Source organism: Pinus tabuliformis, chromosome 6, assembly GCF_031772625.1.
Source record: "Pinus tabuliformis cultivar Carrire ecotype Pingquan chromosome 6, CPIR1, whole genome shotgun sequence".
NCBI lineage: Eukaryota > Viridiplantae > Streptophyta > Pinopsida > Pinales > Pinaceae > Pinus > Pinus tabuliformis.
The window spans coordinates 553,899,883-553,971,971 of NC_142292.1; the positions used below are offsets into that span (position 1 = coordinate 553,899,883).

General features: G+C 35.2%; 2 pseudogenes; both read right to left on the reverse strand.

The window, feature by feature from the left end:
• Positions 1–24,612: 24,612 nt before the first annotated feature.
• LOC149259710 (large ribosomal subunit protein eL21x/eL21w pseudogene) lies at positions 24,613–25,152 on the reverse strand (annotated as a pseudogene).
• Positions 25,153–25,208: 56 nt separating this feature from the next.
• On the reverse strand, positions 25,209–50,875 carry LOC149259711 (large ribosomal subunit protein eL21x/eL21w pseudogene; annotated as a pseudogene).
• Positions 50,876–72,089: the final 21,214 nt, after the last annotated feature.

Consider the following 72,089-nt stretch of genomic DNA (forward strand, 5'->3'; position numbering starts at 1 on the left):
GATAAACTCACAATAACTCCTTTTGAGTTTCCAATCTCATAGCGTAAGAAAGTTTGTGTCTAGATCTAAGTCAAATATGACTGAGTTAATATCAAATTCCCCTCTATTTACTCCTCCATTCACTACACCTACATTTACATCTTCTCATCTTTCCATTTCTTCTACTCAAACAATTAATGCTTCCACAGGTAGTACTAGTCCAGTTGTAAGTTCTACATCCATACCCACTACTTCTGCATCTGCTTCTATATCTTCTCAAATCCCAACTCAAGCTATAGCTAATTAGCCTTGGACTAATCCTGGTGCCATATTGTTTGCAAACCCACATCCTCTTCTTGCTGAAGAACACATGAACAATTTTATGTTGGCCATGAATTTGAATGGAGTTGCACATGCAGATATTGTAGTAAGATTGTTTCCCTATATTCTTAAAGGTAAGTGGGATCCTGGTACTTTTCTCTTCCAGTAGGAAATATAATAGACTTAGTACATTTTGAACAAATGTTTCTTGCAAAATTTGAAGACGATAGAACTGTGGCATCTTTAATCAATACTCTCTCTAACCTGAAAACAAACTTCGGGTGAAAGGATCAAAGATTTCAACTTCAGATTTAACAAGTTATTAAACAAAATCCCAGATGCTTCTAAACCTGTTGTTGATGTAGAAATAGAGTGGAACATTTATGCTTTACCTTCTAATATAGCCATTTTTGTAGATAGATCCAGTAAGGCTACTCTTTTAGAAAACATGAAAGAAGCCCTATGTGTAGAAAAGAGAATTCTAGATTTAGAAAAACGATCTAAGATGGAAGATAGGAAATCTAAAAAAGTTACTTTTATCCAAGAATCAAAGAAGAAAACCCCAAAGGATACATTTGATCTTGAAGGTATTCAAATGGTCTCGAAAGCTATGTCAAATGATATAACTGAAATAAAGAAACAAGTAGCTGAATCGTCGGTTCCTAAGAAAGCATATCACCCAAACAATAGAAGTCCTACTTCACCATCTCAGCCTCCAAATTTGATTTCAAGTGTTGAATCCAATCAAGAGGTTGAAGACACCTCAGCAACAGAAGAAGAGATAAGGCCTGAAGAAGAAGTTGAATTAAATTGGTTATGGGACTTTATTCTCCCAACCGAAGAAGAAACAGAGGCTATGCCTACATCTACAAGGAGAAAAATATCTACTTACTCAACTATACCAAATCAGAAATAGAAATCTCCTCACACAAAGGAGAAACCAGTGAATAAAAATTCTAAAAATGTTCAAATTGATCCTATTCCCCTAGATACTTCCAAAAGTTTGATAGTTTCAGATACAGTGGAATAAAATATAGTTGAATACATGAAAAAGACTAAAGCAAACATTTCATTATATGAAATGACCAAACTCAAACAACAATAGGAAATCTTACTGAGAGAACTCAAGGTAGTTCGTGTAGCTCCGATACCACCACTGGTTATAGCCCAAGCTGGCAAAGATATGGGAAAACCCCCATCACCTTCAAACAAGGTAAAATCAAACGATCTTGTTATGATTGGTGATATATATAGTTCTCACACTCCTCCTTTCCTTTTGTGTTATGAAATTTTCAATAAAAGTATTATTAATTGTCTCATCGATCTAGGAGCTTCTTCAAATATCATGCCAAGATCTTTGTGCGCGAGACTTAACATTACCCCTCAGAAGTGTATTGTGCATATAGTCCAATTGGACAGAACAAAATTCGAGGTTGTTGGAGAAATTCTATCAGTATAAATTAGATTATCATCCAACCCAAAGGCGTTGCAGTTGGTTGATGTCTTGGTGCAGACATCCCTGAATTTTATCGTCTTATTTTAAGCAGGGATTGGTCTTAGAAACTACATGGATATTTCACAACCGATTCGTCACACATGTTGTTACCATATAATGGTAAACCAAATCAAATTAGAGTTGACTGCGAAAAATTTATGAAACATACAGTCACTGAATTAGAAGGAGCAAACGAGCCTACGATTTTCACTAATAATATTATTGGAAATTATTCTATTGAATGATTCCTTGGCTCATTCAATGCCCAAATCTCACATTTCCCAAAAAATACTCTTACATCTTAGGTTGAAATTTTTTATCAATTGAACACTTCTAAATTTATTAATCTTAGTAATAAAACTTTAGATCATTCCTTGTTCTAGACTCTATACTTTGATGGTTCAAAATCAGACGATGGTGTAGGAGAAGGTTGCATTTTAATCAATCTGTAACAAGAGAAAACAATGCTAGCTTGCAGACTTGAATTTCAATGCACGAATAGTATTGCCGAATACAAAGCATTAATTCAAGGCCTATACAAAGCCATTGGAATAAATGTTAAATATTTGTAGGTGTATGTGGACTCTAAAATAATTGTTACACAAGTTAGGAATACAATCCATTGTATTTCTGGACACTTGAAACATTATCAAGAATTATCTCAGAGCCTCACTTCTCATTTCACTACATTTAATATTTCAATAGTCCCTAAATTACAAAATGCAAGTGCTGATTTACTTTCCAATGTAGCATCTAAACTGATACCGTCAAAAGAGTTTAGTCCAGATAGATTTTTGATTGAGTTGATTATATGCCTTCCATTCTCAATAACATAACAAATCGGAGAGTGTTTAATGATGATACAAATATAACCAACTTTCTTTCATCAAATGGATCTTATGAAGGTCAAATCATAAACAAACATGAACATGACCTACATATTGAAAATAAACAGGATGCAAATCCAATTCCCAACTCTGTAGTCAAGATGGAAGATCTCTACGATTTAAAAGATAGCTTTAAAAATACTACCAATTCAAAAACATGGAGTTCTACTCTAATATTTTAGTTGATTAATCTTGGTACACCTGATAAACCTCAAAACATAAACCTAGGTTTGGGCTTAACACCTGAAGAAAGGATGCATTCATTAAGTTTTTAAGAAAATATAAAAGTATCTTTTCTTGGGATTATTCAAATCTCAAAACATATGATACTTCTATAATGTAACATAATATACCATGGCTTCAAATGACAAGCCTGTCCAATGGAAACTTAGAAGGATTCACCCAAACTTAGAAATTCAAATTAAGTTTGAACTCAATAAAATGCTTAAATCCAAAATCAATTTACTTGTAAGACATTCAAAATGGGTGTCAAACATGGTTCCTGTGAGAAAAAAGAATGGAGACATTAGGATTTGCATAGATTTTAAAAATTTGAATAAAGCCTGCCAATAGGATAATTTTCCTTTGCCTACCATGCAACGAATTTTGTAGTCAGTTGCAGGTTCTGAATTGATGTCTTTTCTTGATGGATTTTTATGTTACAATCATATTATGGTTCATCCAGATGATATATTGAAGACTACATTTAGGATAATGTGGGGAACATATGCATATCAAAAGATGCCATATGGATTGATTAATGTTGGCACTACATTTCAACGTGCTATGGACATAGCTTTTAGAGGATTAATCAACAATTCAGTTGTAATATCTTTAGATGACATCACTGTCTATTCTAAACATATAAACAACCAAATCAGTCACCTAAAACAAATCTTTGAGAGATGTGAGAAATTCAACATTTCTTTGAATCCTAAAAAATCTTATTTCACCTTAGCATAAGGTAAATTATTAGGATTCCTGGTATCTAAGAAAGGAATCTTTATCGATCCTGATAGGATTCAAGAAATTGAAAACATTCCCCTACCACATAACAAAAAAACCACGCAATAATTGTCCTCATGATGAACCACGCTAGTTGGTTCGAAATGCATCGACAAAGATTTCTACATGTGATTTACGCCGAAACTCATCTTATAAAATATTTATTCCTAATTTTTCTCAAACCGTCTTACCCCTACAGTCAATTATATGAAATAAACTTTTAAATGGGGAAAAGGTGAGAAAGATTATTTTTAGTTGATAAAGAAATCCATCATTGAGGATCCTTCCTTAATCAACTCCAAATTTCCTAAAACCTTTTGTATTATACACATCCTCTTCTGATACCTCTTATGTGGCAATTTTGACAGAGCTAAATGATCAGAACGTCAAATCACCTATTTCATTCTTTAGTTCTAACTTACAAGGGGTTGAGCTAAATTATTCAGCTATGGAGAAGCAAGCTTTTGTTGTATTTAAACTTTAAAACATTTCAAACCTTTTCTCCTAAAAACACACACTAACATAATAGTACCTTACGCTGCTGTAAGGCAGATGTTAATCCAACGAGAATTAGGAGAGAAGAGAGCAAACTGGGTTACTGCATTTGAGGAATATAATGTAGAAATACATCTTGCTAAAATTATTATAGGTCAAGGTTTTTTCAGAATGGTAACCGGAGCCTCTTCATTTACCAACAGAGGACGATCAATCTACTGAAGTGAAACTATCTAAGGTAAGCCTTAGCAATTCTCAGTCACAATACACAGATCTGAATTTTTTCTTGAAAAATGGACATGCTCCATTATATCTCAATTATAGAGCTAATCGTGCTCTAAATCTTAAAGCAAATCAGTATTAATTAATTGATAATGTGTTATTTAAAAGAAACTATGATGTTGTATTATTAAGATGTTTAAAGAAACCTGAAGTTGAAAAGGTAATGCATGAATTACACGATAGGCCAGCTGGAGGTCATTTCGGAGGAAATACCACATCACATAAAATTATGCATGTCGGGTACTATTGGCCAACCCTTTTCAAATATGCACATGAATATGCAAGGAAATGCAAAGTATGTCAAACTGCAATAGGAAGAGAAAGGAAAGCAGCACTCCTGTTGCAGCCAGTAAATATGCAACAACCATTTGGAAAATGGGGGTTAGATATTATTGGTGAAGTAATTCTAACCTCCTCCAAACAAGATAAGTATATTCTAACTGCAACTAATTATTTTACAAAGTGGATAGAAGCTATCCCATTAAAGCTACTTAGCACCCAAAACATTACGAATTTCATTGATCAGTTTATAATTACTAGGTTTGATCTCCCATGGGATTTAATTTTTGATAACGCATATTACTTTTTCATAAATGATATGGTAGAGTTTGCTTCAAAAAGAGATTTTAAAATTAAATACTCAACTAACTATTATCCGCAAGGTAACGGGTTAGCTAAATCTACAAACAAGAACTTGATTAGACTTATTAAACGGACTGTACAACAAAATCATAAGAACTGGAATAAAGCACTAATATATGCTCTCTGGGCAGATAAAATCACTCAGAAGGCCTGATTAGGTACTTCTCCATTTGTATTGGTATATGGGAAAGAAGTGATTCTACCCACAAACATAGAAGTACCATCTCTCGCTTTAGTTTAGTTTATTGATGAAAATCCTTCTTCTTCTCTTAAAATTAGACATGGTCAAATCCTTAAATTAAAAGAACAGAGGGAGAAAGCCAAAGAAATACATGTTCATCATCAATAGATAGTTAAAGCTTCATTTGATAGAACATCCATGAGCCCGAGAACTTTTGAAATTGGAGATCTTGTTTTGAAATGGGATAAGGCGCATGAGGAAAAAGGTAAACATACCAAATTCCAAAGTGTATGGCTTGGTTCATTTCAAATCATAGAGAAATTAGGCCCATCCACCTTTTTGTTACAAGATTTGTTAGGTAGGAAAGACTCTTTACCTGTAAATGGGAAAATTCTTAAAAAGTATTTTTCTTAGAGGTTAAAATTTAGTTTTGAAATTTTAGTTTTAGGGAAATAAACATTGAATAGTATCTCTTTTGGGTGTTCAAAATTTTAAATTTCTGATAATTTACTTGATTTTTCTCGCTTCTATAAATGAGAAGACTAAAAAGACAATTATAAATATTAGATTTAAATAAACCTTATTTCTTTGGAAATTTTGAATTTACTATAGACATTTGGTTTCTGAAAGGCTATAGATTTTATAAAGTATATATGTTTTTGTACTAGTCAAGAAAAGAATCAATAACTTACCAAGGGTTATCTGCAAAAAGGTATTTACCAACTGTATAATTATCATCCATAACTCTTAAATGAGCCAACGATTCACCCCATTTGATAAAATTTTCTTTTTCACAATGTAATTAAAAATATTCAAAACTTAAAATATAATGAGTCTCATCACACGCTTGTTAATCATGACCAGAGGAAAGTAATTTAGACTGATATTACCAATACTTCATATCATAACAGGGTGATAGCTAATGATTCAAACAATCAAAAGACAAGGGGCTAATCACGAGCCAACTTATTCAGTTTAAATTACAACCAGTGAATGACATTGTTACCATCAGGCTACCAAGCCTAGGCAATGGATCCTAAGGATATTTAAAGTGAAAAGTACCATAAAAAAGAAACAAGTTCCAAGTGAAAGGAATTGAATAAAAGTTTGATTAAATTTTGAAATTAGGCATAAATTTTAGATGGGATTATGAATCATTTTTGGTTAAAAGATAACCCTAACGAGGCTATGAATGCCTACTGACAGAAGAGGCTCTATCTATGATAAATGAGTAAAAATCTATAAAGCCAATTTTAAAAGAATAGCTACTTTATCTTTATAAATATAAGTATTGATTGCTACAAACATTTATGTTTTATCAGCTAAAGAGTTGAGTAAGAAAAGAAGTGAGATAGGTGAATACTTTATATTCCATAGAAACACTATTTAATTTATGAATCATACAATTTCTTATTCTTTCGCAACTTTTCTTTTTTTGAAAGTTTGGGAAATGTCAAAGAAAATAATCAGAGATAGTTGGTTCTCCCAAGTGAGACACCAATTATTGTGCTATGCAACAACCCCCCCATTTTTAATATATATAATACAAATAGGGATGCTTTTTAAAAATTGAAATTTTCACCTCTTTTTGAATAAAATGCTAACTCTTAGAAAGTTGTTGCTTTTCAAAAAAAACCCTTTTTGAATCTAACTTAAAACATATTAAAGTCCTCATCGCAAATCGCAAAACCACATAATTTCTTAGTAGCAAAGTTAAGAACATTCAAAAAATACCAATATGTGACTTGCGATTTAACTTTGTATGTGACATATTGATTGCATATCATATATCAGAGGATATTATGGCAAGAGCTTAATTGTTATCTATTAAAACTTTGATATTGTGATATCACGATATTGCGATTTTGTGATATTGCATATTGCAAGATCCACCAAACGAAGTTTCATTCGCGCTATAGCTTAAATATTTGATATAACAGATTTGACATATGTTTAATAGTGTTTTTAAGCTGGACACAAGGTAGGTCAGAATGATTTAATATGGTTATCATCTCTATGCATGTAATCATGGTGTTTGTTATGGTTGATTGATGCTAAAATCGCTCCCAGTTCTCTTCTTACAAAGTTCAGTGATTTCATTAAATCTTTTATTGTACACGACAATTAATTGTTTTTGTTTTTAATAGGAACTCTGCTCAAGCGATGTCCATTTGAAAGGTGATGTAGAAGAAAACCAAGGAATCTATTAGAAAACCAAAAGCACAAATATGTTGCCCATTTTTATAGAGATAGTATGCACTACAGATGGAGGTGCCATTGCATGGCAGACTATCTATACTACGCTGGAGAATGAAAACCTTGGAGTAACAAACATTCGACCAACCGCTGACAACACAGAAACCTTAGGAGTGCAATTCAGAGACGTTGCGTGTTCTTTCCTTCATCGAATAGAAGCAAGGGCTAGGCTCTTTCCATACACAGATATGATAAGATGGGTAGTAGAGAATACATAAGTGGAAGACAAAGTTATCTAGATAGCTAAACACACAATCTTGGGTTCTTTCAGAGTTGAATATTTACAACAAATGTACAAGCTACCTGATGCCCGGGATATTTACAACAAACAATTTGTTTCAAATATTGTAAAGGAAAATGAAGACCCATTTCAAATGATATAGGAATGGAGGAGAAGAGACAATAAATTCAAACAAGAGAAGGTGGGTATGTACCCCATTGCTTCTTTAGCCAACCCTTATAATTTTGCAACCTCTATGTTATGTAGGTTGTATGGTCTCCCTCATAAGTCTAAGTTCTCGATCAATTGGGTTCCTTTAATTGATGCTTGTGTTAATTCTCACATTATGAATTGGGAGACCATTATGTCTGAGAATTTGGCCAAAGCGATTACTGAATATGGCCAAGCCAGGGCTGCCTCCTCTAGAGCAGTTCCCCAATTCTTCTTGTTTTCATAAGTCTTCGATGCTATTTGTTTATGCATTCATTTTCCAACAATGTGTTGGAAATGGACTACCAATTATCCTACTCCTATCTTACTAAGTTATATGAAAATGTGGGAACAAGATTTTATTCTACATTTTCACCAATTATGACATGGAGTTGTTATCCCCTTACGTCAGTTAGTTTTCAACAAAATATGTCTGAGATTCACAAAAGAAGCTATCACAGACCTCCAAGCAATCACAAGGTATTTTCTTGAAGATTCCTTCTCTTATATGAAGATATTTGGTAGCCAATGTTTCCCAAATGTCCTCCCTATGTATGTATTGGATAAACTATTGGAAAGAGAAGTAGCATACCAAACAGTACGAAATGACCTCACAAAAACATTGAAGGAAATGAAGAAATCCCTATGGCCAAATTTTCCCCTTCAGTGTGGATCATTTACCCTTATTAATTATGGTCATGCATATAAAGAGTATCATAATATGCAGTTATTAAAGATCCCCCTTCTACCTTCAAGACCTTTTGATCCACAACAAGTAGCAAACAAATTCACCCTTTCAGTTAATATTAGACCTGTAACTCATACAGTAGATGGGTTTGAAGATTTACTAGAATCAGCCAAGGACTTCGAGCAGATTCTAAATGCAGCCAAGAAAAAGTTGAATCCAGAGAAATTCATAAGATTCTAGGAGTTTAAAGGAAAAAGGATAGAATACCTTCCATAATAATTTTGGATTACTGAGCATAGAATTGAAACCAAGTCTCAGGAGTAGACTAAGCGAGGCACGTCACGAGAGCAGGAAGCAGAAACATATGAATAGAAAAGCTGTGAAATGCATTCAATGAAAAACTACAACTAAGGTATCATCAACACAAGAACCCACAGGATTTCAGACCCTACCAGTGAAAATAGCAGCAGTGACCACTGAGGGTTGAAAAATAAGTTTCCAAGATACAAAGGTAATTCCTACAAATCCAACTACTGAAATTGTCTTGAATGTAATAGACATCCCTCCTATAGACATCTTTTACAACCCTCTACATAAAGTTGTTGTAAAAAGATAGAGGAAGAGGAGGAGAACCGAAACTCCTTTAGAACATGAATTTATGGATGTCATATGGAAGGACACACAAATAAATTTAGCCAAACATTTGACTTGGCTATGTCAATTTGCAGGAGCCTATGCTACAACAACAATCAACAAAGTAGCCGAAATCTCTATTTTGATTAAAGAAAATGATGACCACATCAGAATATTACATCGACAGTTAGATGAATAAAGAGCTAGCAAGAACCATCAAGTAGAGGAGTAGCTGCATAAGCTACAACAAGATATGGAAGTACTGAGAATAAGTCATGAAAATGACTTATCTGCTAAAAACAAATAAATCTAGGAGCTAAAGAGGGACCTAGCAAAGTATAAGGATATTCCTACTGCAGAGGAATTCATTAATGAGGCTTTAACACTCAATACTTTACTATCAAAGGAAAAACAGCTCTTCCTCAAGCATATAACAAATATCATTCCACATCTTTATACTAGTGAACAATTAAAAAACATCATTAGCGATCAAATAATTGAGTTCAATGAACTCAATTCTAAGATCTCTTATTATATTAAGTGGGAGGATTCAGATGAAGGGATAAGGTCAAGTCTCCCGAAGATCAACAAAAGGCATAAGGATATTATATTCACTGATTGGGACTCACAGGTGAAATAGACTGAATTAGCAATAGCTGGAGCATCTAGTATTTCGAAAAGAATTATCAAAATAATAAATCACATGTTGCACACATCCAACACCATAAAGGAGAGCGATCCAAAAACACTTCCTAATCTTAAAGCATTAGACTAGAATTTGAAGAATAAGATTCATCTACAGAAAGAAACAATTAAGGGGCTATCAAAAACCAACTGGGAAGCAGTATGGCAACTTTTGGTCAAACCACATAGTCAGATCATGACCTTGAATTTCTCCTTGGATTCAATACAAAGAATGTTGCCACCTTTACAGGATGCTATATGTGCAGGGAAGTTGAGAACACAATTTGGGATGCCACCACAAGTCAGACCAATGTTCGACATTTGTGAGCTGAGAGGCAAAGTTGACAGCAGTGATTAATTGATGAAGACCTGAGTCATTTTTGAGCAATTTTATTTTTGGAAAGTTGGATACTATGAACAAGGAGGGTTGTTTGAAACCTCCTCATAGAAATTTTTTATAAGTAATTTTTAGTTAATTAAGAATAGTATTTAAACCCTTCTCATGCATTTAGAGAAGGGTCTAGAATTTTATTAAGAACACTTACAAAGAATGCACTATCATAAATTTGTAGATTCCTTGATGGAATCATGGAACATGGTCTTTTCAATCAAATATATTTTTGTTGATCACTGTTGATGCACTATTGTATTCTTTCAGATACTTATTGGTATAACATTGATTATGGCCTATTGTCACTAATCAAATGAGCAGAACGGTACACATATCGTACTATTATCATGTTTGCTACATCTTTGTTCTAGCATTAGTGATAAGTTTATCTTTCATGAATTATGTATGAAATATGTCATCTCTATTTGAAGTATCAGTTGCACTATTGTACGATATCAAAATAGAGAATGGTCTATTTTATATGTGATCATTAGAATATGTGATATGTTTATCAAAATTCTTTTGATTACCTATCTTTTCAAAGGAATTATCTTACAATATAATAACTCTATATAGTCTACAATTGATCTATATCATCATAGGTTACATAGAAATCCTTTTATATCGCATAAAACTAGCAATACCCCGGGTTATATTAAAATAGATCTAATTAAAAGTTTTGCATCTTAGAATAAAGTTGTGTTAATTTCAAGTTAGTCTTTTGTGAATCATCAGAAAAAACCCACAAATCATATAAACTCAAAACACTGGGAAACTGGTCCCATCACATCTAGTAAGAACCACTATCCCAAATGGAAAAGGGGCTACTTTAAGGTCCGGACCAGGTGGTTATCCCCCTTATTGTTGCCACAGATTTATGAGGCCTCAACACACTAGGAAAAGTGTAGTACCAGATCACCATATTGGACCACCCTTCTAGGAAAACTATGCTGAGGGTTCACAAAACCATGAAGGAGAGGATGAAACCCAAATAAACCTATTAGGGATTAAAAATGAAGATGTTGTTTTTATTACTGAGGAAGAATAGTAATTGTACATGCCGCAACAATTACAATTATAATCTTGAGAGTCATTTGACTTCAAACAAGGTTATGAATCTGTTATATATGAAGTTCACAAATGGTAAAGCCTTATAAGCAAAAAGAATATTGCAATTCCCACTATGAAATCAATCCAAACCCAAACTAAAAAGATAACGGAAGCTCCTATGACCAAATTTCTACAAATCATCCCTAGGGGAAGTCATGAGACTTCCAGCCCAAATATTGTAGATATAACTTTGACATCTAAAACAAAAACTGAAACTGTTACTCAAATCATTCCAAGTAAGAGATTTCAAAACGAAACTGCCGAGACACAAACTGAATCGCCTAGTACTGAAAAAGAAGATAAAAATACACACACCACATTTTCTAAGGAAGATCTCATCCAATCAAGAAAAACTCAAATGCCATTTAACATTAAAACTGAGATAGCCAAGTTGAAAATATCAGTTCCTTTAACTGAGCTAGTGGAAAATTAATCATATAGAGCACAAATCACTGAAACAATAAATATAGCTGAAGGAGAGGATGCTCTAAATTTGAATGATGATCCACCAGAGTTATTGTGTGTTCCTGAAGTAAATGGGCACACATCAAAAAGGGGGCGTTCCTCCTTTCTACATTAGCTTCAATGCTCATGATAAAATTTTACATAATGCTATGCTAGACTCAGGGGCATCCCATAACTTAATGGAAAAAGCAATCATGGAGAGACTGATCCTATATATCATAAGCCCATACAAGGACCCATTTTCCTTTGATTCTAGCCAAGTCAAGTGCCTTGGCCTAATCAAAGATTTGTTTGTGACTCTAGTCCAGTGACCAACAAAGAGTATTGTGATGGACATAAGAATTGTTGATATCCCACCCAAGTATGAAATGATGTTATATCGCTTATGGGGAGAAAAATTGCAGGGATCTTTATAGTTAGACATGTCACATGCCACCATCTTTGTGTTTGGTCAACAAAGGAAACTTTAAAAAGAAACATTAATGAAATACATGGTGAGTAGTGCAGAAAAACCATAGAATTTCCCTATATACTCCATGCATTCTGATATGGACTCTTTTATCTTGTACAATTCAGATAATGACAAAAATGAAATCACAGTTGTAGAAGAAAAACAAAAAACACCTGATAGTGAAAACATTTTTGATGAGTCTCTATGGCACTTAGATTTTTATGGATCTGTGAATAGATTAGGAGCAGGTGCAGGAGTTTGGATTTACAACATGGAAAATAATCATTCTGAAGGTCATGCATTTAGATTAAATTTTAAATGCACAAACAACATGGTAGAATATGAATCTCTAATTTTAGGACTACAAATGGTTAGAAAACTTGGAGCTAAGAGAGTTTCTATCATGGGAGACTTGGAATTGCTTATAAAATGAATCAAAGGTGAATACTCTGTGATTAATCCTAGACTTAGCCAATATAGAGAGACTATCCTAGGTTTCAATAAAGACCTTCTTGAAACCGACTTTGCTACCATTCTTAGGAAACAAAACATGCAAGAACATAGCCTGGCCACTAGTACCTGCAAGTTGCCTTTTGAGCGCAACCACTAGTCCACTACAGAAGTGAGACATAGGCCTGTTATAATTGACAATTTGAAAGGTAGATATTCTCACAAGATTCTCAAATTTAGGATTTCATGAATGCTGAAGGAGAATTTAAAACTGCAATATAGATATAGATTTTACAATAGACAATAACATAGATAGTAAGATAGATATAAATGCTTTAGATATAGGTAAATCCACTAATTTCACTAAATTAGAAATAGATAACTTAGAAAATTTAGAAATAGAAGAAATAATGGATGATGATCCTGAAATTCTAAACCTTAAAAATAACTTTTTGGCTAAGGGATTAGTCCCATTATAAGATTTGCTTGATTCAAATGAAGTAGTTAGGAAACCAAAAATGGAGCCTTTAAGATAGAAATAGAAGAATGTAACATAAGAACTGAAAAAAAAACACAAGCTTATCAAAATATCAAAAGCCTTACTTCCAGATGAAAAGATTAAATATATAAATTTGTTCAAAGAGTTTCAAGATGTCTATGCCTGGAGTTCTGAATACCTTAAGTCTTATGATATCAACATAATTTAACATAAGATACCTATCAAAGAAGATCATAAACCTTTTAAACAAAAGCTTACGAGAATTAATCCAGTTCGTATGCCACTCAATGAAAAGGAAGTAAAAATTATGTATGATGCACAAATCATAACACCCATTATATATTGAGATTGGGTCTCTAATTTTCTCAGTACTAGGAAGAAAACATGAGAAATTAGACTCTATGCTGATTTCAGAAACTTGAACAAAGTGTCATTGAAAGACAACTATCCTCTCCCAAAAGTGGACCACATTCTTCAAAGGGTAGTAGGCTCATCTAGAATTTCTTTACTTGATGGATTTTCTGGATACAACGAAATCTTAGTTCAACTAGAGGACCAAGCAAAGAATACATTTACTACTCCTTTGGGTACTTCATGTATTTGAAGATACCTTTTGGATTGATGAATGCAGAAGAAACATTCCAAAGAGCTATGGATATATCTTTTGCCAAAGAAATCCATGACTTTCTAGTTGTTTACCAAGATGACATCATAGTCTTTTCTAGGCCAGATAATGAATATCTAGATCACCTAAGAAGAGTTCCCATTAAATGCAGAAAATTTGGTATTTCCTTAAATCCCAAAAAGAAACTCTTTGGTCTAGAACAAGGTAAACTCTTGGGACACATAATATCTAAGGATGGAATTAGAATAGATCAAACTGGAATAGAGGCAATCCTGACCATCACTCATCCTAGAAACATCAAATAATTACAATCATTCTTAGGTAAAATAAATTTTCTTAGGAGATTCATTTCAAACTTAGCAGAATTAGTTAGAGAACTAAATAACATGTTAAAGAAATATTCAGCACTTAAGTGAACAATAGAGGCCAAACAATCTTTTGAGGCAATGAAAGAAGCCCTTACAAAAACACTAGTCCTCATAATTCCTCATTTCCAAAAAGATTTTATAATTTTTTCTTTTGCTTCAGAACATACTATTGTAGCAATCTTGTTGCAAAAGAATGATCAAGAATATGAGTAGCTTATTGCATTTTTCAGCAAATCTTTGAGAGATGCAACACTAAAGTACAACATAATGGGAAAACAAGCATTGGCTTTAGTGAAATCTATTAAATATTTTAGAGTATACATCTTGTATTCACACATCATTACTTATGTTCCAAATTCAAACAATGTAAACTTTGAAACGGGAACTGATACTGTCACCCGTTTCGTAGAGATAGCAAAAAAGTGACCTGATTTTGAAAAGGGGTGATGCAGAACAAACATGTTTTTTTTAGAGCATAGTTTTTGGAAGGAATGTCATGGGAAGGATAGCTTTATGTACATTACGTTTTAGAATGGTAGTGATTTTCATGCTGATTTTAAAAAGTGAGTATTTTGCATCACCCCCTTTTTTTAAAAGACCTGTTTTTTGGCTTTAAATTTTCTAATGTATAAAATGTAAATAATTATTTTGTAAATTTGATCATTTTTGAAGTGGTCGTTTTCTTCACATTTTCTTGTTTTTTATTTTAATTTTAACTTTTTTTTTAGTGAGGTTTTTATTGTTTTGCATTTTTAAATTAGGAGGTCGATATTTAGAATTTTCGATATTCTACATATTTATACATCCTTACTTAATTTTTCAATCCACATGAAATAATTTTTTCTAAAAAACAATATTTTTTAACAATGGACATAAAAATAACCATTTTTAACATAAATATAACTAAAAAACTACATGTTTTGATAATTTTTTGCTAGAATTGACATGTCAAAATCACAATTTTTATACGATAATTTTAACTAAAAATGGTTAAATAATAGCTTTTTTTATGAATTTCATGTCAAAAAAATAATAATAATCACTTTTTTTTCAAAAAATAATGATTAACTTAAAAATCAATGCGAAAATCACATATTACAAATATTGAACGTATAACAACCCTAATTGAGTGTTTATTCTTCTCATAAAATGTCAAAGTCAAAACATTGCAAAGATTGATTTACAAGCATAACTTAAATTTAATCAACAACGTCACGTAATCCAAACTCTTCGTCCTCTAGAGTTTCATCATTGTCTTCTTCCACAATATTTTCTGTTTCCTTTTGCTCATTTTCCTCTTCTAATGGGTCTTTGATGTCTGCGAATCTCCCAATGTATGTCTTTCCAAACATTCCATGTAATGGTGGTTGGGGTTCCTTTGCCTTTTTTGCCACACATGATTTACTAAAGTCCCTTTCTTCAACCCAATTTCTTGCATTTCATCTAGAAGAAATTGAAGAGCATTAATTCTTTGTTGAATGAAATTGCACTATAATGGATTTTTCTCAATTGCAATGCAATTTCTTCCTTTTTGAAGGCAGCATGCTAGTGTTGTACCTAATTATCAAGCACAATAGAAATAATGAAGTAAATTAGTACAATGGCATATTAATTAAAAAAAGAACATATTGAAATTCAAATCCATATAAAAAAACTTACTTGAGCCAGAAAATAAATCCAGAACCCAATCTCCTTCATTTGACTGTCGCAAAGACATGGCTAAATCGAGCTCCTAAATAACATTGGGTTACATTGTTTAAGTGCTCAAACAGCTTGATCGAGCGCTTAAAAAGGGTTGAATTGAGAAATCATTTTTTCCACCCAAATGTGCCATCTCTTGCCAAAAAGTGTAACCCAGCTCCATGCTTTCACCCTTATAGATTGTGAATTTCTAACAATGTATATCCTAATTATTATTATTATCCAATTTTAGGGTCATAGCCAAGCCAGACACCAAATTGGTGTATGAAACCCCCTTGTTTGTGGGATAAGAGACCCACCTCCACGCAACGATTTGATTATTTTCTACAAAGGCATACCTACTCTAACCCCTTCTGGTTTTTGAACCTACGACCTCTTAGGGGGAAACACATGCTCTTAACCATTAGGCAGTTGACCTGAGATGCCTCATGTTTAACTCTAATGTTATAGGAGCATTTTCTCAAGAACTCTATCCAATAATTGGACCTCACACACTCTATTGACCTCTAATTTCAATTTTGTGGCATTTCAAAGTTTACCCTCCAAAACTCATTTAAGGCCATAAATCACACTTAATATTGGTTTACTATATTTTTGAAATTTCTAATTCTTTATAACTAATCATTTAGTTTAGGTTGTTGTTTCTAAAAGGATATGGCCCAAAGCTTAATTATGTCCAATGTCACTTCATAATCCAATGATATGTAAGAAAGATCTCTTCCACTTGAATTAATAAGACAATAGAAACCTCACATACTCAAAACAAACATATTGAAAACCAATTTGATTCAATAGACCTAATCAAAACAAATAAAATCATTTTTCACATAAATGGCTTATTGAGATTATTTTTTCATATCGTACAACTGTACATCGATTGACGCATTTTTCATTTGATTTCATGGCGTACATTTTGCTAACAATGTTGAAAAAATCCAATCCATTTAATGTTGACAAAATACGATCTATTTAATGAAGTAAAAAATTACAATAAAATTTTTGCCTTTTTGGAAATGAAGTTCTAAAACATCTTTAATCCATCTCTTTTACAGGGCATTGACAACAAACAAGCAGTTCACATCACAAGGCTCAACCGACATATTGCTGAGCATAGATGCTATTTTAGATTTGTTTTCAACCTCTTCAATTTATTGCAATGATAATATGAATGTGTTGTGCCTTATTTTCATAAAAAGTTCACATCACAGGGCTAATGTAATTTGTCTTATTTTTTTTTATCTATTGTAACAACGTAAATATCTATCTCTCTTTTTGTGTCTTCATATAATTATGTGTATCTCTATGTAAGAAAGAAACTATATAGCTACAAATAGAAAGTAAATAGTATATCTATCTTAAGAAACTAAATAGTATATCTATTTTAAGAGGAACATGATTATTCACAAATGAATGTACTATCTATTTGTGATGAACTTGATGATATATATTGTATTATCAAGATTCATTGTCTCTATTTTTGTTAGTAGTTAGTCACTTGATGACATATATTGTATTATCGAGATTCATTGTCTCGATTTTTGTACGTAGTTAGTCTGTTTTATCCATGTCTCGATTTTTATACTTAGTTGGCCTGTTCTATCCATGTTTATTTAATGTTCATATATGATATTGTTAAATTTATTTATTTAATTACAATAGTTTTTTCTTTTCTAACATATTTATATTGGTACATGCATATGTATGACTTTTTCGGGACATTAATCAAGAATTTCCATTGCAAATTTGTAAAAGAGAGATCTCAAATATAGTTTTTACTTCTCTATCCTAAAAAGAGATTTTTGTCTTGAATAAAGCTTGAATGATCTTGCATCCAGTTTCAAGTGCAGATCAAGAAAAAGTTACAGAGTATACCTAAGTAAGCAGCAAAGCAAAGTCAAAGATAGATGGTCCTTTCCGTTCTTGTCACGGACTTCCATCCACCACTGTTGTGGCTCTTGTTATAAACTCGTTTCTTTTATCTACCACTGTTGTGGCTCTCGTTATAAACTCGTTTCTTTTAGACAAATTGGTTAGTTTTATAATAGACCCTGCGCTGATACTATCAAACCATTTTCGGCATATTGTATTTTGTTTCATTTACATGAAAGCATTGTCCTCTTTTTAAGCTACACATTGATCCTCTTTGTTTCATTTACATGAAAGCATTGTCCTCTTTTTAAGCTACACATGAAATTTGGAATTTTCACGCTGGCAAACTACACATTGATTATTTGATATCTTCTTTACTATCAAACTTTCATGGTATTTTTCCGATCGATCCTATTAAAATCTATAAAGCTGCAAGCATTTAACTTTTGCTTAGTGGAGCATAAATCTAACTGTAGAGTATCTCGGCCTATATTTAGGAGGCAGTTACTTGAACCAGTGACAATGTCATTAATGGGGCAAATATGTTTCAGGGATTACGAATCATTAGGTGATAAATCTTTTCTATTTATGAAAAGTTATACCAGTGATAACCACCGTAATAAATTCATTGTTGTCTTCTTCAAACAGAAAAAAAAGGTTTCTATTACCTAGTGTAAAATATATTCATTTTTTTTAAATTGAGGAGAAACCCATTTACTTAGGATCTACGGAGCCATATCCGAAATAAATAATTGGAAAAAATAAATAGTCACAGCGTTGATCGCATTTACCTCGTAGAGTTCTCAATCTGCACTGCAGTCATGTTCCTCTTGTGATTTGACAGTGAAAAAAATGTTTTTAAATTATGTTGTTACGGCGTTCTTTTATCTTCCATTATATCAACTTCGTAACATTAAGACGTTTGAAAGGAAATATTATTTTTCACTGTCACTGTGCAAAATTCTCCGTGGGTTATAATATGTCCTCGTATGGGATCTATTCGTGGGCACATATATTACTTTAATTATTTTAAATATATGGAAGAAATTGACATGATACTTGTTACTAAAGAGTTAAGATAATAACTTTTATTAATATACCTAATAATAGCCTTTATTAATATAAAATCAATAGGTAAGATAATAGTTTTTATTAACATAAAATCATAGTTTAATAATTTTCTCTGGTTGTTTCATGATAAAGATGACCATCTCCTTATGAAAGTTCTGCCCAGTAATCACTGTTTGGGGCGATTCTGAGAATCGCCCCACCACCCCGCGATTCTTAGAATCGCCCCAAATAGTGCTTACTGGTCAGAACTTTCATAAGGAGATGGTCATCTTTATCATGAAACAACTAGAGCAAATTATTCTTCTAAAATCTTAATATCCACCCTTCAAATCATTAACAAGTACAACCAGAGATCGACCTGAATCCGAGTGAGTGTTGTCTCCCCACGACACATTCCAACCGGGCCATGGACTAGGTTTCTACTCTACTGGCTTCGGGTTCAAGTGTCAGGGTTATAATATTCTTGGCATTGCGTTGAATTGGTACCGAGGTACTATATGCATTAATTACGTTGAGGTATTATGCGTCAATTACACTGAAGAGTTGCATTGAGAATTTGACAAACATTATATGGTGATAACATTATATCATATGCGTTATATTATATCATTACCGAATTGTATTTAAAATGGTCACCAATTTCCATGTCTGGAGGATGCGTGAAAGTTAGTGGAATTCCATGTTGTCATGGACTATCCATAATTGGTTGGACTATCTTAAGATGACCATCTCCTTATGAAAGTTCTGCCCAGTAAGCACTGTTTGGGGTGATTTTGAGAATCGCCGGGTGGTGGGGTGATTCTCAGAATCGCCCTGCCACCACCCAGCCGCCAGTTGTGGTGGCGGGACGGTGGCAGGGCAATTCTGAGAATCGCCCCACCACCCGGCGATTCTCAGAATCTCCCCAAACAGTGCTTACTAGGCAGAACTTTCATAAGGAGATGGTCATCTTTATCATGAAACAACCAGAGCAAATTACTCTTCTAAAATCTTAATATCCACCCTTCAAATCATTAACAAGTACAACCAGAAATCGACCTGAATCCGAGTGAGTGTTGTCTCCCCACGACACATTCCCACCAGGCCATGGACTAGGTTTCTACTCTACTGGCTTCGGGTTCAAGTGTCAGGGTTATATTATTCTTGGCGTTGTGTTCAATTGGTACCGAGGTACTATATGCATTAATTACGTTGAGGTATTATGCATCAATTACACTGCAGAGTTACATTGAGAATTTGACAAACGTTATATGGTGATAACATTATATCATATGCATTATATTATATCATTACCGAATTGTATTTAAAATGGTCACCGATTTCCATGTCTGGATGATGCGTGAAAGTTAGTGGAATTCCATGTTGTCATGGACTATCCATAATTGGTTGGACTATCTTAAGATGACCATCTCCTTATGAAAGTTCTGCCCAGTAAGCACTGTTTGGGGTGATTCTGAGAATCGCCGGGTGGTGGGGTGATTCTCAGAATCGCCCCACCACCCGGCGATTCTCAGAATCACCCCAAACAGTGCTTACTGGGCAGAACTTTCATAAGGAGATGGTCATCTTTATCATGAAACAACCAGAGCAAATTACTCTTCTAAAATCTTAATATCCACCCTTCAAATCATTAACAAGTACAACCAGAGGTCGACCTGAATCCGAGTGAGTGTTGTCTCCCCATGACACATTCCCACCGGACCATGGACTAGGTTTCTACTCTACTGGCTTCGGGTTCAAGTGTCAGGGTTATAATATTTTTGGCGTTGCGTTGAATTGGTACCGAGGTACTATATGCATTAATTACGTTGAGGTATTATGCGTCAATTACAATGCAGAGTTGCATTGAGAATTTGACAAACGTTATATGGTGATAACATTATATCATATGCGTTATATTATATCATTACCGAATTGTATTTAAAATGGTCACCAATTTCCATGTCTGGAGGATGCGTGAAAGTTAGTGGAATTCAATGTTGTCATGGACTATCCATAATTTTACTTTCTCCTCACGTAAGGGTTGGTTACTTATAAATATCGTGTGAAGAATCCCTTTCTGTTTGAGTTAATCGCATATGTAATTGCTAGCACGTAATCGACTAGTGTAATCACATGGCGGTGGTATGTGTATTTGCTAACCGTTATCATATGGCAATGGATCATATATTTATTGTTATATGTTCAATATTTGCTGGTGGGCCATTGGCATATAATGAGAGAGTGAGCATTGTTGCAAGGAACGGTTATCATATGGCAATGGATCATATATTGATTGTTATATGTTCAATATTTGCTGCTGGGGCATTGGCGTATAATGAGAGAGTGAGCATTATTGCAAGGAACGGTTATCATATGGCAATGGATCATATATTGATTGTTATATGTTCAATATTCGCTGGTGGGGCATTGGCATATAATGAGAGAGTGAGCATTATTGCAAGGAACGGTTATCATAGGGCAATGGCTCGTATATTGATTGTTATATGTTCAATATTTGCTGGTAGGGCATTGGCATATAATGAGCGAGTGAGCATTTTTATTGCAGGGAACGATAACGCTATAACTGAATTTGGATACGAAAGAGGGGACTGACTAATAACAAAATCATATGGAATAGGTGTGACTGTCTCCAAAATAGCACCCTGAACAAGAAATCCTGGCTTAGGGCCTTCAGGCTGCCTCTTAGCACTGATAGGAGGCTCACCACGTGCTTTACCCTCTGCCTTCAATCCGTCATTGGTTTTTCTTCTTAACAAGGCATCCTATGCGCACCTAGACGGTTGCACATGCTCAATTCGAACATGAACTCTCTTCTTGATAATCTTGGTACGAACCTCTTCCACGCCAATGGCTCACTTCGTTACGTTCCAGACAACGCCGGTGCAGCCATGGTAGAACTTGTGAGGCATCCCTTTGTGAATCGAACCATTGACCTTAACGTCCACGTACTGACCTATCTTGAAGGTCCTGCCGGGTGGTAGGGCGATTCTCAGAATCGCCCCGCCACCAACTGGTGGCGGGGCGATTCTGAGAATCGCCCCACCACCCGGCGATTCTCAGAATCGCCCCAAACAATGCTTACTGGGCAGAACTTTCATAAGGAGATGGTCATCTTTATCATGAAACAACCAGAGCAAATTACTCTTCTAAAATCTTAATATCCACCCTTCAAATCATTAACAAGTACAACCAGAGATCGAACTGAATCCGAGTGACTGCTGTCTCCCCACGACATATTCCCACCGGGCCATGGACTAGGTTTCTACTCTACTGGCTTCGGGTTAAAGTGTCAGGGTTATAATATTCTTGTCGTTGCGTTGAATGGGTACCAAGGTACTATATGCATTAATTACATTGAGGTATTATGCGTCAATTACACTGCAGAGTTGCATTGAGAATTTGACAAACGTTATATGGTGATAACATTATATCATATGCGTTATATTATATCATTACCGAATTGTATTTAAAATGGTCACCAATTTCCATGTCTGGAGGATGCGTGAAAGTTAGTGGAATTCCATGTTGTCATGGACTATCCATAATTTTACTTTCTCCTCAGGTAAGGGTTGGTTACTTATAAATATCGTCCTGAAGTGACGAATCCCTTTCTATTTGAGTTAATCGCATATGTATTTGCTAGCACGTAATCGACTAGTGTTATCACATGGCGGTGGTATGTGTAATTATCTTCTTGACAATCTTGTTACGAACCTCTTCCATGCTGATGGCTCGCTTGGTGATGTTCCAGACAACGCCGGTGCAGCCATGGTAGAACTTGTGAGGCATCCCTTTGTGAATCGAACCATTGACCTTAACGTCCACGTACTGACCTATCTTGAATGACCTATCTTGAAGGTCCTGCCTGGTGGTGGGGAGATTCTCAGAATCGCCCCGCCACTGCCCCGCCACCAGTTGTGGTGGCGGGGTGGTGGTGGGGCGATTCTGAGAATCGCCCCACCACCTAACGATTCTTAGAATCACCCCAAACAGTGCTTACTAGGTAGAACTTTCATAAGGAGATGGTCATCTTTACCATGAAACAACCAGAGCAAATTACTCTTCTAAAATCTTAATATCCACCCTTCAAATCATTAACAAGTACAACCAGAGATCGAACTGAATCCGAGTGAGTGTTCTCCCCATGACACATTGCCACCGGGCCATGGACTAGGTTTCTACTCTACTGGCTTCGGGTTCAAGTGTCAGGGTTATAATATTCTTGCCGTTGCGTTGAATTGGTACCGAGGTACTATATGCATTAATTACATTGAGGTATTATGCGTCAATTACACTGCAGAGTTGCATTGAGAATTTGACAAACGTTATATGGTGATAACATTATATCATATGCGTTATATTATATCATTACCGAATTGTATTTAAAATGGTCACCAATTTCCATGTCTGGAGGATGCGTGAAAGTTAGTGGAATTCCATGTTGTCATGGACTATCCATAATTTTACTTTCTCCTCAGGTAAGGGTTGGTTACTTATAAATATCGTCCTAAAGTGACGAATCCCTTTCTGTTTGAGTTAATCGCATATGTATTTGCTAGCACGTAATCGACTAGTGTTATCACATGGCGGTGGTATGTGTATTTGCTGACCGTTATCATATGGCAATGGATCATATATTGATTGTTATATGTTCAATATTTGCTGGTGGGGCATTGGCATATAATGAGAGAGTGAGCATTGTTGCAAGGAACGGTTATCATATGGCAATGGATCGTATATTGATTGTTATATGTTCAATATTTGCTGCTGGGGCATTGACGTATAATGAGAGAGTGAGCATTATTGCAAGGAATGGTTATCATATGGCAATGGATCATATATTGATTATTATATGTCCAATATTCGCTGGTGGGGCATTGGAATATAATGAGAGAGTGATCATTATTGCAAGGAACGGTTATCATAGGGCAATGGCTCGTATATTGATTGTTATATGTTCAATATTTGCTGGTGGGGCATTGGCGTATAATGAGCGAGTGAGCATTTTTATTGCAGGGAACGATAATGCTCTAATTGAATTTGGATACGAAAGATGGGACTGACTAATAACAAAATCATATGGAATAGGTGTGACTGTCTCCAAAACAGCACCCTCAACAAGAAATCCTGGCTTAGGGCCTTCAGGCTGCATCTTAGCACTGATAGGAGGCTCACCACGTGCTTTACCCTTTGCCTTCAATCGGTCATTGGTTTTTCTTCTTAACAAGGCATCCTCTGCGCACCTAGACGGTTGCACATGCTCAATTCGAACATTAATTCTCTTCTTGATAATCTTGTTACGAACCTCTTCCACGCTGATGGCTCGCTTGGTGATGTTCCAGACAACGCCCGTGTGGCCATGGTAGAACTTGTGACGCATCCCTTTGTGAATCGAACCATTGACCTTAACGTCCACAAACTGACGCCGGGTGGTGGGGCGATTCTCAGAATCGCCCCGCCACTGCCCCGCCACCACAACTGGTGGCGGGGCGGTGGCGGGGCGATTCTGAGAATCGCCCTACCACCCGGCGATTCTCAGAATCGCCCCAAACAGTGCTTACTGGGCAGAACTTTCATAAGGAGATGGTCATCTTTATCATGAAACAACCAGAGCAAATTACTCTTCTAAAATCTTAATATCCACCCTTCAAATCATTAACAACATCATATGGAATAGGTGTGACTGTCTCCAAAACAACACCCTCAACAAGAAATCCTGGCTTAGGGCCTTCAGGCTGCCTCTTGGCACTGAGAGGAGGCTCACCACGTGCTTTAGCCTCTGCCTTCAATCGGTCATTGGTTTTTCTTCTTAACAAGGCATCCTCTGCGCACCTAGATGGTTGCACATGCTCAATTCGAACATGAATTCTCTTCTTGATAATCTTGTTACGAACCTCTTCCACGCCGATGGCTCGCTTGGTGACGTTCCAGACAACGCCCGTGCGGCCATGGTAGAACTTGTGAGGCATCCCTTTGTGAATCGAACCATTGACCTTAACGTCCATGTACTGACCTATCTTGAAGGTCCTGCCGGGTGGTGGGGCGATTCTCAGAATCGCCCCGCCACCACAACTAGTGGCGGGGCAATGGCGGGGCGATTCTGAGAATCGCCCCACCACCCGGCGATTCTCAGAATCGCCCCAAACAGTGCTTACTAGGCAAAAATTTCATAAGGAGATGATCATCTTTATCATGAAACAACCAGAGAAAATTACTCTTCTAAAATCTTAATATCCACCCTTCAAATCATTAACAACATCATATGGAATAGGTGGGACTGTCTCCAAAACAGCACCCTCAACAAGAAATCCTGGCTTAGGGCCTTCAGGCTACCTCTTGGTACTGAGAGGAGGCTCACCACGTGCTTAAGCCTCTGCCTTCAATCGGTCATTGGTTTTTCTTCTTAACAAGGCATCCTCTGCGCACCTAGATGGTTGCACATGCTCAATTCGAACATGAATTCTCTTTTTGATAATCTTGTTACGAACCTTTTCCACGCCGATGGCTCACTTGGTGACGTTCCAGACAACGCCCGTGCGGCCATGGTAGAACTTGTGAGGCATCCCTTTGTGAATCGAACCATTGACCTTAACGTCCACGTACTCACCTATCTTGAAGGTCCTCAGATATGCGCTGATCTGGGCATATCCCTTCTTCCTGAAGGGCCTGGCGAATAGATCCCTCGTCCGATGCAATTCCTAATGCAATTCCTAGCACACGCTGCATTTTGAAATAGGTAACAACTCTCATCTCATCGTAACACGTTGGTGTTATAATTATATAGTTTTTTTCCATCCTACGCAGCTGGAATCAAATCATAAGTATTTTCCCTTAGCATTTTCAAAACACTATATATCACTATGCAATCCCTGGTAAAACTATATATTTATGGTTTCGCGACCCTTCAAATGAACAAATCTTAGTTTATGGTTCTTTTCGATTGTGATTATGTTTTTGGCAAAGTGAAATAAATACGACTCAGGTAAACTCTGGGTATTAATGAAAATCTGAATATATAAGTTGAGCATATTATTATCGAGTTATGTGATGTGGCAATACACTGATTTTCATATTGTACAACTGTACATCGATTGGCGCATTTTTCATTTGATTTCATGGCATACATTTTGCTAACAATGTTGACAAAATCCAATCTATTTAATGTTGACAAAATACGATCTATTTAATGAAGTAAAAAATTACAATAAAAATTTTGCCTTTTTGGAAATGAAGTTCTAAAACATCTTTAATCCAACTCTTTTACAGGGCATTGACATTGAACAAGGCTCAACCGACATATTGTTGAGCATAGATGCTATTTTAGATTTGTTTTTCAACCTCTTCAATTTCTTGCAATGATAATATGTTGTGCCTTATTTTTCATAAAAAGTTCACATCACAGGGCTAATGTAATTTGTCTCGTTTTTTTTTTTTTTATCTATTGTAACAACGTAAATATCTATCTCTCTTTTTGTGTCTTCATATAATTATGTGTATCTCTATGTAAGAAAGAAACTATATAGGTACAAATAGAAAGTAAATAGTATATCTATCTTAAGAAACTAAATAGTATATCTATTTTAAGAGGAACATGATTATTCACAAATGAATGTACTATCTATTTGCGATGAACTTGATGATATATATTGTATTATCAAGATTCATTGTCTTGATTTTTGTTCGTAGTTAGTCACTTGATGATATATATTGTATTATCGAGATTCATTGTCTCGATTTTTTGTACGTAGTTACTCTGTTTTATCCATGTCTCGATTTTTGTACTTAGTTGCCCTGTTTTATCCATGTCTCTATTTTTGTACTTAGCTGGCCTGTTCTATCCATGTTTATTTAGTGTTTATATATGATATTGTTAAATTTATTTATTTAATTACAATAGTTTTTTCTTTTCTAACATATTTATATTGGTACACGCATATGTATGACTTTTTTGGGACATTAATCAAGAATTTCCATTGCAAATTTCTAAAAGAGAGATCTCAAATATAGTTTTTACTTCTCTATCCTAAAAAGAGCTTTTTGTCTTGAATAAAGCTTGAATGATCTTGGATCCAGTTTCAAGTGCAGATCAAGAAAAAGTTACAGAGTATACCTAAGTAAGCAGCAAAGCAAAGTCAAAGGTAGATGGTCCTTTCCGTTCTTGTCACAAACTTCTATCCACCACTGTTGTGGCTCTTGTTATAAACTCATTTCTTTTATCTACCATTGTTGTGGCTCTCGTTATAACCTCGTTTCTTTTAGACAAATTGGTTAGTTTTCTCTCACGGTCATTAGCCATTCGGACACAGAGTTTATGCGATATGTATATATTCCCAAGCGTAAGTTGCATTTTCTTTAACTTCATGATATTTTGCTGCATTTTTTGATAGTAAATGTTTACTTGTCTAAGTCTTGTTTATAGTGGATATGACTCTTGGTGAAGACATTTATCGAACTCTATATATAATGTTTATTTCAAGAGTGATAAATTCCTTTTCTTTTATACTAGAAAGGAAGAGGGTTTCGACCTATCTATACTGTTCCTACTTTCTTTTGACTGTTTAGAAAAGGAGGTCTCAATTTAGTTGGTTGTAAAACCTCATCTTTCTTCTTTGTAGTTTTATAACGAATTTCTTTAAACAACATTATTCACACACAACAATGATCTTTATTTATTCATAGACCCCACATATACATATATATAGTATTGGATGCCCAGTAAGCACTGTTTGGGGTGATTCGTAGCACATAAAAATTTGGTTTTACTAGCATTTTTTAAAAAATTTGAAAATTGACCCTAAAAAAAAAATCATCGTTCCAGTATATCACTTTTTCATTTTGAAGCTGTATTTTGCACGAAAATTTCGTAGTAAATTTCGTAGTCACTGCCATTTTTAAAACATGTTCAAAATTGACCCCTAAAAAATAAAATCATCGTTCCAGTATACACACTTTTCGTTTTTAGCACTGTTTTTGATGTTTTTTCGGGGTTTTTTGGCCAGAGTTCCCGTTTTGAGTTTATAGTTCCCGTTTCAAAGTTTACATTGTTTTCAGTAGTAAAGGACATTCTGACACAGGATGGACCTGAAGGAAAGAGAGGCAAATGGATTTCCACTATTTTAGAATATGACATACAAATAAAGCCTACAAAACTTACCAAAGGCCAAGGTTTAGCTAAACTTATGGCTGAATCGGACTGTCAGGCCTTAGATATAAATTTCATTGGTAGCCTAAATGATTAGGAAGAGATGGTGACTCCACAAATCAATGAAACTTTTACAGATTCACCTTGGTATGCAAATATCATATTTGTTTTACTAAACCGACAAGCTCCTCCTGGTTTATCTGGAACTAAAGCTAGTATTTTGAAAATTAAATCAATGAAATATTGTATCATAGATAATGCTTTATTTTGGAAAGATAATGGTGGAAATCTATTAAATTTTTTATTGAAAGATGAAGCTAACAAAGCTATTCAATAATTTCATGCAAGAGATTGTGGAGGACATCTATATTGGAAAACAACTGCTAACAAGATTCTAAGGGAAAGTTTTTACTGGATCACCCGTTTTGTTGATGTCAACTAACATGTGACCTCTTGTCATCAGTGCCAAATATTTTAGGGTAACAGAAAACTCTTACCACTACCTCTCAAACCAATCTCCACAAAAATGAATTTTCAACAATGGGGTTTAGACTTCATTGGAGAAATTCACACATCCTCCTCAGCCCAGCATAAATGGATTTCGATAGCCACTGATTACTTTACAAAATGGATACAAGCCATCCCTTCTAAACAAGCCACAAAATCTGCCATTATCTCATTCCTTGAAAATAATATCCTTTCATGATTTGGATGCCCCCAAAATCTCTTCACTGATAATGTAGCTACTTTCAAATCCAAGAAAATGTTAGAATTTTGTAACAAATGTCACATTACCCTTAGCCATTCCAGTGCCTATTACCCCCAAGGTAATGGAATTGCAAAATCCTCAAACAAAATCCTTGTCAATGTCATCAAGAAACTACTAGAGGACAATAAGAAGACGTAGAATAAAAACTTGGTTAATGCTTTATGGGCAGACGGACTAACTACAAAAAAAAGCCATTGGTACATCTCCTTATCAACTAGTATATGGAATGGATGATATTTTTCCTTCCTCTTTGGGAGTACCAATGATGAATATCATTCAAGAGTTATAAGTAGAACCAAATGATATCCAAAGGAGGATAAATCAAACAATACACTTGCAAAAAACCATAGAAGAAGTCTATCCCAAATCACAAGTAATCCAGGATAAAATCAAAAGGATTTTTGACAAAAAGACCAAAGTTGATGATTTTTACATAGGTGATAAAGTTCTCAAACGGGATTCTAGAAGAGAAGACAAAGGTAAACATGGAAAATTTGATTTCCTATGGCAAGGCCCTTATATCTTTTATGGTTACAGAGGTAACAATGCATTTTTCTTGAGAAAGTTAAATGAAGCAGATCTACCAGGAGGACTTGTCAATGGTAGAATGTTGAAGCACTACTTATCCACAGATTAATAGTAGCTCATTTTACTTTTCTCATTGTATATAACATTGTAGATTATAGATTCAATTGGATGGTAATCTTTTAGTGTTGAATCCCGGAGAGAAGGCCCTGAGCTTTGAAAGGTTTACCATCATAAGTATGAATAAATAAGATTACAAAGGAGTAGTCACAAGATAAACAAAATTTAGAATTTCAAAAGGCTACTAATTGTAAAGTTTTTGACATTTCACCAGGAAATTCCATTCCCACATGGAACCACTGTTACAGTCCTATAATAATAGGGTTCATAATTTTGAATTGGCTATGGTTAGTCTTGTAATATTGTACATATTTTTTCTTTCTGCAAAATGTTTTCCATATTAAAAATTAAAAAAATGTAAAGAGGGTATTCCTAAAATAATAATCGAAGGACAAAAGAAAAGAAAAAAGGTCAAAAAAATGAAAAATATGAACACCAAAGTGAGATAAAAATAGATCATGAAAGTGTGCAAATTCAAATGCTAGTACTTTTTACTCTAGTATGCAAAATAAGGTTGAGTGCAACTTGTCAAAAATGCCACAATCCATGATGGTAAAAAGGTTTAATCTTGACTCATTCATGCTATAAATTTTTTGTTCATAGATAGGGAATAAAGATCAAGCTAAACTGTTTAACCCTAGCAGATCAGTAGTTAGGTAGAGAATAATAATGAGCTCATCAGTTTAATCAAAGCCATTGGAAGTTATAAGGTTAGAATTAGATAGTTTGCTTATCAAAATAAAAGGAAATAAAGGGTCAGCATGTTCAAATGCACCCAATAAATTAAGAGAAACAGTTAGGGTAAATAAATTACAGGTAGAGGAAGTTTTGCAAAGTGCACAAGGTTGCTAAGTCAAAAACACGTTTATCATGTTCAATCCTATGTTTCATGTGTAGGAGGAAATGTGAGAAAGAAAGGATTCTCACCAAGTTTGCTTACTAATTTCCCCTCATTTCACTACACCCCCACATACTTATTTGCTAATTTCCCCCATTATCCCTTCATTACTTGTAAATACCCTTTTCCCAGCATTTTGACCTTTTACCTCTTGGTTTCAAACACTCCCCCTAGAAATAACCCTTCAAAAAATCATACCCCTTCCGAAAAACCCATTTCCCTAGTGCGAAACCCATTCCCCATTACAATTATCACTTTCCACCCTTATTAATTTCCCTTTTCCCCTTGAAAACCCACAAAAAACCTTTTATCCTAAGTTTTTGATATTCCCCCGCATTTTTTAATTAACATCCCCACTTCATATTTCCTCGATATCTTTTTGACGCACCAACCCTTGGTGAAGTTAAAGAAAACCCCTCCATATAACCCATGGTCCCACCTTAATTAACCATTTATTTATATTCAAAATCCCAACATTATTGGTTAATTAATTACAATTATCTGTAATTAAATCCTGGGCCTCACCAAATCACTTTGCCGACTGCATCCGTGCAACTTAACTACGAGATATACCTCTGATCTCCTACCCCTAGATCCGACGTTGTACAACCATATCACACAGATTCATTGTCCGACAGTTAATAGACTGAAAGCACACGAGATTCAGGGTTTTGGCTGAGCACTCTTTGGCTACGTGGCAGAACTATGTTCCATTGCATGCTCAAGAAAAATATTGCCTGTCATCCAAAAGCGGTGCGATGGTGCACAAAAACACCTCCTCACCGAAACTAAAAATTTCCCACTGTTCATTTAATAATTTCCATGCCAAAATGTGACCGTTATAGGTTAAAAGGTCGAAAAGGCCCCAATTCGCTCTTTTCTTACGTTTTCACTGTAAACCTCTGCTAAGCCATTTGTGACATGTTAAACCTCTGTGCGACCAAATTGACCACCTTTTTCCCCCTGAAGGCACTGCTGATACCCAATTGAAGTAGCCAATTGACAGTTGAAGCATCAATACCTTCTGCAGTTACCACATAATCCCTCTGCACGCCAAGTTGCTAATTTCCAGATATTCTTGGAAAAAACCATAATGACCATTGAATTTGAAAACGCACAGTTGTAATTAAGTGGTTAATTAATTGAATTAATTAAGAAACCCTACTAAAATTGAAGAGAAACTTATTTTTGGTGACTATCATCGACATTAATATATGTTTTAACCTTTAAATTAATTTGACAACATTTAACAGCGCAAAGAAGATTAGATAGGGTTACAGGCTTTTGCAGAGGTTGTTCTCCATTGAAGGACATGAAGGAGGGAGCTCCACCCCTCCTACAAGAAGGTTGTGGCCAGCAGAGGTAAAAAACCAATAGAATATGATAAAGGTCCTTCAGATGGAAGGAAAAGGAACATTGAAGAGGAGAAAGATGGTACTAAATCAAGGGAGAATAATAGCACTAAAGAAAATGAGGAAGCAGACAAGGAACAAGGAACAAAAGACAAAGCACAAAAGGGACCATGCAAACCCAAAGCTATGATCAAACCTAGAGTAGTTTTAAATGATCCTGCTCTGCAGGCACACATGGACCACATGCAGACATATGCAATCATTTGTAAATTCATGGGCTTATGGCCCACTAAAAAATCTTTACAAACGTGGATTAAATACCACTAGAAACCAAAAGGAAGAATAGACCTACATCTTGGGTCAAAGGGATTCTTTACTGTGGTCTTTGCAAATATTGAAGATAAGGAAAGAGTATTTGAAGGAGGGCCCTACTTTTATGCAGCAACAGGCCTTTATATGCGACCATGGATTATGAATTTTATCCTAGAGCGTGAGACTTTTACCTTGGTCCCAATTTGGGTTAGACTCTACTCCCTACCTCTTGATTACTGGCAAAAAAAATCCTTATCTGTCATAGAAAATAAGTTACGACATTTTGTCAAAGCTTTTGAGGCCACTAGAAGGGGAAAATATACTTCCTTTGCAAGAATATGTGTGGATATGGATCTCTCTGGAGCTCTACCACATGAGGTAATCTTGGAAGTGTTTGATGAAAAATGGGTGCAAACAGTGGATTATAAACATATTCCATTCATATGTCGCAAATGTCATGAGCATGGGAACCTATTTAGAGACCGTCCTCTGAGTAAAATAGAAAACAAGAGTAGAGCTAACACCATGAAAGATACTGAAAGCTTTCAAGAAGTGGTATATAAATGAAAAGGAGGCTAAAGGGGGCCGAAGCTACATCAAACAGAAGGGCAACAAGCCATTCAGAACAGGTTCCAAGTACTAGAAGAGGAATAAGAGATAGCAAAAGCAAATCAAGCAAAGGGAGGAAGTCCAATGGAGGAAGAGAACGAAGAAGATGGTGAACAAACACAAGATATTAATAAGCAGAAGGAAACTATGATGAGTGATACAAAATTGAAAATGGACCAGGAAATGACCCAGAGTGAGATGGAGATGGAGGACCATGAACTATAGGAGATTCTTGATAAAAGAGAACCTAGATCTGGAAGGATTCTTGAAACAAGGAACCAGGGAGTGGATATACTCATTACCTCCAGAGGAGTTCAATAGAGTTTAGTAGCTGCTTATATGGAAAACTCATACCAAAAGGTTGGAGAAGCAAAGAAACAATGAAAGGCAGGGCAGGGAAGGTGTGAAAACTATGAAAACCACACCAGGATTAGCAGCCAGAAACCCAAGAACTAAAAGAGGCAGGAAAAAGCAGAATTAGCTATCGATGGAATATGGAAAGCTAATGATAGATTCAGGTAAGATGAAATACTTTAAAAACTACTCCTTTACAAATATTTAGTAATGAGGTTCACTTCTTGGAATATTAGGGGTCTAGGTAGTAAAGGAAAACAAAGATCACTTAGTAATAGAATGAAACAAGAAGCACCAATGTGATCTTCATTGAGGAAACTAAATGTTCCATTCAAAAATTAAAATAAATTCATAGAAAATGGTTCAATCAATTTGAGTTTCTAGAGGTCAAAGCAGAGAATACATCAGGAAGCATACTCACTCTTTGGAACCCCAAAAAAATTGACATTATAGATGTTGATGCAACCAGGGATTATTTCTCAGTGGTCATTCAGCTTGTGGGAGATAAGGAAACCTACCTGGTCACGAATGTGTATGGCCCCGAAATAATGGATGGTAAACTCAAGTTTTTAGATTCTCTGGAGGATCTCAGAGATAGACATGCAGGAATACCATGGATCTTGGGGGTGATTTGAACATGATCAAATCACTTTCAGAGAAAAAAGGGTGAACCAGAATTCTAGGTAAAGACTTTATGGCATTTCAAACCTTTATAGATAATATGAAGCTAGTGGAAATTGTAATGAGTAATGGTATCTTTACTTGGAGCAATAAAAGAGGAGGAGAGTCTCAGGTGGCCTCAAAATTAGACAGATTCATAATCTCAAAGGACCTTATGCTCAATGACAAGGAAATGGTAGCAAAAGTTATCCCCTTTGGAGGCTCTGATCATTGGCCGGTTCAACTGGAGGTTCAGGGCATTGGTACCCCCTGGAATGGACCTTTCAGATTTGAGAATGTCTGGCTTTCCCACCCAGATTTCATCAGCAGCATTGCCAACTGGTTGTCAGAATATTTGAATATTCAGGGCATAAGAATGTTCCTTCTACAAAAAATACTAAAACATATCAAGCTCAGGCTCAAAGATTGGAACAAGAATGAATATGACAATATTTTTGAAGCAAAAAAATATGTTGAAGGTAAAATGCAGGAACTCAACCAAGCCCTTACCATGGATGGCTTTGATAAAGTCAGAAGTGATCAAGTCACCAAATATCATAAAGACTTGGAGAATTTATGCAAACAAGAGGAAATATTTTGGAGATAGAAATCTAGAGTTCAATGGCTAAAAGAAGGAGAATGTAACACTAGATTTTTCCATAGATCCACTATGGAAAATAGAGCTCACAACAAGATTTCATCGATCAAGGATGAGGGAGGTAAAGTTATCAATTCTCATGAAGAAATAGAAGCTATGCTAGTTCAACACTTTTGAGGTATAGCAAAGGAAACCTGTGCAGATAGAGAACATTCCATCAGGGACTTAACAAGACATATACCTAGGCTGGCGTCTAGAGAGGACAATTTCAACCTTAATAGGCCAGTGATTGAAGAGGAGGTCAGTGAAGTCCTCGAAGAAATCCAAAATGGTAAGGCGCTAGGCCCAGATGGTTTCAATGTAGATTTCTTTAAAGCATACTGGAATATAGTCAAACAGGATATTCTAAATGTAGTAGAAGATTCCAAGATGAATAGAACTATTTTGAAGGTGATAAATACCTCCTTTATCTCCCTGATCCCTAAACATGATTTGGCTTAAACTCCTATCAGGTTTAGACCCATAACTTTCTGCAATGTTGTTTACAAAATAATATCCAAGGTTGTGGCTAATAGAATCAAACCTCTTCTTCCTTCCGTAGATTCTATGGAACAATCTGGATATGTGGAAGGTAGAAAAATTCTCAATAACATCATTCAAGCACATCAGGTGGTGCACTCTCTAACTACGAATAGGAAGACTGGAATGATCATGCAATTGGACGTAGCCAAAGCTTATGATAAGCTGAATTGGACCTATATCATGAAAGTTCTTATTGCTTTTGGGTTTGATCGCAATTGGGTTAGATGGGTCATGGCCCTAGTTACTTCTTCCATCTTTTAAATTTTGGTTAATGGTTCTCTCTTAGAGACTTTTATTCCTTCAAGAGGCCTCAGGCAAGGTGACCCACTCCCTCCCATTATCTTCATCCTCATCGTGGAAGGACTGGGTCAGTCTATCAAGCATGCAAAAGAAGTTGGCAAGATCAAAGGTCTCCAACTTTCTAAAAATTGACAGGCCTTGACTCATCAACAATTTGTTGATGATACCATGCTACAGGGAATCTCCACGGTCAAAGAAGCTCTTATGTATAAGCAAATCCTGAGTGACTTTTCCATGGTTTCAGGTATGGAAGTTAATCTCTCGAAATCTAAGATTTTTTTCTTTAATAGTAATATTGCTATTCAGAGGAATATCTCCAAAATTTTGGGCTTTCAAGGTGATATCTTACCATCAAAATATTTGGGAGTTCCTCTAATAGCCAAACCTTTACACAAGAGCATCTAGGAGCTGGTGATTAATAAGTTGCAGGATAAAATGAGGAAATGGACTATTAGATCTTTAAACTTGGCCAGTAGGTTGGTGCGTACAAAGGTTTTCCTTCAATCAATCCCAATCTTCATGCTATCAGCTCTCCCAGCACCAAAAGGAGTCCTGCAACAATTTAGAACCATACAAAGAGACTTTCTTTGGGGCAAGGGGGAACAATAGGGGCCTAGTAAAAGAAAACAGTTTCTGGGAGATCAGAGGAGGAGACTTATCTTTATTCTGGGAGGATAAATGGCAACAAGAACCTATATTGTTAAAAGAGGACTTGGGGGACCTTCAGATTCTAAAGGGTTATCTAATGTAAAATATTTTTGGGACCAAACCAACAGTATAGGAAAATGGAGAACCTGGAGGAACTTTTATTTTAGGGATGACAACCACCTAAAAGCTAAAGCAGAGAGACTAATGAAAATTTTAGAACAAATGAAGATTTTAATGTTAGGGGGGCTTGACCAACTGAGATGGGGCAATAATAATCACGGTACCTTTAATATTAAAGAGGCCAAACTCATACTCCTTGAACTGGATTCCTATGTTCTGGATAGGATTTGGCAAGTCCTATGGAGGCATCAAGGCTGGATAAAAATTAAACTCCTCATGTGGCTGGTTCAGCATAGGAAAATTTTGACCTGGGATAACATTTGGAAGAGGAGTGTCTTTTGGCCTTCCAGATGCCAGCTCTGTGAAGCCCAAGAGGAAACAATGGAGCACCTTCTCAACAATTGCATTTTTACCTCCATGTTGTGGGATTCGTTTGCCACCATTTTCCAACAGAATAATAGGGACAAAGGGAGTATTATAAACACCCTAAACAACTAGAGAAGAAACTTTTTAGATTATGAAGTTCTTGGCTAAGCATGGGCTCTTATGCCAAGCTTCATGATTTGGAATGTCTAGAAAGAAAGGAACAATAGAATCTTCAAGAACGAAAGGAAGCCATCGCAACTCCTTTATGAGTAGATCTTAAAACAGCTCAAGGAGATGGTCGGCACTATAGTGATAAATATCCCTAAGAACACACCTTCAACAACATAACTGAGAATTATTAGTAAGCTGGGTTTGCTAGGGCCTGGATAGGAAGGTAATTACAATGGAATCTGAGCAAGATTTCTAGCATCCTCCCCCTAAGGTTTTTTTGAAATACAACATTGATGGAGCTTCAAAAGGCAAGTCGGGCACTGCTGGTTATGGAGGGGTGTTAAGGGATGAGAACAAAAGTATTATTTTCGTCTTCTATTGCCACTTAGGAAGAGCCAACAAGAACATTGTAGAATTAATGTCTATGGAGCAATGTTTAGATTTCCTAGAACAAGATAACTACCAAAATGTGATTGTTGAAGATAATTCAAAGTTAATCATTAACTCGGTCAAGAGAATCAGCTAGGGTACAAAGCCATAAAAAGCCTCAAGAAACTAAAGGTTGATCCAGGTCTTTCAACGGATTCAGTTTCACATCCAGTGCCTTCAAACAGTAAGTTTTAAACATATGTGAAGAACAACTAATAAATTGACAGATCTTTTGGCCAATCAAGGAGTGATCTACAGAGAATATACGGTTGCGACGAGTTGGCAAGAGTTGCCTTAGAACAGATTAAAGGAAAATTGTTACAACCAGGCAGATGAGGATAAGATGGTGTTTCGGAATAGAGCCATGGAGTCATGGTCCAGATGACTCAGTTTCTTTATGATTAATGGTTTTTTCATAGTCAGGTCTTTAGTGGGTGCAACCCATTGTCAGCCTTCGCAACTAGGGAAAGTACGTTCATAGAGGCTCCAGGAGGTAGTAGCTCGAGAGACTCTGGCTTTTGGATGATCAACAGGATGGCGGGAGTTACATATTTTATTTGTTCCGGTAGAGTAGATATAGTGAGAGATCAGAATCCAAGAACTCTCAGTGGCCTCAAAACCCTGGGTTTTCCTTCTTTTATCGCAATGCCATGTCTGGGGCAGTTTTTTGGTGACCGCAATCCTTTCAAGTGGGAAGTGGTTTTTCCAAAATGGGAGTGATTCCATTCAGGGAACTACACATGGTAGTAGGGTCAGATAGAATACAACCCTCATCGCGCGCTATTGTTCGATGATGTAGACCTGTGTGATATGATCCTCAATCATATTAAGCAAGGTGGATCTACGTTTGGGATCGATCGAGTAAGTTAGTTGGTCCATGTGGGTAAGCATCATGCTTCTAAGTACTGCAAAATCAGCCACAGTTGTTGGATCAGGTGAGGAGGTTCGACGGTTGAGATTACATATGCAAGTCAAGAAGATGGTCGGAAGCATTAATGCATTTTATTCTTGGTGAGATGCAAAATTTTCATGGCAGGAAATGATTTTTTTTGTACACTCTATAGGTTCGCGGGTTTGTGAGCTATTCAGACATGAAATCCTTATAGGTTAGTACATTTGTTCCTCTTTGAGTCTGATTCTTTATTCTTGTTAGCCGCCTTCAACACTTTTTTGCTTTTGAGAGTTTTGAGGTTTGGTTTGTAGGGGTCGAGGCTTTTGCCTTTGGCCCGATAACAGATTGAGAATGGTTTTTCCCTTGGTCCACACCTCTTCATGGATTGTTGTATTTTATGTATTTTATTTACTTATTAATTAAATATAAGGTCTGACTGTTGCTTCAACAAAAAAGGGAAGAGAAACTTATTTGTACATCCCAAACCCTTTTACATACTGTAATTACCCTCCCACTATTCCAGAGTGTCTAAACCTCACTCCTCAAAACACCAAAAGCCTAATTAAATTTAGTAAAACCTAATTATGGCTTCCCGAACCTCTCTAGACATAAGACCTCTGCAAACCCCTCACCTGGAAATTTACAACCTTGCCTTAGCAGACTGAGACTTTCAAATTAAGGAAATAGCTTCCCCTACCTACCTATTGAAACTCCACTACTAGAGAAAAGGCAAAAAATTAAGCCAGAATGATGGCATTCACATTTGCGAGTCCAATTTTCCCAAGTACTATTTCCCATAGGTACATCCATTCCTAGAAACCATTCATTTCTACCAAGCTTGCTACAGAACCAATCAAAGAGCCATTGTAACCTTTGACCAACAAGTTTTATCCACCATCATTGCACAATCCATTAATCAAATGTTGCAAAGCTAGCCAAGCCAAAATGACACCCCACTTTCAATTGAAGGCTTGCTTGATCTTTATACCAAGTTAGACATACCCAAGAAGGCTCAGATTATTCAAACTTTCACCATTAAAGAGTCTCACACTCCAATAGATAGTTCCCCTTATGCTGCTGCCATTTTTTCTGAGAGAGGTAGACAAATTATTACCATGCTCTCTTGCATTTTAGGATACACCATAGATGAGCATGTGGATGAGGTTGTCCTAGCATTCCTTTCTATATTTTTCCCAGGAAAGCCTCCTCCTATAATGTATAACTATGCTTAGTTCATAGCAGACAGAATACATGAAAAATTCATTAGACTACCAAATGACAAAGTTTTCAAGTACTCTTCAGTTTTGTTTCACATGTTCCTCTACTCTTAGTCAGATAAGTCTCCAATCTACATTCAGAAGTTGGACACCATAGGCAATCCAAGATCATTCATCTTTTGGACACGAGTGATCCAAGAATACTCCACTGTTTTTTCCTACAAAGACTTAATTGATTCATTTGTGCATCCTATTGTAAACATGCTAACCAGTAGCTATTAGCCTGGGATCAGTCAGGAAATTAAAAGTTTTTTATGGTTTGAAAAGAACAATAAAGTGTGAGATTGGTATTTAGACCAATAAAGTGTGAGATTGGTATTTATACCAGCACCACACAGAGATAACGATATATGGATGCCAACTGGCTCCCTACAAACGACCCAAATACCTCCCCGTCAGGTTATTTACATTAGAGTACTTTAGGTAGATAATAAACTCGGATGAAGTTAACTTCCTGGAATCCAAGAAGAAGACTCAAATCAAAATGAAAAATCAATTGGTCCCCTTTATTTGTAATAATATGGAATCTGGACTAGAGGCAGATAACATTCTATAGTAGATGAAATTTAAGAATAGTTTTATGTGGCAATATGACCCTCAAGGAGTCATAAATAAACTAAGGCTCAAAGTCAAATTGGGCCCTTTCATACATCATCCCAGGCTAGACATTGAGAGATTTTCCAACTAGTCTGAATGGTTGGAAAACACTTTGATAGAAATGGGAAACACTATAGTTTATGTGGAGAGTACATTAATTTGATGTGGAAAAGTAGATTGACAATAGTTCCTTTCTACAGGTTCCACACCTAGGAGAAACAATGAATATTCCTCCTCTTTTACAAACTCCAACAAATGAAGACAAAAATGTAAAGAAAACTAGGGAAGAGGGTTCTAGTTCAGCCATGGAAACCACAGATGAATAATTTGAGATCAGTTACAGGAACAGGCTGAGGCTTAATCCTGTAACTAAAAAGGAAGACACCATAAAATCAATGGAAATCATTGACAATGATACAATGGTGGGAAGAAGTAGAGGCCCATAAGCTTCAGGAGAAACACACTAGCTCTCTACCTCAAATACCCAACTTATTGAGAGAAAACTCAACATTGAGGTCTCTTCATTCACTAGGCCCATGGATAAAGAGAAGGATATCAAAGATAGATACAAGGAAATTAAGTTGAGGAATGAGAAATTGAAAGATGGAACTTATGCCCGATACTTCAAGAAGACACCTACAAATCAAAACAGATTAATGTCATCCTTTGACACGAAAACAGGGAAAATGCAGATGACATTCATGCAACCTACATTCTACAACCAAGATCATTAATGGACTATAGGAAAATAGATTTTTAATTTTTTGCCAAGGATGTTCATCGCATTAACCAAATTGAGTTTCAGAAATAGGTAGGTGAGATGATCTATTCCACTTTGATAGTTAAATCTATGACTACACACAAACTTCAAAGTTCATTAGATAATATCACTGCACAATACAAGTTGGAAAAGGCCTCCTCATAGGCCAAGGAAAACAAAATCAAGTCACTAGAAGACTTGGTGATTCTGCTTGGACATGATCCCAATGATATCAAGGCTGCTGAGAAGTTGATAAAGAAAAAGAATGAGGACATTGTTGCTCTCATAAAATGATTGAAACTACCTCATTCAAATCATCCACAGACAAAAGAGGTCTTAGAAAGTCAAACTCATCAAGAGGAAATGATGGACCTTATTCTCCAACTAAATGACCAATTGAAGGAAATGGAGAAGGAGTTGGATAGCTTAATACAGTTGAAATAGGTTAGCCTTGAGACTACCACTGCCACTGTCATTCCAATAGTCACCAAAATAGTACCAGCCATCGTGGTAGCTTCATTGGCTCCTACAGCTCCACCAGCTACAACACTAACATATACCACAACATCTACATCAACAACAAATTCAACATTAGCAGTAGCTTAGCTAGGTAACGAGGAAAGTGATTTTGTCAAGGCAATGGAAGACATGTCCATTTAGACCACATAAATAAACAAGTTTAAGGAAAAGATAACAAGTCTAGAGAATGATAATAATTTTGTGCAGATTATGCACAAGGAAGAATTTCAGAAGTTAACCAGGTTGACTGAAAGAATGAAGAGCTTGGAGAAGTAATTAACATTAATGGAGCCACTTAGCTAAGCTAAGGAATAGTTATGGGCCAATATCATTGACTCTGTCAATGGTATTTAGCCATCCATTCAAGTAATTTTTGAACAAAGTGACTTACTAAAAAATGCTACAAAAGCAGTTCAGAGAGTTAAGGCTGAACTGGGAGACATGCCAGAGGAAGCCACCAGAATAATTCATTTCATCAACTCCATAAACAAATATGAATTGCAAGAATTGGATATACTTGATAGGACATGCACAATACTAGAAGTGAAAAAAGTCCTCACCAAGATGAATTTGATGTTAAACCTTAAGGACAAATGCAAAACCATGTAGCTTGCTATAGAGAGGTTCATGGTAAAGTTTTATATTTGAGGCAGAAATGCCTGCCAAATCCCTTGGTGATAAATGAAAAATTGATGCCACGAGAAGACTACAACAGAAGAATAAGAGAAGTGGCCATATATCAAGCAAGTAATTCTGTTATGAAGGGAATGTGTACTAGAAAGGTTCTATATCAGACATTTGAGAACCCGTTTTACCTCCAGCATGAGGCAAAACACCTTTTTGTGAACAAACCCACTTTTTCTAAGTACACAGAAGCAGATAAAATCTACACGAAGATGGTAAATATTTAATTCCCAGAGGCAAACACATGGGAGAAGTTGAATGACTTACTGTGAAAATGCACAATCAAAGTAAAAAGAACAGTAAAAGAAAATGACAGATCAAGCCAGGCAAAAGAGTATCAGGTAAAGTGTATCAGTTGAGAAAGGGCAAAGTAAAAAGAACAGTAAGCATGAAGACTAACAACAAGGCAAATAATAAACAACAAAATATCAAAGCATAAAGATAGCAAAACCTGATAAACAAGGACAACATAGAGCAGTTGAACATATGTCTGTATCTTCTTGCATGAAGATATTTCTTTCTCCTAGATTAATTCCCAAGACAATTTGGGATATTTTGTAAACTTTTTTTGTATAAAACTTCATAATTCGAAGAATTATGTGTGGATTTATAGACATTTGTAGAGTTTTATTAATCATAAACATGAGGGTTATTTTACTAGATTAGATTGAGTAATCAAGAGATACATTACAGAATTCATGTGTTCAACTATTACAGTGAAGTATTTTCTTTGTCAAATTTGTTATTTTCTTATGTATTTCACAAAGTTACATGTTATCTAAAGTGAATGAATTAATTTGTGATTTATTTCAAAATTTGTTTAAGTACAGTATGTCTTGAATAGTTAATCATTCTAATGTTTTCTTCTGATATCTGGATCTAATAATCCTTAATTTCTCTCCCATCCCAATTGACCTCTTTCACTTCCTTCATAATCCGGCCGAAGGAACCATTAATTTCTCCCTCGATCCGATTGAAATCAACTTCACCATATAGCCTTAAGATCCGAAATAACTCAGCTACCTTGCCCTATGGACATTATTTTTAGAACTTGATCCAGTCTTGTTTGCTTGACATTTGACCCCATAGCCTAATGGTAAAAGACATCCATCTATCAATCTAAGTAAGTGATCCCACCACCAAATCAAAATCAAAACCAAAACCCAAGTACAATCATAATTGGCCTAAAACCAATTAATTAAACAAAGTTAAACAAAGAGAGAGCCCTCTCTGAGCATTAGGAAGGCTAGATCCTAATCTCCAAAGTAGGTTTGTGGTTACCTCTATCATTTCTTTTCTAACGACTCAAAATAAATTTTGGAGTGATAACACATAGTGTAAAATATTTATTTAAGAAAATCACTTAAACTGATGTACAAGGAAGCTCATAATTTTATTTAAGAATAACATAAATAATTTGATTAATTTTTAGTTGTTAGCATTTTCAAGCCCTTTCTAGTGTATTTGGATTTAGATATTTTGTTACATTAAAGAGAGCCAACCCAACACTTTACCTTTGGGATAGAAGATTGAGAATAATAAATTAATAGTGAACTGCAAGAGTTAAGAGGATTTCAATGAATATGATGAAATCATTCAAGGCAATGGAAAATCCATACTTAATCTCATCACCAAATTAATTCACAAATATGATCAGCAATGCATTTCACAAATTGAGAAGATCATGGAACCATATGAAAAGTTAACCAACAATTAGTTGTTGTTAAGGCATATTGAAACTAGTTGAAAATAATTAATATTATATTGTATTAATGGAGAAATGGTTACATGGTTATAACGTAACTCCTTAAGTTGGGATTAATTCCTAGGTTGTAGGAGTTTGTTCTCACCTCCCTATTCTTTTGAGATATATTTATTGTCTCATATTTGGTCAATTGAATATCAGTGTGTATGCTCCAGTTTGTGCAGTCTGCAGCTGAAACTTGCTCACCTATGAGCTGCTAGTTAATTCAATTCACGTTTTTCTTTCCAGTTCTCTAACATGGTACTGGAGCTCAGATGTGGCAAGTCTAATTTACCTGTAGAGCCTTATAGGTTATATTAGAGCCGTGGTGGCTATAGAGCCTTCATGGCTATAGTGCCCCAATGGTAACATAGGTGCCTCAATGCTCACATTTCTAGAATCTAGGTGGTTAGGAGTGATGTACATTACTCACAGGAGAATTTTTTTCTTATAGGTCTTAGCATATCTTCAGTTGAGCACAAAGCAGTCATTGCATCTTTCGGCCTGATAGAATCGATGATCATCGCAGACCTTACGGTCAAACGCACGATGATCTACCTCTCCTCTCTCCTTAGAGTGATTTTAAATCATCATTGTTCTTCAGTCTAAAATAGTGATGGCATGTTTTTATGGTTTTGAGCTTCAAATTGGGCATCTTGGTGGCAGATATGAGCTGCAGACACAAAGATTGTGGTAGATTTGTCGTAGATTGACTAGATTGAAGGCAAATCGAGAAGTTCGGTGGTAGATCCGTGATTGATTCAAAGGTTTCGGTATCTTTTGAGATCATCTTTTTTGTAGCTTCTAATTTTTCACTTGTTGATAATCGTCTGTAGATCGAGGGATTGAGATTCCAATCAGTAAAAAATGAACAATTTTACCGAATCTTATTTCAACGAGTCTAATAAACTCGATGGGACCAATTATACCAATTGGAAATTCAAGCTATAAACATTGCTTAAGGGATCGAGCGCTTGATCGATCATCAGTGATGATGAGTAGAAGTGAACCATGGAAGTAGACAGAATGAAAACACTAATGCAGGATTCGGATAAAAGGGAGAATAAGGAAAAAGTCTTATTGAATATTTATGTTAAATATAATATTATCCCACATATCAAAAACTATAAATCGTCGAGTGACATTTGGACTACACTTAAGAAACTCTACTAGACATAGAACACAAATCGCATCTTCTAATTCAAAGGAAAGTTTGTTTCCATGAGGATGGAGGAGAATGAATCTGTTGATGGATTCATTGCATGGGTCAAGGACAAGTAGGTCAAATTAGGAGACATCAGGGAGAAGGTGTCTGATTCCGATCTTGTCACAATTACATTGAAAGGGATGACAGAAGAATACTAGATGTTCATCATAGGCTTGTCTACAAGGAAGGAAACCCCTGCATTTGAGGACCTAATAGGAATCCTGATACAGGAAGAAGAGCGGTGACAAAATTTGAGACCATAGAGTTTCAATCTTGTTCTGATGGTGAAGAAGAAGACATACAAAGGGAAACAACCATAATGACGGAGAGGTGGTGGAATTTTTTAGAAGAGACCATTTAGAGGTATGTGTCCAAGTAATAATGGTAAGAAATCTGACATTAAATGTTTTTACTGTGAGAAAACTAGTCACTTTGCTAAGCTTTTTTTAAGAGACAAAGAGATGAGGCTAGAAATCAACAGAGAAAACACACAGGGAATTTTTTCGATGAATTTGACGGTCATAATCTTCGATTATTTGTAGCTAATTATGCTCTTTCAGTAATTGAGGAGGATGAGTCTGAAATATGGTTTATAGATTCAGGCGCATCTTCACATATGATAGGTAATAGACATTGGTTCGAAAATTTTGAAGAAACTGCTTATGGAGATAATGTATAATTAGGTTACGAGAGAGGTTATTAGATCAAGGGGTATGGTGACATTCTGGTGATGTTGCCTGATGGTAATATCAGATATATTAAAAATGTGATGTATGTACTCGGGATCAAGAAGAAAATTTTCTTTCTTTCAATGATGGTAGATCAAGACCTGCAAGTCGCATTATTCAAATCATGTTGCATCAAGAGTGCATGTGGGAGTCATATATAGGTTGAACATCAAGAGTATGACACACCAAGTTGTGGCTTCAACACGATTGACAACTGAGAATATTTGGCATCAAAGATTCGGTCATCTTAGCCTAAAAGATCTCATGCTGCTACAAAGAAAAGGTATGGTTGATGGAATACCTACTTTTCAAAATATTTAGTTGGAATGTGATGGATGTGCATAGGGGAAATTGAATAGAGAAGAGTTTCCTTTGAATGTTGATAGGAAGAAAAGAGATATTTCGGAGCTTTTGCATATAGATATATGTGGACCGATGCAGAGTAGGTTGCTAGGTGGTGCATATTCTTTTCACTCTTTACTAATGATTGCACTAGATTCTCGTGGGTATATTTTAGTATAAATAAGAGTCAAGCATTTCAATTCTTTAAAGAATTCAAGAATATGGTGGAGAAGAAAACAGGAAAATTCTTTAAAATCTCCACTCTGATAAAGGGGGAGAATACAAATTGGTAGAGTTCATGAAATTTTTTAGGGATCAAGGGATTATTCAAAAGTACATAGTACCTCGCACTCCATAGCAAAATGGAGTTATTGAATGCAAGAATAGAATCCTTGTGGAGTGTGAACGAAGTATGCTTCAAGGTAAGGGTCTATCTAATGGTTTTTGAGCTGAAGCCATGAACACAACAGTATACTTGAAAAATAGGAGTCCAACAAAATGTCTCAATTTTAAAAATATTTTTGAAGCAGTTTATGGATATAAGCCAACAGTAAATCATTTAAAGGTTTTTGGGTCAAAAGCCTTTGCCCATATTCCCAAGGATGATAGGAAGAAGTTAGATTCTAAGGCCACAAAATGCATCTTTGTAGGATACTGCACTGAGTTTAAAGCTTATAATTTGCTTAATCCTTTGTCTGATAATGTTTTTGCGAGTAGATATGTGCTATTTCATGAGTAGGCTGAGGAGTGAAATAAGGAGAACATCCTTGAAGAGTGGCACATTCCATTGTTGATAGAAGAAAGCAGTGAGGACATGCATCAACAGTAGCAACAACAACAATAACAACAGAAAGAGGAAGAGGAAGGTGATGCAATCAGTAAGTCGAGCCCACTAAGGTCTAAAGAAGACAGATTTGGGGTGAGTCCAATACCAAGAAGATAAGGTAGGCAGACTCAAATACCAGCTAGATTGAAAAACTATGCTTTAATGTGAAACATTTTAAATTGTATAGAGCCCACAAATTATAAAGAAGCTAGTCAATCTCATGAGTGGAGGGCCACAATGAATGAATAATTTGAATCTATTATCAGAAATAATACTTGGGAACTAGTTGAATTGCCTAAAGGAAAAATACCCATAGGTTGTAAATGGCTTTACAAACCTAATGTATTGCATATGGGAGTACAAAAAAATTTAAAGCTAGACTAGTAGCAAATGGTTATTCATAGAAAGAGGGAATTGACAATGAAGAAACCTTTGCTCCTATAGCCAAATTGAATACTATTATAATGTTAATTGTTGTAGCTACAAAACATCAGTGGAACCTACACCAGTAAGATGTTCAATCTGCATTTTTAAATGATGATCTCAAAGAAGAGGTTTATTAATGCAGCATGAAGGATTTGTTAAGAAAGGGTAGGAGCATTTGGTGTGTAGATTGGAAAAGGACCATTATGTTTAAAACAGCCACCGAGGTCTTGGTACAATAAGAGTGATTCATTTTTCTTACAACATGGTTTTCATAGGAGTAAGAATGATCCAAATCTATATACCATGTATGATGAACATGGATAGATAATTTTGATTTCCTTGTATGTGGATGACATGATTATAACAGGTAATGCAGATGAATTAATCAAAGAAATCAAATTGTAGATGTCACGGGATTCTCAGATGAATGACCAAAAAAGTTTACATTATTGTCTATGTCTCGAAGTGTGGAGAGACTCTGTGCAGACTTTCCTTACTCAAGGAAACTATGTCAGAGGCCTACTCAAAATGTTGAAAATGGGACAATGTAAGACAACATCAGTACATTTGCAACAGTTACTCAAATTGTGTAGAGATGATGGCTCTAAAGGGCAAGATACTACTTTGTACTAGAAGCTAGTTGGTAGTCTGATATATCTAACTAGAATTCGACCAAACTTAACATACTCTCTTAGTGTGTTGAGCTTGTTCATGTCTAAACCTATTGAAAGTCATTGCGTAGCGACAAAAAGTGTACTGCGGTAACCTGGATGATCGATGATCCATCACGGGTTATGCATTCAATATTGGATCTGGGGTAATAACGTGGAGTAGCAAAAGGCATAGCATTGTGTCTTTATCTTTAGCTGAAGTGGAGTACGAAGGAATATGCGTAGCGACATGTGAAGCTATCTGGTTGAGGAGGCTTCTCCATGATGTAGGAGAAGAGAAGAAAGAAGCGACCGTCCTCAATTGTGACAACCAGAGCTCCATTAAACTAGTGAACAATTGAGTGTTTCATACGAACACAAAACACATAGATACTCAGTTTCACTTTGTGAGAGAAAAGGTCTAGTAGAAAGAAATTTTTATTGAATACCGTAAAACATGTGACAATATGGTTGATATTTTTACGAAACCCCTTGGGAAAGTGAAGTTTTAATTGTTTCTTCCTAAAAATCATGATCCATAATCTAATTAGATAATCTTAATTAACAACCTCTAGCCCATGCATTTTGGAATAAGGTGAATAAACGATAAATACACTCTAATACAACTAATCAAATATATAAAAATTATAGGACAAGGCAGGAGTTAGAACAATAAGCTTAGAAGAGATGAAAATGCATCACAAGTTCCATTAGTGTATGGTGAATAAAGGAGGAAGACACTATGATACAACTAATCAAATATTTAAAGATTAGAAAACAAGAGAGAAGTTAAAACAATAATCTTAAAAAAGAAGAAGGTGGAAATGCATCACAATTTCAGTTAGTGTATGTTTATTCATGATTACTATATTAGGTACTTTTATTGCATAATCAGAAATATACAATTAAATGTAATAATAAAGTTATTTTAGTTTTGTTATAAACATTTGTAAAGAACTTAAATTATATTGAAAAATCATTATAAATTAGGTTGCAATAAAGAAATTTGAAAACGTATTTGAAAATGTTAAATAGATTTTTGGATTTCTAAAACAAAAATATAAACCATTCAAAATTACAATTTCACCAAATAATTTATGTTTAAAAATGTAAATTTGAATAAATTACATTTTCATCAACTAATTTCTAGTATAAAAATCTAAAATTAAATAAAGTAAATTTTTTTTAATCTCACCAATTAAACAGCCATACATATAATTACTTATAAATTATAAATCAAAATGTCACATACCCCGGTAACCTCGCATGTAAAAGGTAGGAAGTTAGAATTTTTATACAAATTACCCACTAGTAATTTATCATTATTCATAACTCCACAATCATCATTAACCATTAGACATAGTGTTCATTAATACGTCAAGTAAATTGCAATAACAGTCAGTAAGTTGCATAACCATTAGCCCCGACCATGGTAGTGTAATAACATAAATTATCTCATAATTCATCGCATCCATTTCACGATTTCCATAACCATATTAAGTTGGACATTATGATCATACCATCAAATAAAGAAGCATCAACATCAAGGATTCAACATCATCCAACTGACACAAAAGGCAATCACATCAATCACACCATCGAACACTGATATACCCTGGAAACCCCGTAGGGTGAAAACCAGCAAACGTTTAATCTTATTATTAAACGCTCGTGAGGGTTTTCACCCCTCACTCAATGGCTTATAAGGGATTCCATCCCTTAACCATTGTATTAAAATCTTTACAATGAATTATCATTAAGCTGTCACATAACTAGCTAAAAGCTAATACAATTTTCATGTAATATTTTATTTACATACCGCCACATGCAACATTCCTTGTGGCATAATTGTTCTAGCAATGGACAATACTGCAGCTTGAACTCATCTGCATGGACGAATAATCCTTTTCCTGCCAATGTTAAACATTACTTTCCTTTGGCACCAACCGCCATCTTTTCCTGTCAATGTTGTTGACAACAATCTTGGCAACAAGATTAGTTACAATATCAATAATTCATTAAACAACCTCTAAAAATGATCTTTTATCATCTACTCATCTGCATGAGCAAGCATAACATACTACTAACTAGTACATCTATTCAAGTAAATTCTTGTTCTACTTTTCACAATGCTTATTCACACTGGTGCATATCTCTCTCTAAGAGATCTAACCATTAGTTTACAAGTCCGTGTTTCTTTTTAAAACATATAACACAATGGTCAAGATTTATCATAGTTTTGCTAACATACAAAGAACACATCTCCATAACACGATGACTGTTCTTTGAGCCATTAGCTTATCCTAATATCCCTTCTTTAGTATATGCAGTGGACATAGTCTTTTAATGATACAAGCATGGACTCATTAAGTACTTCTTTAACCAAGAAAAGAGATAAATTAATCAATCTTTTACCATATACATTACCACATGCATTAACCTATTCTCTTTACAAAGAGAACATATAAAATCAATCATTCTTCTAATGCATGCACTAAAATTCTCTCTATAAGAATGCAGTTACTTATCTTTAGATCTGGGCGTGAGTATTAAGAACTGTTGATCTCTTCATATTCACCTTCAGCTCCACCTTGAAAAACCAAAGAATGAGCCACCAGATTGTTGTTGCACGCTCTTGCCTATTTCAAGGAAGCCATTCGGAAAACTAAGCTGGACTAGGCAACATTGACAGATTCCTAACTGCGACCTGCGGACTTCCTTGGAACGTTTCAGTGTGTAAAGAAACCAGTCCGACTGCTTGGGTTGAATCCCTGGCCTCTACGACTATTTCCATGCTATTGTTTGGCTCTATCTCTTGAACAATTTCCGCGGTTCCACGTCTTTCTTTGTGGAGAATTAGGAAAGGGCAGGAAGAATGCAAGACAAGCCATGCATCGATGCATTCCAAATGGAAACGATGATTACCATTCGGCAGCACTCTCACCTTTTCTCCTTATGCAAATTCGGCCAGGCAGATCGGACAATCCGTTGGCACGGGCGTTGGCTTTGATGCAGCCCTGTAAACGATAACGGTCAGTGCTTTCCAAATCTCTCCTCGCCATCCGGAGAGAGGAATCATTAGATAAGTCTACATCGGCCCGGTCCCTGAAGCAAGGAAGCCATCTGAGAGACGAGTTGAGTCTGATTCCCCACGACGAGGGCACCTCGCCAAGCCAGCAGAAAAAATGAGTAGTGGACCCGATTCCATAGTTCGATTCATCGGGTTGAGTTCGTTGGAGAAGGTGCATGGGGAACAGAAAATCAATAACTGCCCCCTTCCTCCCCATATTCGATCTCATTTCCAATATCCAAATTCAAGAATCAGTTCCGAATGCTAAGGATTAGTTCCGAAACTAAATAACTATTCATAACTGTTAATTATGATGAGTTACCCGGTAGGGATGTTACATACTCCCCCCCTTAACAGGAACACCGTCCCCAGTGTTCATATTTCATCGGAACTTAATATTTTACTCGTGATATACCATTTAAACCACACAAAGTGTGATCCTTCCTCTTTAAAATCAAAGTTGTCATTCCAAGAAATGCAACAAACAAAATAGTAATGATATAGTCATAAGAAATATCATTAGTTATAAGCATCAATGGTCATAAGCATTCGTAATTGCAAAAATATGCAACTTCTAATCGCCACCACTTGGCCCTTATTCATTCATAATAAACAATTCCCTGTGTCAACTTACCATTACTTACCATCTATTCTTGAAAATCATGAATGCCTTCACGTAAGCATTTTAATAGTGGTTGGACAACTCTTCAACCCTCCATGGTAAGTAATTCCTGGAATATATGACTAACAGATTCAATCGCATTAGTCACTATATTTTGAGTCAAATGAAATACGTTTGACTAACAATCAATTGTGCAATGCTAGATGATTTCTAAATCACGGTACTTTTACAAGTACTTAAAGAGCACTAACACTAATCATCAAATGATAAATCACTGCTCACGTGCACACTGAACGAATTCTCACTAAAAGCATCCACTGAGTACTACTAAAAGTACCAAAAGAGCACCTAGCTCTCTAATCATCAAAACAGTCAATCACTGCATCAAGCAAAAACTGTCTTAGCTCCCACTAAGATGTTCACAAAATTAATAATACAATAAAGGAATTAAATTTTCCAATAACTCCTTATTGAACACTAAGCTCATTTCTTGTTAAATGTGCATAACATATTTTACACAACTATATGTAAAATTCATCTTCAACATATCATATAGCTGATTCGTTCATTTCTTTAGCTATGAGAACCATAACAGGCTAAGAATTCCCAACCCATGGGAACTGGTTTCCACAACCAGACCGAGTCATTTTCACATCCAGACAGTTTCTTTGATAGAGACCTTACCAGGTCTAACGTGGAATTCCACTGGCCAACCAGCTCAAGAATTCCAGGGAGAGGAAATCTGGGCAGACAAGTACCATCAACCCTTCCGGGCAGGTAGCTGCCATCAACCCAACTCCGGGTAGACAAGTACCATCAACCCCTCCGGGCAGGTAATTGCCATCAACCCAAGGCATTCCAGCCTTTCACAATCCAGGCAGACAAGTACCATCAGCCCCTCCGGGCAGGTAACTGCCATCAACCCAAGGCATTCTAGCCTTTCACATCTATCTGCAACTGTCTGGCATGTTAAATTTCTCTGTTACCAATCCTTCCCAAAGTAATTTACATAATGAACCATATAATCATTATCATTAACAAAATAAACATGCATGTACACCATGCATTTACACTTATCCCTCATCATGGGTCCACAACATCTAGATTGATGGGAAACATATCCATCATACATGTTGTATGCATGCAAATTTTCCAAATAACATATTTCATGCATATCATATAACATCATTCTTTCTCATTTATGATTGCAATTCACATTGCAGCAATTTACGTGATGAGTTTTCTTGTTGCCATTAAGCTACCACTACTTAATCCCATCAGCAACGTTAGTTATAAATATGCATCAGTTAACACGTATTCAATTTCCAAGAATGTGCATGCATACAATATTGTCATGCATAAAAGCATATGCAAATATTCATTAATGTATAAATGTCAACAACAGTTGAGTTAATAATCTAAACATTTTCAATTTTGCCATAGACTGTTGTCTTAATCCAAATCGTTATTAATGGAGTATTATCTTATGTTTACTATGGCCAGCATTGGCCATGCATCATTAATATAATTAAGCATAAACTCTCTAACATACAAAGATCATAACTCTATATCACAATGACTAATCTTTGTGCATACCATTGCTTATCATATAAGCCTTTCACTAGAATACTACCATCATCTCATACAACAAACTACATACCTCTTTCTTAAAGGAAGTCATTTTAACCTCATTCTTCTATCTTCCGATGTGAGGTTTCCTCAAGATTCCCTTTCAAGAAATTATTAAAGATATCTATCTTTAGGCATAAAAATCAAGATGCAAAAACAAGGTTTACTTATCCTTTATGCATCAAAATCAAGCAATCAACACAGCTCATCCAACAAGACAATTTCTCCAAGAGATTATTATTTTCAAGGAAGCTAACATGACCACTTTCTCTAAGTACACACAGACTCATAATTCCAAAGTCACAATAGCTACCAATATGCAACATGTGTTCTCCTAACACAATTACTTTACTTCAATGCACATAGTTCTTTTCATGAAACAAGTAAGGATTTTGGTTCTTGTATGAACACTATTCTAATGTGTCTTTAAAGGAAGAACCTCTATTTTATTTTCAAGAAGAATTCTCATAAAATCCTTCATCTTCATACATGAAGTATGCATACTCTTAGGATGAGACTATATTTATGTATATATGTAATATACTCTTTCCTCAAGAAGTTAGAAATGAATATCTATGTGCCTAGAAGCACATCTTTAGCTATCTTTATCATGCATGTAATGCATAATCACTTCACTAGAACTTAGAACTAACGAGTATCATAATGCAATTAGCATATATATATTTTCCAAGAAACTTTTATCAAATAAAAATACATATTTTAATTCAAGAAAACTTGGCCACCTTCCATGCTATGTCCTCAGGACATTTATATGCCTCATCCTCTTTTCTCAAGAAGATACTTTGGCTATATTTAGCAAGGATTTTATAGACAAGAGACAAGCATTTCACACACAAGACTCACGTGGAGTCTTTCTAATAGGAACTACCTATTTTCTTTATTAAGAAAGTATATAAAATAATCAATCTTTAACTGCATGCCTTAACACATTTCCTTTACCAAGAAAATCTATAAAAGAACTATTCTTTTATTGCATGCATTCAAATACTTTCTCTACTAAGAAATCATATAAAACATTCATACGTGTTCTTCAAGAAAGTGAGCAAGATACTTATCTTATCCTTGGATCAACATGCATAACTAACAAATTAAACCACCCTTACCGGAAGCAATTACTCTACTTATGCAATTAGAAGCATAATCTCCTAAGTGTCACACATGCACCAGAGCTACCACTTGGTGCTATATGCAACAACTATCATAACACTACTATGTGACCATTTCAGAATAATGAGTTCAAGGAGACATTATGAAAATCATTAACATCAACACACTATAGTTATCATTTTCCAACTCCTTAAGCATGGTCAAGGGAATACTCACATGCACATCGAGCACTATCTAGTCATCCCCAGACTTAGAGTCTTCTTGCAAGATTCTGACACCCAAAGCTTGCGCTATCTGGTCATCACCAGACTTAGCGATTTCTTTTCCCATCTCCGTCTGTCCCTACAGCACGGTCTTCTTCCTTCTTCTTGCTTCCTTTTCCTTTGGAAGCATCTATAGTTCGGGAAGGTAGTTAGAGTTTACTGACAACTGTATTAACACAGTTAGTCTATTTATGAGTAATTATCACATGTAATTATACCATGAATGGGTCCTAGAAATGTTACCCACTGAACATGCCTCTAAAATTAACTTCTCCCTGGAATGCAACATGCATAAGAAATCCATCATTCCCATAGTAGAGATAAATTCAACCATCGTTAAATCGAGGCTCCAATGGTTTTTATCTCCTAACAAGTAATGATTAACATAAACACATACCATGCTAATGGATTTCACTTAATTAGAGGTTAATCATCATTAAATCTATTAAGACATAAGCATATACTATTCTTCATGCATTCTCATGGTGAATAAAATTAAGAACTCTTCTCATGAACATCTGGAACTATAGCACAGAGAGAGTAAAATTCTTCATACACACATTCCATGCATGTGACATCAATCAACCTTCACTTATTTTCGAATTGTAATAATCTTAAGTCCAATTCAATTAATGCATATAAGTTCTATGGGTTAGTCATACAACACTAACCAATCTCAACTACCAATCGTCTTCATGCATTCATGACAAGACTGAATCAAAAGTTAGTTATGACAATCAAGTCTCGCTACTTGACTCATTGCATGTTTTCAATATCTAAGGGGTTCTTCTAATGTCTTCTTTAAACAATTTTTCATCCTATTCAAGGATGTTCCCCATAATTTATATTCATGCATTGACTCATTAAGTTTTGTTCATTGTAACTTCAATTTTGTTTAATGAATGTATCATTGTTATTACCATATTTGCAAATCAAAAGCTGGTAGTTCGTTGTCACTTTCCTCAATGACTGTTCAATATTGTTCTTACGTGTAATGAGTGTTTAATATTGTTCGTAAGTGCGACAAAAGTTTCATTGTCTTTTTCCCTCATCAGGAATCCAATGTTATGAATGTAGTTATGCAACAACTTTATTACTTACTACTCAAAGCAGTTATAAATATGAATCACACATATCATGCCAAAATAGTGTACTATGTAAATCAATATGTGAATGATTAAACTCATACCTGAGTTAATGCCCACTAACGGCGTACCTCAATTTCTTTTCCGCTTACCAATTCCCAAAGGCGCCAGTACTGCAACCTTTAGCTCTGATACCACTTGTCACATACCCCGGTAACCTCGCATGTAAAAGGTAGGAAGTTAGAATTTTTATACAAATTACCCACTAGTAATTTATCATTATTCATAACTCCACAATCATCATTAACCATTAGACATAGTGTTCATTAATACGTCAAGTAAATTGCAATAACAGTCAGTAAGTTGCATAACCATTAGCCCCGACCATGGTAGTGTAATAACATAAATTGTCTCATAATTCCTCGCATCCATTTCACGATTTCCATAACCATATTAAGTTGGACATTATGATCATACCATCAAATAAAGAAGCATCAACATCAAGGATTCAACATCATCCAACTGACACAAAAGGCAATCACATCAATCACACCATCGAACACTGATATACCCTGGAAACCCCGTAGGGTGAAAACCAGCAAACGTTTAATCTTATTATTAAACGCTCGTGAGGGTTTTCACCCCTCACTCAATGGCTTATAAGGGATTCCATCCCTTAACCATTGTATTAAAATCTTTACAATGAATTATCATTAAGCTGTCACATAACTAGCTAAGAGCTAATACAATTTTCATGTAATCTTTTATTTACATACCGCCACATGCAACATTCCTTGTGGCATAATTGTTCTAGCAATGGACAATACTGCAGCTTGAACTCATCTGCATGGACGAATAATCCTTTTCCTGCCAATGTTAAACATTACTTTCCTTTGGCACCAACCGCCATCTTTTCCTGTCAATGCTGTTGACAACAATCTTGGCAACAAGATTAGTTACAATATCAATAATTCATTAAACAACCTCTAAAAATGATCTTTTATCATCTACTCATCTGCATGAGCAAGCATAACATACTACTAACTAGTACATCTATTCAAGTAAATTCTTGTTCTACTTTTCACAATGCTTATTCACACTGGTGCATATCTCTCTCTAAGAGATCTAACCATTAGTTTACAAGTCCATGTTTCTTCCTAAAACATATAACACAATGGTCAAGATTTATCATAGTTTTGCTAACATACAAAGAACACATCTCCCTAACACGATGACTGTTCTTTGAGCCATTAGCTTATCCTAATATCCCTTCTTTAGTATATGCAGTGGACATAGTCTTTTAATGATACAAGCATGGACTCATTAAGTACTTCTTTAACCAAGAAGACAGATGAATTAATCAATCTTTTACCATATACATTACCACATGCATTAACCTATTCTCTTTACAAAGAGAACATATAAAATCAATCATTCTTCTAATGCATGCACTAAAATTCTCTCTATAAGAATGCAGTTACTTATCTTTAGATCTGGGCGTGAGTATTAATAACTGTTGATCTCTTCATATTCACCTTCAGCTCCACCTTGAAAAACCAAAGAATGAGCCACCAGATTGCTGTTGCACGCTCTTGCCTATTTCAAAGAAGCCATTTGGAAAACTATGCTGGACTAGGCAACATTGACAGATTCCTAACTGCGACCTGCGGACTTCCTTGGAACGTTTCAGTGTGTAAAGAAACCAGTCCGACTGCTTGGGTTGAATCCCTGGCCTCTACGACTATTTCCATGCTATTGTTTGGCTCTGTCTCTTGAACAATTTCCGCGGTTCCACGTCTTTCTTTGTGGAGAATTAGGAAAGGGCAGGAAGAATGCGAGACAAGCCATGCATCGATGCATTCCAAATGGAAACGATGATTACAATTCGGCAGCACTCTCACCTTTTCTCCTTACGCAAATTCGGCCAGGCAGATCGGACAATCCGTTGGCACGGGCGTTGGCTTTGATGCAGCGCTGTAAACGATAACGGTCAGTGCTTTCCAAATCGCTCCTCGCCATCCGGAGAGAGGAATCATTGGATAAGTCTACATCGGCCCGGTCCCTGAAGCAAGGAAGCCATCTGAGAGACGAGTTGAGTCTGATTCCCCACGACGAGGGCACCTCGCCAAGCCAGGAGAAAAAATGAGTAGTGGACCCGATTCCATAGTTCGATTCATCGGGTCGAGTTCGTTGGAGAAGGTGCACGGGGAACGGAAAATCAATAACTGCCCCCCACCTCCCCATATTCGATCTCATTTCCAATATCCAAATTCAAGAATCAGTTCCGAATGCTAAGGATCAGTTCCGAAACTAAATAACTATTCATAACTGTTAATTATGATGAGTTACCCGGTAGGGATGTTACACAAAATATTATTAATTTTTTAATTGTAGTATAATTATTTTATTTCTATCAAAATAATAATAATAATAAATTATAATAAATTAAATTAATCACAAAATAATTTCGCAATGATTCTCGTATTTATTTCTTTATATTTATTTTACAATGGTTTTTCTTATTAGAAAGGTTTGAGGGCGTTCTGTTTTAAACCTTAAAATATGTATATCGAAAGATAAGATGCTATGTACCAGATGAAAACGGTTTCACATTTATAGCATCAAAAAGTTTCATCCCCTTCATAGGTTGGTTCAAAAAATTCTATAAATTCTTAAATATTAATATTTTTTTAGAAGAGATAAATTATACTTCTAAAAATTATTAATATAAAATTATTAATATTATATAAATTAATAAAGTTATTAGACTTGATATAAATATTTGTAAATCGCTTTGGGTTATATGGAAAAATCAATATAAATTAGGTTGCAATAGAGGTATTTGAAAATGTTAAATGTATTTTTATCTTCTCAAAACTAAAATTTAAGTAATCCAAAACTACAAGTTCACTAAATAATTTATAGTTTACAAATGTAAAATTGAATAAGATAAACAATTTTATAACATCTCACTTTATTGAACATCTATTACACATAGTTACTTAAAAATTATAAATTAATATTTTATTAAATTTTTAATTTTGATATAAATTTTTTATTACTTACAAAATAATAGAAAAAATTTTTATATAAGATTAAAATTAAATTAATTATTAAATTATTTTACAAAATTTTTCTTATATACTCATTTTTTAATTAAAAAAGTTGAAATCATTTATGTTTTAAACCTTAATATTTTGTGTATATGCAAATATAAAATCTATCAATCACACGAAAAGGATTTCACATTTATATCATAAAAAAATTTCATTCCCTTCACATGTAAGTTCGCATGACCTCTAAATTCTTAAAATTAACATTAAAAAAAAATATTAACATAGTGTTATCAATATTATATTTTTATAATCTAGATCCAATATCATAAAACTTAAAACGTAAATTATAATAATGATTTTTCTACTAGTAAATAAATAATTATTTTTTATCTCAATTTCATGAACCAACTATTTAAATAATTTAATAATAAAAATAAATGATCAACAATAGATCTACACTATCTATTTGATATTTGATATTATTTATATATATATATATATATATATATATAAACATAGCAAATCATCATTTTCCTTGAATTCACCGTTCTCTAATAATTTTATCACAACATCTTACATATGTAATCTCAATCCTCCTAACAAAATGTTAATCAGGGTCTCCGACAGCTTTGATTTAATTTTTTTGGGCACAATTTTCCTATTTTGTAAAATAATAATATTATTTTATATTATTTTATTAAAGGAAAAGAAAAAAATCGGATATGGTTAATGTTTTCTTATCAATAATAAAATGGTATTAGTAAAAAGTAAGGTGTTAGGTAAAAAGAGAGAAGAAAAGAAACAATTTGGATGGAAAGGTAAAATCCAGTAATGTAATTTTCTTTTAAGATAAATTAAATAGAAATTTGTATTACTTCAAACCAATCTAATATTACTATTGTTATTAGCCTTCTACTTATAACAAAACCAATAACATAAACATTAAACTTCTGCCGAAATTATGAAGTGTTATATAACATATTGAATCTGAAAAGATTAAGAAAGAAACGAATAATAACATCCTTGTTGCTATTGTTATTAGGCTTCCACTTGGGAAACACCAATCAAACCAGCATAGGACTTTTGCTAAAATTAACAATCCAATTATCATATATAGTTTATATAAGAAATTGAAGCTAAAAATACGAGAGAAAAAAGTAACTAATATACATGTGTCATTAAGTGAAAAAAGAAGAAGTAAAAACTGTAGAATCATTGAAGTAGCGGGGAAGTTCAGTTGAGTGTTGTAGGCTCATGTTCCCTCTTCAAACATTCAGATAAATCTAAATTGGGATAACTTAAATTTTAATTCTTTACTTATTTGCTCAGTCTTAAATTAGTTTTTATGAAATTTAATTGGTGTAATAACGTTTTTTTTTGGAGACATTTCTTTTTGTAATTTTTAATCACTATAAAAATGGATCTTTGAGTAAGTAATTATGTCACTGCTAAGTTATATATTTATAAAAAAATAGTGTGAAGAATTTATGAATTGATGATTTTTTTTACTAATATATGTTTGATATTTAAGCATTTTTAAATTTGAAAATTGGGGTAATTTTTTTGAGGGGTTTTTTTATAATTTGATAAGTATGGTCAAAATGTGACGTGTTAAGTGAATGTTAGGGTAAATTTCCCAAAACTTGTTGATCTTAGGCCTCTTCTCAAGAGAATTTTTATGGCATACCTATTTTTCCGATTCTTCAAATATAATTATTTTACTTAAGGTCTTTATATATTTGAAAATATTCACAAATACCAACTTCCACAAGGTATATCTCAAATATTAGAGTGCACTAAAGTATAAAAAAGCTAATAGATGTATGTTGTGATGCTTTCTCAATATGCTGAAAGTTTCTAATTGGAATCATTCTAAAAAAAATTATAGAAAAAATGCCAAGATGATTTATTTGAAATACATTTCAAAACAAATTCCAAACCCAAAATTCCATTACATAATATTTGAATGTATAATTAAGCAAATTTTGAAATCTTAATTAAATTATCCCTCAAAATAAGTAAAAGTGAAAATTCCAAAATAAATCATTTAAAGAAGCCAAAACCTCACAATACTGGATACCAAATGTTATAAACTTCACTAGTTGAAAATAATAAGAATCCAATAGTTAGAATCCACTAGAAAGGAAAAACATCCTTTTTCCAATTAATATAATATATAAGACCAGATTTGTAAAATTTTCTATATATATTCAATACAAATATAATAATTATAATAAAATAAGATGATAAAATATTTTAGTCCACATAACACTATATAAAAATAATCACTTAATATATAACACCCAATACACAAATTTAGAATTAATATGAATTTTATATAAATAATTTAATCAATTATATATAAAAATGTTATAGTGTAAAATATTTATTTAAAAAATTAAATCAATATAAAAAGAAAATTCATAATTCCATTTAAGAAAAAAATACATCATTTTAATTAACTCTGAGTTGTTATCATTGTTAAATTAAGAATGCACTTCACTCTGGTTTAATTTCACACTACAAAGCAAAGTCACTACGAAGCAAAGTCTTGCCTACGGTTTACCCCATCACCTCTAAAGCAGCGCTGCCATCTAACCTGTAATCTTGTTTAAATAGTACAACTCCAAACAGTCTCAAAATCAGCACTAGAGTAGCATGGAACCACCATCAAATAAGCAATAGCCAAATAGAATCTAGGGTTTGACCACCCTAGACTCCTCAAAATATGTGGTGCCAGCTGATTGAAATGATGTGAAAACAGCTCTAAATACTCACACGTGTGAGCTCCAAGTAGTCGTCTGGCGCTATGGTCTCCAAGCGTGAAGTCACCTCCATGTGGCAAAGTGCATGAACATATGTGCAATGAAATTCCCCACATACCAATAAAACATAACCAAGTGCCTCAACATGTGTGCCACCATGCTAGCTGTCATTAGGGAATTTTTATCTAGCTTTTGTCAAGCCTTTTCTAATATATTTGGATCTGAGAGTTTGCTATAATGAAAAGGGACAACACTTTAACTTTGGGAGAGCGTATTGGGAATAGAGTATTGATAGTGAACTACAAAAATTAAGGGGATTTTAACGAATTATGGTGAAATTCTTCTAGGCACTAGAAAAGCCATAAGTATTTCACCAATTGAGAAGGTCATGGAACCCCAGGAAAAGTTAACCCACAATGGGTTATCATTAATTCATAATTAATCTTCCAGAAAATAATGGTGCAAAATCTAATTAGATAATCTTAATGGGTGAACTCTAACCCATGAATTTTGGTATTAGTTGAATAAAGGATGAAGACACTCTCATACAGTTAATAATGTGTTAGACGATTAGTTGATTGTTAATCGTTCGATCAAGGGAAGGTAGTTGAGTGGTTGAAACTATTCATGATATTTACTTGATCGGTCTTCAACTTTTTGAGTGCTTGGAGAAAAAATCCGTTACTGTTTCCTCCCTGGATATCGCGTGAGCAGTGCAAGCAGTGTCCCAAATGGATTATACAGATAATCATGGCAGTGCGAGGGCTCTTTTATCAAGGTTATCGTCAGGCCACACTTACTACACACTGGAATCTCTGCAAGGCGTTACAACTCTTCCCCCTTACCATTCTCATCAACATCATTGCCTTCCTTGGTGTTTTCTCTCCGCCAATCTGTCCCCATTCACATGGGAGGCAAGGCAATGCCACCTACCCTTTCTCCTCGATTGGTACCCATGACCTCAGAGACATGACGATTAGGGATCCCTACAGACAACCCATTACTGACAGAGAACCCACTTTGAATATTATGAATTATGCAGCAGAGCCTATTGGATGTTCCATTGGCCATTTGTGGAGATTGAACCAGTCCGTGAATCCAACTCAGCAATATCAAGAGCAAGAATTTGCTAATCAAACTTCACCTCCACCTCAGATCTATCAACATCAATCACGCCAACAAGAGGTATCTATTTTTTTTTCAAATTTCCATTCTAGATTGTGCAATGTATCCATCCTTTTTCATTTACTTCTTAGCCTCTCAACTTTGAACTTTGTTTTCTGATTCAGTAGTGTATCCATTCTTTTTCTACCTTCTCTTATTCTTCCAGAAAAGTTTTTTATTGTTTCAGTAATTTGTCCATTCTTTTTGTTTACTAATTGAGCAATGTTTGATATTGTGACAACCTTTATCACTGTTGAGGGCAATACCACATTCACTAGGCACTAAAAAAACCTCTCTGTTGTCTTTCTAAGGCTGGGAAAATGCAAAGAGGTTGATCTTCATATTGGAAACTATAGAGCATACTATTTTTATTGCTAACATTGGGTATGCTTTTCAGATTTTCAAGTCCAGGTTGAGTAAGAACTAAGATTCTGGATTGCAACGAAAGTTTAAAAACAAGGCACATGGGGAGATCCCAAGCATCAAATATATGGATGCTAAGATGCCAAAGATCCTTGGGTGGTGCTCACTCTGTGATGTTACTTATAGCACAAAGGAATTTCTTGAAAAACAACATGTGTTTGGCAAGAAGCACTAGTGCAGGTTAAAAAAGTTGAAGGAAGAGGGTTCAGAAGATGTAGTAAAGACAGAAAAAGCAGCCACAAGGACTGGTGGGGTGGTGTTCTCTTTATGAGGTTAACCGTGGAAGCCTAGAAAATCTTCATGATATACATATGTTGGGGAAAAATCACCTGTCCATGTTAGGAATGGCAAAGACAAAGGAGCACGAGGCAATAGAGACTGGGAAAGACAACGTTCTTGGAAAAAGAAAAGATGATTCAGTGAAGGAAGAAAGAGATATGCATCCAAGAAACGCCACAAGTGACATAATGGAGATGTTGCCCATGCCCAGCTTACAGAGGATGGAAATTCCAGATCCTGTTTACTGGTATGTGGTGGGACAGAAAGTGTTGTTTGTCGCAAAGTTGCAGAAGAAGCTTTTGTCAAAGCTCAAGATGAATGGGCAGATTAAATGTTCCAAGCTTTCAACCTGTTGAGCGTAAAATGGCCTGTGTTTTAGTTTTTGTGGACATTAGATTTCAAAATTTTCGTTAAGGTTTTGTGACAGTTGAGACACTTCAGGATTGCAGAACAGAAATCCATGTAGATTCATAAGAAATGCTTTTGAACATGCTAGAATTAAATACTACGTAGGTTTGAATTTCAAAAATTTTGATGTGATTCATAAGAAATGTTTTTGAACATGCTGGAATTAAATATTGCGTAGGGTAGGATTTAGAAAATTTTGATGTGATTCTGAACATTTCATATGTAAATAGTTCTCTTTGCAAGTTAATTCGTTTATCCTTTCAATGTTGAAAGGATTTTAGAGAAGGTTCTCTGTAGCAAGGGCCTCTGTAAAACCAAACGGGGATCAACAAACAGAGTGGGATGTTTCCATTTTGTGCTGATAAATTGTCTTCTAAGCAAATTCATCTGTCTAAACTTGATGGAAATATCGCTTCTCCAGGTACTCAGTGTTCAGTTTACATTACAGTCTGCCATGCAACATTTCTTGCAAGTGCCTAGATGGGTAGATTCACGTGTTGGCTCCAAAAAAGTTTAGTTTATTAATATGGAATAAGTTCTTTTGTTGCAATTTTGATGTAATTCAGGAACAAATGACTAAAGAAGGAACAACCCCGAGGATGAACCAACAGAGCAAGATGTTTCCAATTCTGGTGGTCACTTCTCTTCTATACGGATTCATGTGCCTAATACAGAGAATCATGGCGGTGCAAGGGATCCTTTATCAAACTTATCTTTAGGCCACACTTATTACACACTGGAATCTCTGCAAGGTGTTACAACTCTTCCCCCTTACCATTCTCATCAACATCGTTACCTTCCTCGACATTTTCTCTTTGCCAATTTGTCCCCATTCACATGGGAGGCAAGGCAATGCTGCCTACCCTTTCTTATCGATTGGTACCCATGACCATAGAGACATGATGATTGGGGATCCCTACAAACAACCCAATATTGATAGAGAACCCACTTTTAATATTATCAATTATGGGGCAGAGCCTATTGGATATTCCATTGGCCATTTGTAGAGCTTGATCTGGTCTGTGAATCAAACTCAGCATTATCAACATCACGAATTTCTTAACCAAACTTCACCTCCACCTCAGATCTATTAACATGAGTCACACCAACAAGAGGTATCTGTTTCTTTTTTCAAATTTCCATTCCAGATTGTGCAATTTATCCATCCTTTTTCATTCACTTCTTAGCCTCTCAACTTTGAACTTTGTTTTCTGATTCAATAGTGTATCCATTCTTTTTCTAGCTTTTCTTATTATGCCAAAAAAATTGTTTACTGTTTCAGTAATTTGTCCATTCTTTTTGTTTACTAATTGAGCAATGTTTGATATTGTGGGAACCTTTATCACTTTTGAGGGCAATACCGCATTCAGAAGGAATTAAAACATCCTCTTTGTTGTCTTTCTAAGGCTGGGAAAATGCAGATAGGTTGATCTTCATATTGGAAATTATAGAGCATACTATTGTTATTACTAACATTGGGTATGATTTCTAGATTTTCAAGTCCAGGTTGAGTAAGAATTTAGATTCTAGATTGCAGCCAAGGTCTAAAAACAGGGCACATAGGGAGATCTTAGGCATCAAAGATATGGATGCTAAGACTCCAAAAAACCCTCGGTGTTGCTCACTCTATGATGTTACCTGTAGCACAAAGGAAGTTCTTCACAAACAACATGTGTTTGGGAAGAAGCACTAGTCCAGGTTAAAAAAAGTGGAAGGAAAAGGGTTTAGAAGATGTAGTAAAGCCACAGAAAAAGTAGCCACAAGGACTGGTCGGGTGGTGTTCCCTTTGTGAGGTTAACTGTAGAAGCCTAGAAAATCTTCATGAGCTGCATATGTCAGGGAGAAAACACCTGTCCTTGTTAGGAATGGTAGAGATAAAGCAGTAGGAGACAGCAGAGACTGGCAAAGACAATGTTCTTGGAAAAAGAAAAGATGATTCAGTGAAGGAAGAAAGAGATATGTCATCCAAGAAATGCCATAAGTTACATAAAGGAGATGCTGCCCATGCCAAGCTTACAGAGGATGGAAATTATGAAGCCCATTTACTGGTCTATGGTGAGACAGAAAGTGTTGCTCATTGCAAAGTAGAGGAAGAAGGTTTTGTCAAAGCTCAAGATGAAGAGGTAGACTAAATGTTCCAAGATTTCAACCTGTTGAGGGTAAAATGGTCTGTGTTTTAGGTTTTGTGGACATTAGGTTTCAAAATTTTCTTTAAGGTTTTGTGACAGTTGAGACACTTCAGGATTACAGAACAGAAATCCCTCGAGATTCATAAGAAATGTTTTTGAACATGCTAGAATTAAATATTACGTAGGGTTTAATTTAGAAAATTTTGATGTGATTCATCAGAAATGTTTTTGAACATGCTGGAATTAAATATTGTGCAGGGTAGGATTTAGAAAATTTTGATGTGATTTTGAACTTTCGATATGTAAACAGTTCTTAAGTGGCTGTGATTACGAAAGAAATTGATTAACCTCTCTGCAAGTTAGCTCGTTTATCCTTTCAGAATAATTTCCACCAGGAAGTCATGAGAAATAATTCCCCAACCCTTCCCAGAAACATAAGGAGCAACATCCCCTTACCAATGCAATTAATGGCTCGTCCATTGCAGAGTGTTAGACATCTACCTCTGCAAATGCATCCAGGGCAAGTTGTTGGGCCGCCACCTGTGTCACAATCATTACCATTAGAGACTCCATGCAATAGCAATTGCGTAGGAAGCAACTTAGGAGTCCTTGGAGTGACATGTCCCAGTAGTGCAGTTTCCTCAACTCTGACCCCAATCTGACTTGATGCCACTACAATAGAGCAACATGTCCTAACCCCAATCTGACCTGATGCCCCTGCAACATAGCAACATGTCCCAACCCCTATCCGACTTGATGGCTCTACAACAGAGCAACATGTCCCAAGGTGTAGTTCTATTAACTCCAGACCCAATCCAACTCAATGCGAGAGCAACATGCCCTAGGAATGTAGTTCCATTAATTCCGAACCCAATCTGATTATTACACAGTGGAATATCTACAAGGCGTTACAACTCTCCCCCTTACCATTCTCATCAACATCGTTTCCTTCCTCAGTGTTTGCTCTTTGCCAATCTATCCCCATTCACAAGGGAGGCAAGGCAATGTCGCCTACCCTTTCTCCTCGATTGGTACCCATGAGCTCAGAGACATGATGATTAGGGATCCCTACAGAGAACCCACTTTCAATATTATGAATTATGGGGTAGAGCCTATTGGATATTCCATTGGCCATTTGTAGAGCTTGAACTAGTCTATAAATCCAACTCAACAATATCAACAGTAGGAATTTTTTAATCAATCTTCACCTCCACCTTAGATATATCAACATTAGTCACGCCAACAAGAGGTATCTATTTTTATTTTCAAATTTCCATTCCAGATTGTACAATGTATCCATCCTTTTTCATATACTTGTTAGCCTCTCAACTTTCAACTTTGTTTTATGATTCAGTAGTGTATCCATTATTTTTCTACCTTTTCTTATTGTGCCATAAAATTTGTTTACTGTTTCAATAATTTGTCCATTCTTTTTGTTTACTAATTGAGCAATGTTTGATATTATGGGAACCTTTATCACCGTTGAGGGCAATACCACATTCACTAGGCACTAAAACAACCTCTCTGTTGTCTTTCTGAGGCTGGGAAAATATAGAGAGGTCGATCTTCATATTGGAAATTATAGAGCATACTATTTTTATTACTAACATTAAGTATACTTTTCAAATTTTCAAGTCTAGGTTGGGTAAGAACTTAGATTCCGGATTGCAACCAAAGTCTAAAAACAGGGCACATAGGGAGATACCAGGCATCAAAGATATGAATGCTAAGACTCCAAAGATCCTTGGGTGGTGCTCACTTTGTGATGTTACATGTAGCACAAAGGAATTTATTCACAAACAACATGTGTTTGGGAAGAAGCACCAGTCCAGGTTAAAAACGTTCAAGGAAAAGGGTTCAAAAGATGTAGTAAAGCCACATAAAAAGCAGCCACAAGGACTAGTGGGGTGGTGTTCTCTTTGTGAGGTTAAATGTAGAAGCGTAGAAAATCTTCATGAGCTGCATACATTAGGGAAAAAACACCTGTCCATGTTAGGAATGGCAAAGACAAAGGAGCAGGGGATAGTAGAGACTGGCAAAGACAATGTTCTTGGAAAATGGAAAGATGATTCAGTGAAGGAAGAAAGAGGTATTCCATCCAAGAAACGCCACAAGTTACATAAAGGAGATGCTTCCCATGCCGAACTTACAGAGGATGGAAATTCTGAAGCCCATTTACCAGTCTATGGTGAGACAAGAAGTGTTGATGGTTACAAAGTTGAGGAAGAAGCTTTTGTCAAAGCTCAAGATGAAGGGGCAGACTAAATGTTCCAAGCTTTCAACCTGTTGACCATAAAATGGTCTATGTTTTAGGTTTTGTGGACATTAGATTTCAAAATTTTCTTTAAGGTTTTGTGACAGTTGAGACACTTCAGGATTGCAGAATAGAAATCCCTCGAGATTCATAAGAAATGTTTTTGAACATGTTGGAATTAAATATTATGTAGGTTAGGATTTAAAAAATTTTGATGTGATTCTGAACTTTCCATATGTAAATAGTTCTTAAGGCGGTTGTCATTATCAAATAAATTGATTAACCTCTTTGCAAGTTAATTCATTTATCCTTTCAGAATAAATTCCAGTAGCAAGTTCATGAGAAATAAGTCTGCAACCCTTCCCAGAAACATAAGGATTAACATTCCTTTACCAATGCAATCAGTGGCTCGTCCATTGCAGAATTTCAGACATCTACCACTGTAAATGCATCCAGGATAGCTTGTTGGGCCGCCACCTGTGTCACGGTCGTTACCATCAGAGACTCCATGTAGTAGCAATTGCACAGGAAACAACTTAGGAGACCTTGGAGCGACATGTCACAGCAGTGTAGTTTCCTCAACTCAGACCCCAATCCAACCTGATGCCACTACAATGGAGTAGCATGTCCCGACCCCAATCCGACCTGATGCTCCTGCAACAAAGCAACATGTCCCAACCCCTATCCAACCTAATGCCCCTGCAATAGAGCAACATGTCCCAAGGTGCAATTCTATTAACTCTAGGCCCAATCCAACTCAATTCCAGAGAAACACACCTTAGGAATGCAGTTCCAGTAACTCCAAACCCAATCCGATTAACATGTCGCAAGGGTGCGACTCCATTAACTCCAACCTGATCCCAAAGAAACATTATTCCATAAAAATTGTTCCATTTACTTCAATCGAAATACTATCAACATGTCCCAAGGGTGTAGTTCTATTAATTGTAGCCCCAATGTGACCCAATTCTAGACCAACATGTCCCAAGGGTGCAATTCCATTAACTTCTACCATGATCCAACCTGATCCCAATGCAACATATCCCATAAATATTGTTCCATTAGCTCCAACCCCAATCCGACCTAATCCCAGAATAAATTCTAGTCAGTCCCAAAGTAGATATTGAAGATGGTTTAAGGAGAAATAATTCCCCAACTCCTGCCAGAAACATGGAGGATATTGCTTTCAAGCCATGCAAGAGACAAGGGAAACATCACAGGCCTAATTACCCAAAAGGCCTAGAATTACAAAGGGTTGTCAGAAGATATCAGGATTAAATATCCATCGTTGAAGGCTACATGGAAGAGTAGGTTGTTTCCTCATTTTCATAAAGATTGTAACTGCACCATCCATAGAAAGAGAATAGTCTTTCAGTAGCAAAAATTGCAACAATACTTAGAACATGTGAACATTGCAAATTTTTATGAGGCAGCGAGCAATAATCTTCTACATTCCATTGATTATCACTCCTTTCCATTTGTTAAGCACATTCCATTGATTATCACTCCTTTCCATTTGTTAAGCAAGAAATTTTATATTGTTGTAGATCTTAGTCTCATTTAATCATGAAGTTGATAGCCTTCTATTTCAAAGCATAGAATCAATCTTGATGCTTGCTCACTATTATGTGAATGATGATTGCAGCATTTTAATCCATTACCTGTGCACTCTTTAATCTCTTTTTAGTGATGAAGAAGGGGAAGAGGTTGAGGTGCTTGATTGTACCTCATGACATGACAAAGTATTCCACGCTTATTTAATAAAGAATATAACCAATGGTTAGATAGCTCTCTTGATTTTCATTCATTATTCTGTGGTGAGATGTTCAGACTTGGTTTGTGTATTTAACTAAAATTTAATTAATATCAAAGATGCTTAATATTCTATTTCTTTTACGTAAAATATTCAGTTGTTTTTTTTTCTATGTTTATCGATTATGTATATGATTTTATTTCCATTTTAGCAATTTACTCATTTCAAAGGAAAAAGAAATGGACAAGTCTACCGAGGTGAAGGAATTGCCTGAATGGTCAAAAGTGGCCAGAATCCAGGAAAAAAAAAAAAAAAAATCTTGCAGAAGCAGTGTTTAAATCATGTTTCTGATGGTGGAAATAGATTCAGCACCATCAAAAAACTCTGGGTAACCAAAATCTTAAAGTTTGACAGCTGTAACCTGGATTTACAAAAATCCCTGCCAGAATTTATCAAAATATTGCCAGAATTTCCATGATTTTCAGGGCAATGAAACAATCTAGTTAGACTATCACAAAATGAATAATACAGAGCTTCAATCCTTCATTGGAAAGTAGCAATTTGCAGCAGCACCACTCTAGGTTTATAATTTGTCTCTATTTTATTGTTTTTTATGGTGATGTGATGGTTCTATGATGTCTTATATTTTGACTAATAGTTTAAGGAGAGAATTTCGATTTTGAATTTTGGTGTGATTACTCTTTTGGAGTATCGTGTTTTCTCTTTAAGATTCAACTGTTTTTACAATGTTGTTAGTCCCTTTACAATGTTACAAGTCTTTCCCCTTTGGGTTTTAAAGACTATAGTATTCTATTTTTGTTGTTTAACTAATTAGTTACAAAAAATCATGATATACCATTGTTTAAATATAAGTTTTGTCGAAATCACATATTGCATTTCACATTATACCTTATGCTTAAGTCTGAGACTTTATTTAACCTCTTCCCAAGATAGATATCCAATTCTTCAACCCATATATCTTATGTTATAAGTTACATTTTGATTAAATTTTTTTCACAAATAAACTAATGCTAGCATTACTTTACTAACATTAAATGTTTTCATCAGTATCCCTCGAACTTGATCTTTCTTTGCACCATTTTAAACTTTCCACCACCTTGTAAGTTTTATGACTTCTAGACTTTGTTTTATAACATGAAAATGTTTGACAAGTGTTAGAAAATCTAAAAGACAAAAATATTTTTGCCTATAAATATTGGTACACATTTAAGAATATTTCTATAATTCTGCTTGTTTACAACATTTAGAAAATTTGAATAGATATGTTGATAATTAGGTCATTGACGTGATGCACACACTACATGGATAATGAATTTTCGCACTTTATGCCTTATGGCGTTTCCTTTGCAACATCTGGTGCAAATGCTAGTATTTTGTTTATTAATTACACCAATAAGGTGTTTTGCTACACCCCTCATGTGCCACTTTGTATGTTCCTATGCTGTTGATATGACATGTTAGATGATTAAAAACATTTCAGCCCTTGGACCATTATAATCGGTGGGAAACACTGCTTTGGAAGTTAGTTGTGGGAAGTTCGTTACACCAATCACCCATGCCGTTCAAAGATGATGAATATATTTCAATGGCGTTTACGGCTAGAAGTCTGAATTTTTGCTACGTTATCATGCTGCACCTGGAAGAAAATTTTGATTTTGTGCTCAATGTGGGCATCAAGTTAACTGTGATGGTTGTTATTGGGGTTCAACCCACGTTGAGGAGCAAACATGGCAGCCATTTCAGAAGTGAAAATGTGTGAAAAGGAGTTTGGAAACCAAAGGCGACATTCAGAAATTCCAAAAATTGCAGAAGATGGAATGTCTCCAGCTTTTTATTTCCATTTTGGGTCTCAAATCCCATGTGTTGAAGTTCTTAGTGATGGTATGAGACATGCTGTGTATATATATTATCAGATCCCATGCGTTGAAGTTCTTAGAGATGGTGTGAGCCACGTTGTATATATATATATATATATATATATATATATATATATATATATATATATTATCAACTCGTTAATCTAGGCGCCAATATGAAGATCATTGGCATTGGAGGATGGCTTCATATTGATTGTAAAGATACCAAGTATGAAATACCAAGTCTTCTTGTTCTAATATGTTTGTCTCTTACAGTCTGATGAAGCGGTTGTATTAATACAAATTATGATGGTTTTAATTATCGTTCACTAGAATGTTTTTCTAACAAAATAGAAATTGTAAGCCATACATACCAAGTATGAAATACCAAATCTTCTTTCTTTAATATGTTTTTTATTAATACAAATTATGATGATTTCTGTTATAGTTCACTGGAATGTCTTTCTAAAAAAATAGAAATTGCAGGACACACTGTGGTTGTTACAGTCGAGTGAGATTACTCTGCGGGCCATTAATATCCATTACGATGATCTATCTGAAGTGCGTCCCTTTCAAGAAGATCTGATATGGGTTAG